Source organism: Rhinopithecus roxellana, chromosome 13, assembly GCF_007565055.1.
Source record: "Rhinopithecus roxellana isolate Shanxi Qingling chromosome 13, ASM756505v1, whole genome shotgun sequence".
In the NCBI taxonomy this organism is placed as follows: domain Eukaryota; kingdom Metazoa; phylum Chordata; class Mammalia; order Primates; family Cercopithecidae; genus Rhinopithecus; species Rhinopithecus roxellana.
In genome coordinates this window covers 35,631,824-35,701,896 of record NC_044561.1, presented here as the reverse complement: position 1 = coordinate 35,701,896, position 70,073 = coordinate 35,631,824, and the positions used below count along the sequence as shown (strand labels likewise).

The 70,073-nt window shown below is 51.6% G+C and overlaps 2 protein-coding genes across 3 annotated transcripts; both read left to right on the top strand.

Moving 5' to 3' along the window:
• Nucleotides 1–24,119: 24,119 nt before the first annotated feature.
• On the top strand, nucleotides 24,120–43,868 carry RAC2 (Rac family small GTPase 2). The gene is made up of 7 exons (XM_010389198.2): nucleotides 24,120–24,300; nucleotides 26,727–26,798; nucleotides 35,961–36,078; nucleotides 36,871–36,933; nucleotides 37,470–37,629; nucleotides 42,334–42,466; nucleotides 43,099–43,868. Exons 1-6 carry the CDS (start codon nucleotides 24,266–24,268, stop codon nucleotides 42,462–42,464), a joined length of 579 nt encoding a protein of 192 aa, XP_010387500.1. The 5' UTR covers nucleotides 24,120–24,265; the 3' UTR covers nucleotides 42,465–42,466; nucleotides 43,099–43,868.
• Nucleotides 43,869–57,954: 14,086 nt separating this feature from the next.
• On the top strand, nucleotides 57,955–66,302 carry SSTR3 (somatostatin receptor 3). Of its 2 annotated transcripts, none has more exons than XM_010389195.2 (2): nucleotides 57,955–58,638; nucleotides 62,702–66,302. In XM_010389195.2, exon 2 carries the CDS (start codon nucleotides 62,738–62,740, stop codon nucleotides 63,989–63,991), a length of 1,254 nt encoding a protein of 417 aa, XP_010387497.1. In that variant the 5' UTR covers nucleotides 57,955–58,638; nucleotides 62,702–62,737; the 3' UTR covers nucleotides 63,992–66,302. The 2 variants fall into 2 exon arrangements, with proteins under 2 accessions (XP_010387497.1, XP_010387498.1); XM_010389196.2 differs by lacking the exon at nucleotides 57,955–58,638 and adding an exon at nucleotides 59,870–60,016.
• The last annotated feature ends 3,771 nt before the right edge of the window (nucleotides 66,303–70,073 follow it).

Below are 70,073 nucleotides of genomic sequence, written 5' to 3'. Positions count from 1 at the left end.
GACCAATGTCCTGAAGCATTTTCTCTATGCTTTCTTCTAGCGGTTTCATAGTTTCGAGTCTTCCGTTTGTGTATTTAATCCATTTTGAGCTGATTTGTGTGTGTGGTGGGAGGTAGGGGTCTAGGTTCATTCTTCTACTTGCTGATATCCAATTTTTCTGGCACCACTTACCGAAGAGACTGTCTTTTCCCCAACGTATATTCTTGGTGCCTTTGTAAAAAATCATTTGGCTATAAATACCTGGATTTATATCTGGGTTTTCTCTTCTGTTCCATTGGTCTATGTGTCCATTTTGTTTTTGCTTTTGTTTTCTGAGACAGAGTCTTACTCTCTTGCCCAGGCTGGAGTGTAGTGGCGCTGATCTCGGCTCACTGCAACCTCCACCTCCCAGGTTCAAGCAATCCTCCCACCTCAGCCTCCCGAGTAGCTAGGAATACAGGCATGAGCCACCATGCTTGGCTGATTTTTGTATTTTTAGTAGAGATGGGGTTTCACCTTGTTGGCCAGGCTGGTCTTGAACTCCTGACCTCAGGTGAACTCTTGCCTCGGCCTCCCAAAGTGCTGGGAATACAGGTGTGAGCCACTGCACCTGGCCTATGTGTCTATTTTTATGCCAGTACCATGCTGTTTTGGTTACTATAACCTGGTGGTATATTTTGAAGTCAGGGAGTGTGATGCCTCCAGCTTTCTTGCTTTTGCTCAAAGGCCCTGAATGCTTTGTCCATACAGATTGCATACAGATTTTAGGAGTTTTTTTTCTATTTCTGTGATGAATGTCATTGGTATTTTGGTAGAGATTATATAGAATCTGTAGATCCCTTTGGGTGGTATGGACATTTTAACAATATTAATTCTTCCAATCGATGATCATGGGTTATTTTTTCATGATTTTGTGTCCTCTTGAGTTTCTCTCATCAGGGTTTTATAATTTTCATCATAGAGCTCTTTTACCTCTTGGGTTAAATTTATTCATGGCTAGGCACGGTGGTTCACACCTGTAATCCCAGAACTTTGGGAAGCCGAGGTGGGCAGATCACGAGGTCAGGAGATCGAGACCATATTGGCTAACATGGTGAAACCCTGTCTCTACTAAAATAATAATAATAATAATAATAATAATAATAATAACAACAACAATAAGCCGGGCGTGGTGGCGGGCACCTGTAGTCCCAGCTACTTGAGAGGCTGAGGCAGGAGAATGGCGTGAACCCTGGGAGGCGGAGCTTGCAGTGAGCAGAGATCGCACCACTGCACTCCAGCCTGGGCAACAGAGCGAGACTCCGTCTCAAAAAAAAGAAAAAAATTATTCATAAGTGTTTTATTATTTTTTTCAGCTATTATAAATGGGATTCCCCTCTTCTTTTTCAAATTGCTTCTTACCAGTATAAAGAAACATTCCTGATTTTTGTATGTTGATTTTATATCTTGCAACTTCACTGAATTTATTAGTTCTAACCATTTTTGAATGGAGTGTTTGGGTTTTTGTAAATATAAGATCATGTCATCTGCAAAAAGGGACCATTTTACTTCCTCCTTTCCAGTTTGGATGCCAGTTTTTTCTTTCTCTTGCCCAACTGCTCTGGGTAGGACTAGAGTTTCAGTTTTGCAAACTTAAAAAAGTTGCACATTGCGAATGTACTTAACGTCACTGAACTTTACACTTCAAATGGTAAAAATGGTGTATTTTCTGTTATGTATATTTCACTACAATTAAAACAACACAAACGAAGCCCTATAGAAAAGTTTTTAAAAAGGCCAGCAAAACCCCTAGAAAGCTCTGGGAGGCACCCACCCAGTGCGAGACCCGCGCAGAGGGGCTAAGGCCTGAGATCAGGCCACCAAGTCGGGCAGACACCGCCAGCTCCTCCTCGTTACTGCTGGCTGCCCCACTGTAGTGAGCTTTCCTCTCTGGGCGTCAGTTTCCTTTTCTGTAAAAATGGGGTTAGTGGCCTGGCGCAGTGGCTCATGCCTGTAATTCCAGCACTTTGGGAGGCTGAGGTGGGTGGATCACCTGAGGTCAGGAGTTGGAGACCAGCCTGACCAACATGGAGAAACGCCATGTCTACTAAAAACACTAGCTACTCAGGAGGCTGAGATGGGAGAATCGCTTGAACTCGGGAGGTGGAGGTTGCAGTGAGCAGAGATCGTACCACTGCACTCCAGCCTGAGTGATGGAGCGAGACTCCGTCTCAAAAAAACCCACAAAAACCAAAAAACAAAAAAACAGGCGTTAGTGACGACGCCTCCCTCAAGGGAAGGTTGTTTTTGTTTCATTTTTTCAAACAAGGGAAGTTTTGCAGAATGTGATGAAATAATCCATGTAAGACAGTCAGCACAGAGAGCGGCCACCGAAGGGAGTGGGCCTGAGGTCTCTCAGCTCTCCAGAGCCGGGGCCACAGGAGGAGCCAGGCCGGAGACGGGGCAGAGTCTGACCCTCTTGCCCCACCCCTCGTCGGTTTCCTCGGTGACCAAAGCCAGCCCGCGGGCTCCCCTGCGTGGTCGCCGCGGGGATGGCACTCAGAGAACCCGCCGCCTGGGGCTCCCCTGTGAAGGAGAGGACCTCTGAGGGTCCTTCAGCCCCAACACCCAGGGATCCATGGGGCTGGATTCTGGCCGGGGACAGGGCTGGACCCCTAGGAGCCCGTCACATGGGGCAGGCAATCCAATCCAGGATGATTCCGCTGACACATAACGAGTTCTTGAAGTAGTATGAACAGGAGCGGTAAGGATGGATTCCACATGGGGAGAACTGGGGAAGGGGTTGTCAGGTGTGGGGGTTGGGTTAGGAAAGCTGGCTTGGAAGTGGGAAGAGCATCGGATGGTGGAGACTGGGCGACCTTTGTGTACAGTGGTGGGCAGGAGCACACGCTTAATGCTGAGTGAGTGTATGCGTGTGGCTTTAGCAGGAAGCAGGGGGATGAACCTCAAAAGAGAAATGGCCCAGGTGCCCACACCTGTAATCCCAGCACTTTGAGAGGCCGAGGCCAGCGGATCATCTGAGGTCAAGAGTTTGAGACCAACCTGGCCAACATGGTGAAACCCTGTCTCTACTAAAAATAGAAAAATTAGCTGGGTGTGGTGGTGCGCCCCTGTAATCCCAGCTACTTGGGAGTCCCAGGCAGGAGAATCGCTTGAACCTGGGAGGCGGAGGTTGCAGTGAGCTGAGATCTCACCACTGCACTCCAGCCTGGGCCATAGAGTAAGACTGTTTAAAAAAAAAAAAAAAAAAAAAAAAAAAAGAGAAATGGGAGCCAGGTGGTGAGAAGCTCTGAATGCCAGAACACCATTTACTCTTCCTATTTTTTTTGGATTGGCAATAGGTAAGAAGAAACCCTCCTTGGTGGGAAATGTCTCTTGTGCCAGATGCCACCAAGGGGTCTTTCAATGCCTTGTCCCAAGTGCTCCTCAGTGCAGCCCATCTGGGTCACATGCCAGATGGTGGTGAGCTGAGAACCAGGAACCAAGGTGAGCCCTGATTTGCAGTTTAGAAAGGTCATTCTGGCTGTCATGTGAAGGAAGGACTTGATGGACAGATTAAATGCAGACAGGCCTGTTAGGAGGCTGTTACAGAGGCCCCGGACAGGGATGCTGATGGTTGGGGGTAGGCTCACTCAACAGCTATTCTCAACTCCCTCTCCAGCTCTCCTTTCTCTACTAACTACAGAGTCTGTAAAAGCTAAGTTGTTACTTCCCAGCCTCCTTTCAGGCCAAGGATGGCCATGTGACCTTTCTGGCCAACCAGGATGCCTGGAGAGGGTGGCCCTTCCTGAATAAAAGGAAATTCTCATGAGGAGAAGTCAGTGTTTGGCCTCGTTCCCTGCTGCTTGGAAAGTGGGTGTGAGTCTGGTAGGTGCAGCCAACTTGTAGCTCTCAACAGTAAGCATGAGGGGCAGAGCAAGTGCTGAGGGTGATGGAACCAAAACACAGAAGGGCCCAGGTTTCTGACAGTACTGCTGGGCTGCAGCTCCAGTCCCGGGCTGCCTCCTGACACCCTACTGAGTGAGATCAAGTAACCCCTGCCCGTGCAAGCCCTGCTGCTTGTTGGCAGTGGAGTATGAGTGTGCTGACACATGGAGTGAGGTACAGGAGCCCAAACCAGTGCAAGGAGAGGACTGGAAAAGTATTGAAAAAGGGAGGGAGTGGCCCTAGCCGAGTGATGCAGAGAGGCAGGGTAGGAGTGGGCTAGAGGCCATGGTCGACTCACTCACCTTCCGTTCTACCCCTGCTCCACCCTCCTATACTGCAGAGGCTAGCAAGCTAAAGCCACCCTTTCTCCCGGATCCCTTGCTGCTATGATTCTGGATGTGAATTAGATCCTACCAATGGGATTTGCTCCCATGAGATTTGGAAGGCAACTGTCTTCTTGCTGCTCTTGGCAGTCATTGCTGGCAAGTGACCTTGTGGGTGTCAAGAAGCAGTTGTATTAGAGGAGGCAGTGCTGGACCCTGTGTCATAGTGTCTGGACTCCCACTTCCTGAGGCTCAAGATTCAAGTACAGCAGTGGTGGTAGCATCCTAACCCCTGGGTGGCAGCCACAGGTGGAGGGTTTGGGGGTGGCCCCTGACTCCTCACCTTCTTGTCTGTGGCCTCGGTGGAAGTCCCTCTTGGTCAGTTCTGTGGTGTTCTGGAAGTCATTTCTGGAAACCTGCTCTGGAGCATGCTCCCTGAGTACATCTTATGATGTTGTAGGCACTGAATTTCCTATGTTCAATCTCTTTCTGCTTAAGATACCTAATGTGGCTTCTAGTCCTTACACCGAAACATGACTGATACAAGGACCAAGAAGTGACCTTTGGATTTAGAAATCTGGATGTCATACATAGGTGAGCCTTGAGGGAGCATTTTCACTGGAGTGGTGGTGTACGGCCGTCCATTGTAGGAGCCTGTTAGCACCTGTATTAATTTGCCACGGCTGCCATGTCAAAGGACCACAGATCGGGAGGCTTCAATAACAGGAATGTACTTTCTCACAGCTCTGGAGTCTGGAAGTCCAAGATCAATGTGTCAGCAGGGTTGTTTCTTCTGAGGGCTCCCCTTGGCTGATAGTCGCCGTCTTCTCCCTGTGTCCCCATGTGGGCTTCCCTCTGTGTGTGTCTGTGTCCTAATCTCTTCTTATGTGACACCAGGCATACTGGGTGAGGGTCCACTTTCATGAACCCACTCTACCTGAATCATCTCTTTTTTCTTTTCTTTTTTTTTTTTGTTTTTTGAGACTGAGTCTCGCTCTGTCTCCCAGGTTGGAGTGCAATGGTGCGATCTCGGCTCACTGTAGTCTCTGCCTCCTGGGTTCAAGCAATTCTCCTGCCTCAGCCTCCCGAATAGCTGGAATTATAGGCATACACCACCATGCCTGGATAATTTTTGTATTGTTAGTAGAGACAGGGTTTCACCATATTGACCAGGCTGATATTGAATTCCTCACTTCACGATCCACCCGCCTTGGCCTCCCAAAGTGCTGGGATGAATCACCTCTTTTAAGACCCTGTTTCCAAATACAGTCACAGGTGGAGGTACTGGGGCTTCAACATATGAATTTTAGGGGAACACAATTCAGTCTGCAGTTCCCCTAAAAACATGCTCTAATCCACAGAAGTGGGTCAAACCCCAGGAGGATACTGCTGTGGCAGAGGATGGAGATTTAGCTTCCAAGGTTTTGGCTCCCTGGGGTTCCTGGTCCCCAGCCCTCCTTGGCCCAGTCTCCAGATTCCCCATCTTTGTGTGCCAATACTGGTGTCCAATCTTACTCTCACTGACCATGGAGGAAACCAGACTGCATTGGGCACTTCCTGGAAGCGAGGGCAGGGAGGAGAGGTAGGGCGGGTGGATGGCAGCCGGAGGGGTCCCAAAGACAAAACCCCTGGGCTGCTTCTTTGTAAGATGGGAGAGACCAGATGTGAGATGACGGAGTCAGTAGAACGAGGTTGAGGACATTGGAGAAAGAGCAGAGCAATACCCTAGAAGTGGGGAGAGGAATACAAGATAAAAAGGAGAAAGCCAGACCCACCACACTCATGCTGACATGTATCCAGTGTCTGCTATGTGCCAGTTTCCTTCTGGGTACATGACACACATACTTGTACCCCGTGCTCATGGCTATCCAGAGAGGGAGGTGCCCCCATCAGCAATGGGGGAGCAGTTTGCAGAGGTGAAGCTACTCACTGGGGACACATGGCCAGTTAGCAGAGGAGGTGGGTGGAGACACAGCCTGACCCCAGAGCCCATGAGTAGGAGAGGTAGGAAATTGGAGGAAGAGGACACAGTCATCTTGAGATGGGCTTGAGCAGAGTGGAGACTGAGGTCACCTCTGGAAGGAGAGGTTGGTGTTTGAGAATGGCGTTGGTGGGAGGTGGGGAGTAGGGGTGAGAGAGAGCCCCTTAGCATTCAGCAAGGGTCCTTGCTGAGGCTGAAAGTGGAGTTTGCCCCCTAGACTTTCTCCCACTACTCTCTGCTGCTGCTGGGCGGATGGGGTGTTGAGCTGCATTCCTTCCCTGGGTGGCCTCCTGCTGCTTTAAATACTGCCTTAGTCTCTGGAGTCATAAAAGAAATGAAGAAAACACAAATAAACGGAATGACATCTTGTGTTCATGGAATGGAAGAATCAGTATTGTTAAAATGTTTGTAGCACCCAAAGAGAGCTACAGATTCAGTGCAATCCTTATCAAAATCCCAATGTCATTTTTCACAGAAAAAAATACCCTAAAATTTTTATGGAACTACAAAAGGCCCTGAGTAGCCAAAGCAATCTAGAACAAAAAGAACAAAGCTGGAGGCATCACACTGCCTGATTTCAAAATATACTACAAAGCTATAATAATCAAAGCAGCATGGTGCTGGCTTAAAATCAGACACATAGACCAAATGGAGCACAATAGACAGTCCATAAACAAGTTCATGCATTTCCAGTCAATTGATTTTCAACAAAGGTGCCAAGAACACACAATGGGGAAAGGATGGTCTCTTCAATAAATTTTGCTGGGAAAACTGGGTATCCACATGCAGAAGAATGAAACTGGACCCTTACCTCACACCGTATACAATATCAACACAAAGCTTAAACATAAGACTTGAAACTGTAAAACTACTAGAAGAAAATAGGAAAAAAGCTGCTTGGCATTGGGAGCCATAATTTTTTTGGCTATAACCCCAAAACACAGGCAACAAAAGCAAAAATAAGCAAGTGGTATTGCATCACAATAAAAAGCTGCACAGCAAAAGAGACAATCAGCATAGTGAAGAAACAACCTGTGGAATGGCTTGAAAATATTTGCAAATCATAATCTGATAAGGGTTTAATATCCAGAATATATAAGAAACTCAAACAACTTAATAGCAAGAAAACAAATAACCTGATTAAAAAATGAGCAGATGACATGAATAGACATTTCTACAAAGAAGACATACAAACGTCCAACAGATATATGAAAAATGTTCAACATCACTAATCATCAGGGAAATGCAAATTAAAACTGGAACGAGATATGACCTTGCCTATTAGAATGACTGTTATCAAAAAGGCAAAAGATAACAAGTGTTGCCTAGGACACAGAGAAAAGGAAACCCTTGTATACTATTGCTGGGGATGTCACTTAGTACAGCCATTATGAAAAACAGTATGGAGTTTCCTCAAAAAACCAAAAATAAAACTACCATATGATCTAGCTATCCCACTTCTGGGTATATATCCAAAGGAAACAAAATATTGAAGAGATATCTGCATGCTCGTGCTCATTGCAGCATTATTCATAATAGCCAAGCTATGGGAGCAACCTGGGTGTCTATCAGTGGATGAATGGATAGAGAAAATGTGGTACATATACACAGTGGAATATTCTTTGGCCATAAACAATAATGAAATAACGCCAGGCACGGTGGCTGGGAGGTAGAGGCAGGTGGATTGCCTGAGGTCAGGAATTCGAGACCAGCCTGGCCAAGATGGTGAAACCTCAACGCTACTAAAAAATACAAAAATTAGCCCCATGTGGTGGTGCGTGCCTATAATCCCAGCTACTTGGGAGGCTGAGGCCGAAGAATTGCTTGAACCCGGGAGGTGGAGGTTGCAGTGAGCCAAGATTGTGCCACTGCATTCCAGCCTGGGTGACAGAGGAAGTCTCTATCTGAAAAAAAAAAAGAAAAAAGAAATAAAGAAATGTCATTATTTGTGACAACATGGATGAGACTGGAGGACATTATGCTAAGTAAAGTAAGCCAAGCACAAAACGACAAATACTGCATGACTTCTCTTATATGTAGAATCTAAAAAAAATTGAACTCAGAGAAGCAGAGAGTAGAATGGTGGTTGGCAGGGGTGGGGTGGAGGGTGGAAATGGAGAGATGTTGGTCAAAGGGCACAGAGTTTCCTTTAGACAGGGTTAATAGGTCCTGGTGATTTCTTGTACATCATGGGACTATAATGAAAAATAATGGGCTATATAAGTGAAAATTGCTAAGGGAGTCTATCTTATATGTTATCATCACAAAAAAAAGTATGAGTTAATGAGCATGTTAATTAGCTTGATAGAATCACTTCACTATGTATACATATATCAAAAGATCACATTGTACCCCCTAAACAGATGCATTATTTATTTCTTTATTTAGCTATTTATTTTTAAGATGGAGTCTTTCTTTTGTTGCCCAGGCTAGAGTGCAATGGTGTGATTTCGGCTCACTGCAACCTCCACCTCTTGGGTTCAAGTGATTTCCTGCCTCAGCCTATCGAGTAGCTGGGATTACAGATGCCCGCTACCATGCCCAGCTAATTTTTGTATTTTTAGTGGAGACAGGGTTTCACCATGTTGGACAGGCTGCTCTTGAACCCCTGACCGCAGGTGATCCACCTATCTCAGCCTCCCAAAGTATTGGGATTACAGGCGTGAGCCACTGCACCCGGCCAATAGATGTGTTTTTTATTTGCCAACTATACCTTAATAAAGGTGTAGTTGGGAGAAAGCAAAGTAAATCCCAAACATCATAGCATTTCACACAAACAAACAGAAATAAATACTGTCTCAGTCTGTTCCGGCTGCTATAACTGGGTGCCATAGACTGGGTGGTTTACAAACAACAGAAACAGCCAGGCACTGGTGGCTTATGCCTGTAATCCCAGCACTTTGGGAGGCTGAGGCAGGCAGATCACCTGAGGTCAGGAGTTTGAGACCAGCCTGGCCAACACAGTGAAACCCCGTTTCTACCAAAAAAATTAGCAAGGCAGGTTGGTGTAGCGCATGCCTGTAATCCCAGCTACTGGGGAGCCTGAAGTGAAGAATCACTTGAACCCGGTAGGCGGAGGTTGCAGTGAGCTGAGATCTTGCCACTGCACTCCAGCCTGGGCGACAGAGTGAGACAGTGTCTCAAAAAAACAAAACAAAACAACCCCAAAAACTCATTTCTCAGAGTTCTGGAACCTGGGGAGTCCAAGACCACGGTGCTGGCAGATTCAATGTCCGGTGAGACCTGCTTTCTGGTTCATAGATGGCGATCTTGTCACTGCATCCTCAAGTGGTGGAAGGGGCTAGTTAGCTCTAGGGACCTGTATTATAAAGGTGATAAGCCCACTTACGAGGGCTCTTCCATAATGACCTAATCATCTCCCAAAGGCTTCTCCTCCAAATGCCATCATGCTGGAATTAGTTTTCGACATATGAATTCAATATATAAATTCTCAGGGATGTAGACACTCAGTCAATAGCAAATGCCATCTACATTGGGACAAGTCCATGCTCATGCCTCCAGCCTGGACCCTTCCCCTTTTCCAGAATCTTCTATCCAAACACTCAACAGCTCCATGTCCAGCAGGCTTCTCACCCAAAATGTCCAGGACAGAAGCTTGATTCCTGGATGCTGCAAGCCCACTCCTCCCGCGACCACCCCCTCCTAGTTAAATGGTGCCTCCATCTGCCAAGGTGCTAAGAATGAAACCCAGCATCACTCTTGACTCCCTCAGCAAGTTCTAAAGGCTCTACAATACCAACTCTCCGTCCAGTCACTTCTTACACTTCCCACTATCACCTCCCTGGCCCAAGCCTCCCTCCTCTTGCCTAGACACTGCCATGGCCTCGCCAGGTCTCCCGGCTTCCCCGCTGGTGTCACTGTGGACTATTCCTCACATGGCCACCAGAGGGTGCCTTCTTGATCTGGATTTGCCGGTTTTTCTGCTCACACCCAGAAGAAATCCAAAGTGTGTGAGTGAAGGCTACTTGGTTATTTTTTCTTTTTTTTTTTTTTTCTTTTTTTTGAGACGGAGTCTCACTCTGTCGCCCAGGCGGAAGTGCAGTGGCCGGATCTCAGCTCACTGCAAGCTCCGCTTCCCGGGTTTACGCCATTCTTCCAGCCTCAGCCTTCCGAGTAGCTGGGACTACAGGCGCCCGCCACCTCGCCTGGCTAGTTTTTTGTATTTTTTCATGTCGCTTTCACCACCTGTCATTATGATTATACTTATTGCTAGCTTGTTTATTGTCTGTCTCCCAACTGGAATGTGAGCTCCCTGGGGGCAGGGACTTCTATTTGTACACTGCCATTTACCCAGAGAAACGGACCCAGAACGAGCTTGTTAAGGATGGTGTGCTGGCCTGACAGGGGACTTGCTGGCGGGGGCTACTCTTCTCCACCCTTCTCCCCGACTATTCAAGGAGCCTTTTCCTCCAATCTCCATGTCCAGATGCCCAGCATCAGAAGCCCCTGGCCCACCCAGAGCTGGAGGATGGACACCTGTGGCCAGGGCTTGAGGATAAAGGCAGGAACCGCAGGGCCATGGGGAAGGGAGGGTGATTTTTTGAGTGAGAATTAAGCCCTGCCCAAGACCTGCCCATGGGAGATGAGATGAAATGGGGACGGAGGGGTGCGTTGTTTGGAGAGGAGAAGCCGTCCCACGTCTCCCTGACTCTGTGGACTAGCGTAGGGATCCCCAGCGAAGCTTCATCTGTATTTACAGCTGCTCCCCATTGCTCACATTATTGCCTGAGCTCCTTCTCCTGTCAGATCAGCGGTAGCATAAGATTCTCATAGGAGCACGAACCCCATTGTGAACTGCGCATACGAGGGATCTGGGTTGCAGGCTCCTGATGAGAATCTAATGCCTGATGATGATCTGTCACTGTCTCCCGTCACCCCCAGATGGGACTGTCTAGTTGGAGGAAAACAAGCTCAGGGCTCCCACCGATTCTACATGATGGTGAGTTGCATAATAATTTCATTATGTATTACAATGAAATAATAATAGAAATAAAGTGCACAATAAATGTGCTTGAATCATCCCAAAAGCATCCCCCCAAATCCGTGGAAAAACGGTCTTCCACGAAACCAGTCCCTAGTGCCTAAAAGGTTGGGGACCGCTGGCCTAGAGCAATGGCGGGTGCAGACCTCGGGGTGTTCGGTGCCTGAAAGTGGGCAGGCACGTTGGGGCTGGAACTCTGTTCCTACCCTTCCACGATAAGGTTGGGGTGGGCTAAGAAAGGGAGGGGGTAAGTGGTGACTGCTGAGGGCCTAGAGGGGGGCACCCCAATGCCCAGTCTTGGAGGAGGAAGAGGATTTGGTTGGGTAGGAAAGAGAGGGGGGCTTTGTCCCCGGGCAACGGGGAAAACAGGATGCCATGCGCAATCTGGAAATCTCGCAGCGCCCTCTCCCGGTGTAGCAGGACGAGCCGCAGACAAAACTCCTCAGACACCGGATTAAAGAAGGAAGAGGTTTTTTATTCCGCCGGGAGCGTCGGCAGACTCGCGTCTTGAGAACCGAGCTCCCTGAGAAAGAAATATTTGGCCTTTTTAAAGTCTTACAACTTGAAGGGGTCCACGTGAAAGGGTCGTGATAAATCGAGCAAGCGTGGGAAACGTGACTGGCGGCTACATGCATCAGCTAACAAAAAGGTTTACAATGGTTTTTTCATACAGTGTCTGGAATTTACAGATAACACAAGTAGTTTAGGCCAGGGGTTGATGTTATTATTATTACTTTGTTTAACTCCTAGGGCTGGGTGGTGGTGCCAAGGTTGTCTGGCTATTTATCTTACTTTTGTTTCTTTCTCGCTTTCCTCCTGTCTTGTGAACTAGGCTAGGTGTGGGGAGGAGGGCAGCAGGAGTAGTAGTGGTCTCCCTCCTTACCCGCACTAAGGCATCTCTACATTCCCAGGGAGAAATGCGAAGTTCTGAATAAAGCTTCAAGGTGGAGAGCCAGAGAAGGTGGCCGATCATGAACTATTTCAGAGAGAGGAGTCACGAGGCCCTGAGGGTGGCAGAGGCTGCCCAGAGGAAAAGCACCAAGAGCACCGCCCAGCCCGGAACTAGCTTTAAATCCATGCCCAGGTTTTGTATGAGCCTTGCTGGAGGAATATACATCCAGAGTAAATTGTGTTGGTCAATAGGTACTGTTAACTGAAAAAAACAAAACAAACAAAACCCCACAATTTATATATTTAGAAAGAAGATTTTATTTCTTTAAAGAGTTACAGCCTGCAAGGTGGCCATCCTGCACATGGCATGTGGCAGGGCCGGAGACAGGCACTTCAAAAGAGGGCGGGTTGGGGCAGGAGCTTTATGCTAAAGGAGTTGGCTAAACACACATATTCAACAGGCTACAGGAGGAGCTATGCATATTCATAAAGGTGGCCCTGATGGATGCATATTGAACAAACATGCATGAAATATATGACCCATGTTCACTTTGGGATGGAAACTTAACATTTAAATGCATTACACTGAGGTCCTGTACCACTAAAGGTCTTCAGAACACAGGTGCGGAACTTCGTAAACCGGTCAGAACTGGTCCATGGTCTGTGGTCTTCTGATCTGGAGAAAGTTACTGAAATCAGTCTCTTCTTCAATGAAGGCTGGAATTAAGACCTGGAGCAGGGGCTCAGTTGCTCAGTGTAGGGGCCCTGGATGAGCTGTGATTGTTTTCATCTGGCTTATCTCGAGGCAGTGCTTGTTTAACTGCTAGCGCAAAAGAAACACCTTGTGGCAGGCAGAACAGAGTTTACGGTATAAGTGTGGGGTGTGTGACCTCACCTTTGCCTGGCAGGGCTTGAGGTCCTGGTTATAATCCAGCATTGTGATGCCACAAAGTCTGTTCTGTCCATCTGATGGTTCTTTTTTAAATTTATGATTCTGTTTTAACATTACTGTGGTCAGTTGTGTCTAAACTGCGAAAGGGAGGTGTATAATGAGGCGTGTCTGACCTCCCCTTTCATCACGGCTGGGATCTCAGTTTTAAAAGGTTTTCTGTGCTGGGTGCAGTGGCTCATGCCTGTAATTTCAGCACTTTGGGAGGCAGAGGCAGGGGCATCACTTGAGGTCAGGAGTCCGAGACTAGCCTGGCCAACATGGTGAAACCCCATCTCTACTAAAATGCAAAAATTAGCTGGGTGTGGTGGTGGTGGGCACCTGTAATCCCAGCTACTCAGGAGGCTGAGGCAGGAGAATCATTTGAACCTGGGAGTCAGAGGTTACAGTGAGCCGAGATAGTGCCACTGCACTGCAGCCTGGGTGACAGAGCGAGACTCCGTCTCAAAAAATAAATAAATAAATAAAATAAAAGTTTTTCTGAGGTCCCTTTGGCCAAGAAGTGGTCCGTTTAGTCAGTTGGGGGGCTTATAATTGTATTTTTAGTTTACAGTAGCCATCTGGAAAACTATAAAGTTGAATCTACCTTACATTGTGCATGTCAAATAATTCAATGTAACGAATGAAACCACAAAACTGTAAGAAGAAACTCTAGTAAACTGTTTGAAAAATGTAATTTCAGAGCGGCAAAGACCTTTCTAAAAATCACAAAGAACCCAGAAGCCATAAAAGAGAAGATGGATTAATCAAACTATTTAAATATGCGAAGTCCACGTGGTTCAAGACACCATCAGTTAAGCCAAAGTGCCAGTGGCCATCTGGGAACACATGGCTGTAACTTGTGTGACAGACCAGAAGTGAGTTCCCCTAACATGAAAATCAATGAAAAAGACCAACAACTATTAAGAAAATAGGCAAAAGATATGAAAACACAGTTTACAGGAAAAGGAACCACAAATAGTTTTTGTGGTTGTTGTTGTTTTTGTTGTTTTTTGAGGTGGAGTCTCTCTCTGTCGCCCAGGCTGGAGTGCAGTGGCGCGATCTCCACTCATTGCAACCTCCACCTCCCAGGTTCAAGTGATTCTCCTCCCTCAGCCTCCCAAGTAGCTAGGATTACAGGTGCCCACCACCATGCCTGGCTAATTTTTGTATTTTTAGTAGAGACAGGGTTTCACTATGTTGGCCAGCCAAGTCTCAAACTCCTGGTCTCAAGCGATCCAAAGTGCTGGGATTACAGGCATGAGCCACGGTGCCTGGCCACAGATGGCTTTTAACCCTCCAAAAAGATGCCTATCCTACGAAAAGAAATGCACATCAAAACTCCAGTACAATGTCGTTTATTGCCTACTGGGGTGTCATAAATAAGAACATTGCCCAAAACACCGTATTGGTGGGGAAGCCAGTTTTCCCACACACCGCTGGCGGGAGGATGGATGGATAGAACCCCAGTGGAGGGCAATTTGACACTGAGGCACGCATTCTGTCACCCAGCAAACCCCCTGTTGGGGAAGGCTGCTTTCAGATACTTGCGTCTGGGGGAAATGGCGTGTGTGCACTGTTATTCGTGGCAGCTTTGCCATGTTAGGAAAAGGTGGGGAATCCTATCCTTCCTTCAACAGGAACTAATCAAATTACTTCTAGCAAGTCTACACAATGGACTCCTGTTCATATAGAGGAAGTTCTTCATCAACGAATGTGGGACAAACTTCAAAGTAAATAGTTAATGGAAACCAACAAGGTACAGGATAGCTTGGGATGAGAGACAGGAAGTGGAGAATGCTTGCTTCCGCTGGAACAGCTCTGGAGGGACATAGATACATCAGTGACAGAGGTGGCCTCTGGAAGGGGAATTGAGTGCTGGGCAGATGGGAGGCAAGGTGGACCTGTGCCTTCTGAATTTTGGACCATGGGATGCATTACCCATTCAAAAGTAGTATGAAAATATGTAAATGTAACAACAAACTTTAAAAACTTTGAAAATGTTTGCTGTCTAGGTTCCAGTTTAGGGGGCTGGGATGATTGTATTGTACTGGGATAGGAGAGACTGTTGGATTTAAGAGGGCGATGGGGTGTCCCAGGTGGGGGTAGGAGGCATCTCCAGTAGGCAGTGGAGAGAGATCTAGGAACCACCCTGACTGAGGCGACCTCAGAGGGTGTACAGAGAAGGGACTGAGACCGAGGCCTGAGGCACAGGTATAGGAAGCAAGGGTGGTGGTGGTGGGGGGGTGCACCTGCTCAGGGATGGGAGGGGCAGCTCTCATCAGCCCGTCAGTCAGAGAGTGGCCTGTGGGGCCCGCTGGGAGGGCCTTCTGGGACCTGGGGTGTGGGGCAATGGGAACTTGGTTCTGTTCGGTATCCGGGTGTGTCTGGGGCACAGAACCTGGCTTTGGGGGCGGAATCCTGGTTTTCTCATCAGGAAAGTCCCTGATGGAGACAGGGACCTGTATTCTTCATGGGGGATCTTCTAGGAGAAAATTCCCTCCCAGAGGTAGGGAGGTGACTGGAACTGAAGAGCGGCCTGGCACGGTCAACTCAGGGAGCTGGTTTGGGGATTGGGTAGGGGGTAATCAGCGGGAGTTCCATCAGCTCCTAGGAATTTGACCTCAGAGCCCAGTCACTCTGGGAAAACGCTGTCAGGCTGGGGATTCGACTCCAGCCCCTGGGGACTTCCCAGAGCTGGCCAGCCCTCTCTGTCCCCTCTCTTGGTTGTGACACTGAATACAGGATGACCCCCAAGGCAGAGTGGACCTGGATGCAAATATTTCCCAGCTCGGACTCCAGGGTGCCAGCCACAGACATCCTGGGCACCCCCTCAATCAATCCTTCCTTCCTTCCTTCCTTCCTTCCTTCCTTCCTTCCTTCCTTCCTTCCTTCCTTCCTTCCTTCCTTCCTTCCTTCCTTCCTTCCTTCCTTCTCTCTTTTTCTTTCTCTCTCTTTCTCTCTCTCTTTCTCTTTCTTTCTTTCTTTCTTTCTTTCTTTCTTTCTTTCTTTCTTTCTTTCTTTCTTTCTTCTTTCTTTCTCTTTCTTTCTCTCTCTCTTTTTGTTCATTCTCTTTCTTTTTCTTATTTCTACCACATTTTACTGAGTGCTAGCTCTGTGTCAGATCTTGGAATATAGTAAAGATTTTTCAAATGTTGGCTGCTATTTCAATAAAAGGTTAAAATTTTAGCATGATCTAATAATTTCAAAGCTGCATGCATTTGATGACATAACCTAAGGGTTTAAAAACAAAAATAAAAAGTGACAGAATGACAAGGAGAACTGACAAATTCACCTCCATAGAGGGAGGTTTAACCTCCTCTTCTCAAGAGCAGATAAATAAAAGCAAGGTAAATATAAATTTATTTGTAATGATACAAAAGATCTAAACAATGCAACGAACACCTTTGATTTATTAGACATATAGGGAACACTGACTATAGACACATTTATGAAAATAACACTCACCATAGGTCATAAAGCAAGTCTCAACACATTAAAAGGAGTCAGTGTGACACCGTCTGTGTTCTTTGTCTGCAGTACCACGAGGTAAGAAAACGAGATAACAGCCTCTTTCCCCAACTCTTGGAAATTAACAACACACTTTCCAATGACTCATTGAGCAGAATGGAAATTGTAACGAAAGTTTAAAAATGTTTAGAACTAAAACATAATAAAATATCACATATCAAAACTGTGGGTTGTGGTACATTTTATGTTATGTCTATTTTACCGCAATTAAAAGAAAAGCAACTGCAGGTTGCAGCTGAAGTCGTATTGCCTTAAGAACTTGTATTAGGAACAAAATGAGACGAAAACAATTCATGAACTAAGCATTCAAAATCAAGAAGTAAAGTAAGAATATCAGAGCAAAGCAAAAGAAAGAAAAGAAACAATAAAGAATAGAAATTAATTAACTGGGAAGCAAATGTACAGTAAAAAGGATTAACAAGGCCAAAATTGGGCTCTTTGAAAAGATGAGTAAAGTTAATGAACTTGGAGAGCAATTGATTAAGAACAAAGTTTGAAGGCATAAATAATGAATATAGGATGAAAAGAAGGGAGATAACAGAAATTAGGAGAGATTTAAAAGATATAAAATAGTACTATGAATAGGTTTATACGAATGAACTTGAAAACCCAAGCAAAATGGGCAACTTTCCAGAAAAATATGTAAAGGATGACTCAAAAAGTAATAGTGGCCAGGCACGGTGGCTCAGGCATGTAATCCCAGCACTTTGGGAGGCCATGGCGGTTGGATTGCTTGAGCTCAGGAGACCATCCTGGCCAACATAGTGAAACCCCATCTCTACTAAAAACACAAAAATTAGCCGGGCCTGGTGGTGCATGCCTGTAGTACCAGCTACTTGTGAGGCTGAGGCAGGAGAATCACTGGAATCCAGGAGGTGGAGGTGGCAGAGAGCTGAGGTCCTGCCACTGCACTCCAGCCTGGGTGACAGAGTGAGACTCTGTCTCAAAAAAAAAAAAAAAAAAAAAAAAAAGATAGTAATAGGAATTCCAAATAATCCTATATCCCTTAAAGAAATTGAATTAGTAGTTTAAAATCTACCCCGTCCCTACCAACCCCCATAATTCTGAAACTAGGTCCAGATACAGATGGCTTTATAAATTTTATAAAATATTTAAGGGAGACATAATGTAATATTATCCAAACTTCTCTAAAATAGAAAAAGATAATATTACCAACCTCATAATGAAACTAGTATAAACTTACCAACAATAACAACAACAGCAAAAAGTCGAAGACAATATAAGAAAGGAAAATTACTGGCCAATCTCCCCACCCTACATGCAAATATTGGCAATCAAGCCAGCAATACACAAAAGGCAATGCGTCATCACTGAGTGAGTGAGGGTATGATTGAAGCTGCTGTAACAAAAAGACCTGAAAACACAGTGGCTTAAAGAAGCAAAAGTGTGTTTCTCTCTTAGGTCTCGAGCTGAGTGGTCCAGCTCTATGTTGTCCCCACATGGTTCTAGGATTGCTCTGGCGTTTTTATTTCCTGCTCCGTGGGGAGAGGGAAAATACTGTACAGGATAAATGGTTTAGCTTCCAGGGAGATGATGCAGGAGGTGCTGACATCACTTCCATTTGCACCTTTCTCCCCCAGACATGATCACAGGGCCAACTCTGCTGCAGGGGAGACTGAGAAATGTCTTTAACTAGGTGAGCGTGTGGCTAGCCCCAATTCTGGGATCTCTGTTATTAAAAAGAAGCAGAGAATGGTTGCTTAGGGATAGTCAGCAATAGTCCCCAGATTAACTAAATTCGGCTTATCTGGGAATGCAAGGAGAATTGGACATCAGAAAATGTATTAATATAATTGACAACATTTCCATGGATACAGAAAAAGACGTTCAATCGAATTAAACACTTAATAATGGTAAAACAAAACTGCTGTTTCTAAGAATAGTAGGGAAACTTCTTTTACTGACAATAATATTTGCCAAAAGCCTGCAGTAGACATCAGGTTCAATGGGGAAACATTAGAAACAGTCTCTTTAAAATCAGAAATAAGACAAGGATGCCTGCCAGCACTGATTCCCTTCAGCCCTGTAATAAAAGATCTAGACAAGCCACGGAATTAATGTTATAAAAATTGGGAAGGAAGAAATAAAACTGTCACTTTCCATAAATGATAAGATTGTCTATAAAGACAGCCGTAGACTTGTTAGTAGCAACATCTTTACATGAATTAGAATGAGAATTTCCATCCAGATTTCTATATAAGTTCAATATGCAAAATGTGACATTTTCTTACATATGGGCAACAAATAGAAAATTCAATTGAAAAAATATTAGTTATAATGGCACTGAAAGTAATAAGGTATCAAGGAATGAATCTTTCGAAAAATGTGCATGACATTTCTGGGGAGAAATTATAAAACCTTATTGAAAGTTATAAGGAAGCAATATACCATGTTAATGGACAGGAAGACTCAATATTATAAAGATGTCAATTCTCCCCAAATTGCTCTAGAAATTGAATACAGTTCTAATCAGAATCCTCACACAGTTTTTTTTGGAACTTGACAAGCTTATTGTAAACTTTATATGAAAGAGCAAAGAGCCGGTGGTAATGATAACAGTTGTGAAAAAGTTCAGGAGTGGATGATTTGCCCTGCTGGGTCTAAAGACCTGATATAGAACTTCAGTAGTCGGCCGGGTGCGGTGGCTCACACGCCTGTAAGTGATCCCAGCACTTTGGGAGGCCGAGGCGGGCGGATCACCTGAGGTCAGGAGTTCGAGACCCGCCTGGCCAACATAGTGAAATCTCGTCTCTACTAAAAATACAAAATTAGCTGCCTGTCGTGGCAGGTGCCTGTAATCCCAGCTATTTGGGATGCTGAGGCAGGAGAATCACTTGAACCCGGGAGGTGGAGTTGCCTAGACCCAAGATGGTGCCATTGCACTCCAGCCTGGGCAATAGGAGCGAAACTCCGTCTCAAAAAGAAAAAAAAAATTGCTGTAGTAATTGAGGCAGTGTTTTACTGACTTGAGGGTGGACCAAGAGGCCAATGGACGGAGAGGCTAGGAAAAGATTCATGCAGTTATAGACTCTTGGCATGTGATATGGTTTGGATCTGTGTTCCCATCTAAATCTCATGTCAAATTGTAATCTCCAACATTGGAAGTAGGGCCTGGTGGGAGGTGATTGGATCATGGGGGCGGAGTTTGCATGAAGGGTTTAGCACCATCCCCCTTGGGTACTGTATAGTGAGTAAGTTTTTGTGAGATCTGGTTGTTTGAAAGTGTGGGGCACCTCTCGCCCCCTTGGTCCTGTCCCTGCCATGTAAGATGCGTGTTCCCATTTTGCATTCCACCACGAGGACTCCCCAGAAGCAGATGCCACCATGCTCCCTGTGTGGTCTGTGATACCACGAGCCAATTCAACCTCTTCTCTTAGTAAATTACCCATTCCCAGATATTTATAGCAATGCAAGAACTGTGAGATGCGAGATGGCTCAACCACAGTTTACTGGGCAAAAAGCAGGCAGAGCTACTCAATAAATGGTTCTGGAACAATTGGTCATGGAGATAATGATGTTAAATACATATCACACAGGCTGGGTGCGGTGGCTCATGCCTATAATCCTAGCACTTTGGGAGGCTGAGGCAGGCAGATCACCAGAGCTTGGGAGTTTGAGATCAGCCTGGCTAACATGGTGAAGCCCCATCTCTACTAAATATACAAAAGTAGCCGGGTGTGGTGGCAGGTGCCTGCAATCCCAGCTACTCGGGAGGCTGAGGCAGGAGAATCGCTTGAACCCGGGAGGCAGAGGTTGCAGTGAGCTGGGATCATGCCACTGTAGTCCAGCTTGGGCGACAGAGTGAGACTCGGTCTCCAAAACAAAACAAAACAAAACAAAACAAAAACAAAAAAACACACACAAACAACATATCACACAAAAACTAAAAACAGTCAATAATCTCACTACACCCTAAACACAGTCTGAAGTGTATAAAGACCTACTCATATTTATTTTCTTTCTTCTTTTTTGAGACAGGGTCTCACTCTGTTGCCCAGGCTGGAATACAGTGGCATGATCATGGCTGACTGCAGCACAGACCTCCCAGGCTCAAGTGATCCACCCACCTTAGCCTCCTGAGTAACTAGGACTACAGGCATGCACCAACACATCTGTCTAATTTTTGAATTTTTTGTGGAGATGGGGTTTCACCATATTACCCAAGCTGGTTTCAAACTCCTGGGCTCAGGTGACCTGTGTGCCTTAGTCTCCCAAAATGCTGGGATTGAAGGCGTGAGCTACCGCACCTGACAAGACCTATTTATGAAAAGCAAAACTTTAAAAGAAAATGAAGATATTCATCTTCATGAAATTGGGAGAAGGAAAGGAATTTTTAAGTAAGATTCACTCAAAAAACACAAGTCATTAGGATGCAGGGCAGGTGAGCCTCCAAACTGGGGTTTAGCTTTGGAAGGTTCTTGGCTTCTCTCAGGAAAGAATGCCATGGTGAGCCGATGGTGGAAGAAAACAGCTTTATGAAGGCGGCAGTGTTGCAGCTCCGTGATTACTCCTGCAGAGTAGGGCTAACGAACAGGCAGTGTGCTGAGAGCAGCAGCTCAGGGGCAGTTCCTCAGTCACGTTTATACCCACTTTTAATCACATGCAAATTAAGGGGTGAGGTATTCAGAACTTTCTAGAAAAAGCGTAGTAGTTTCTGGGCTGTTGCTAGGGAAGGGGTGGTAACATCCGGGTGTTGCCATGGCAACTGTAAACTGACATGGCACTGGTGGGCATATCTCGTGGAGAGGTGCTTTCACCTCGTCCCCATTTCTGCTAGTCCTCAATCTGGTCTTGAGTCTAGCCCTGCCTCCTACCTCAGTTAGGAAAGAAAGTGGAAATTTGACTAGATGCAGATAAAAATTGTGTCTATTAAATGTCACAACATATTAAAAGACATCCCACGGACTGGAAGAAAGTATGCAATGCCTCTAGCAATTCAAGCTTGGAAATCAGAATATTCAAAGAACTTCTCCAAGTAAATGTAAGAGAAAGATAAATACGGGACCGGGCACAGTGGCTCATGCCTGTAATCCTAGCACTTTGGGAGGCAGAAGTGGGTGGATCACCTGAGGTCAGGAGTTCGAGACCAGCCTGGCCAACATGGTGAAGCCTCATCTGTACTAAAATACAAAAATTAGCCGGGCATGGTGGCATGTATCTTTAATCATAGCTACTCAAGAGGCTGAGGCAGAAGAATTGCTTGCACCTGGGAGGCGGAGGTTGCAGCGAGCCAAGATCGTGACATTGCACTCCAGCCTGGGCAATAAGAGTGAAACTCCATCTCAAAAAATAAAGCAAAATAAAATAGATAAATACTCCAATAGAGAAATGGACAAAAGTGAAGAAAAAGCAATTCATGGAACAGGAAACACAAGTGTCCAATAACCACTTACAAAGATGCTGAATACCACTGGGAATCAGTTAATATAAAGTAAAGCCACAGTGAAATGCTAATTCACACCTATCTAGTTGGCAAAAGTATAAAGTCTTACAGGCCAAGCATGGGCTAGGGGGCAGATGAGGAGGCCTCTAGAAATGGGGGTAGCACTGGCCATTGAAGTGCAAGACACCGCACCCAGCCTGATGTTCTTGTTTTTAGAGCTAATTTAATTGTTAAATTGATTTAAGAATTTGCATGTATACATGAAACACTTTTTTTCCCTTCAAGAACTAGAAAAAAATTCTTTAAAAAAATTTATTAAAATTTTTTTATTTGTGATTGACACATAATCGTACATATTTATGGGGTACAATGTGATATTCCGATGTATGTATACACCGTATAATGATTAATCAAATCCAGGTAATTCCCACATCCATCACTTTCAATATTTATCGTTTCTTTGTTGCAACATTTGAAACCTTCTCTTCCAGCTGTCTTGAAATATGCACGAGATTGTGATCTGCTGTAGTCACCCCACTGTGTAACAGAACACCAGACTTTACTCTTTCTGTGTCAATGAAGCTCCACGAATGTTCTTTTTCTGTTCCAGGTTCTAATCTGGGCTACCACACTGTACTTAATACATTATTATTATTATTTTAAATTAACACAGAGGTTGCCCTATGGACTAGCAGTGGATAGAAAAAGAAAGGGGTATAGAGAACTATCCCAGAACAAAGTCATCAGGTGGCCTGTGAGGGAGGAAGTCCCAGGGTGGTCACGGGGCACGCCTGGCCTCTCTGACCCACGGTCTCAGCACAGCATATGCAAAGCGTAGAGGAAAGACACCGGTTTGCTGGTAGCTTGAACAGTTGACTTGCCCAGTGCTGGGGCCAGGGCTTGAAGAAGTTGCATTTCCCTTTCTGTAAAAGTCAGTGTTGAGAACCCAGTAACTTATGTGAATTGCTCTGAAAAGGTTCAGCCTCCGGGTGCCTGGTGGGAATCCCGAGCTCTGCCAGCCAGCAGGCCCTAGCTCTTCTCACCCTCCTTCAGGGTTCCTGGCTTGTCCTGAACCAGGGTGTGTGACCAGTGGCTCTTCCTCTCCCCGCCCCTCCGTCCTTTCCCCCCGGCGCTGGAAAGGTGTGTGGGTGGGGAGTGATAGCAATGAACAGTGAACTTGGCGCCAACTGGGGTGGTCGAATGCTCTCCGAGTCCACATGGAGAGCCCTCATGGCGAAGGGAGCTCCCCACGAGCTACAGAACTCAGGCTTTGTCCCCTCAAACAGCAGCTGGAGCCAAGAGCTGCAGCTTAAAGAAGAGCTTAGAGTCACCTGAGCCTAGGGCTGGTTTCAGGCTAGGTGGTCAAATGACTTCTCAGACCCTCAGTTTTCGCATCAGGGAAATGGGCCACAGTTCCTAGCTCCAGGGTGCCTGGTCCCCCAGGGTGGCCTCAGGATAGACTTGGCTCCTGTGGGGCACTGCCCGCCACTTCCTCTCAACGTGCCCTTCTCCATCAGTGGACCCCACCTTCCCTTCCTGCCTCATCGCCCCACATCCTCCCACCCAGGGACTCCCACACAGGCCCTTGCCAGGGGGAGCCTCTGGGTCCTGGCTCAAGCAATCTCCCCCGACCTGGAGTTCCCTCTTCAGGGTGCACGTTTCAAGAGCCAGCTCCAGTGCTAGCTTGCAGGCCCCCAGCTCTCCCTCTCAGTAACCCTGAGGTCCTTTCTGTAGATTCCCTGTTGCCCCAATCACTTCCTGTGTGTTTTATGATCTCCCATGATGAAGTCGTGCCTCCCCCTCTCCAAAGGGTGTAAACTCCAGGGACCAGCTGTCTCTTGCATCCTGAGATCACCAGCACCTGGTACTGTGCCTAGCACACAGCAGGCACTCATTAAATGCTGTGCTTAGAATTGAGGTGCACTGAATTCTTGGAACCCTCCAGTTCTTGCAGAACGGCCTCTGGGCCTGCCTCATGGGCAGGAAGTGAGCCTCCCACCACGGATGGCCCCAGGTCTCCTGCTGGAGCCTCCATGCAGGGGGCCTGTGGGGATGGCCAGGGCTCAGCCTAGCACCTGAGATCCCCTCCCACCAGCTGCTCTACCACACCGCATGCTCCGCCCCCTGCAAACGACCGACAGTAGGGGCAGCAGCTTGAGTAAGTTCCCCTTCCGCTTCCTCCTGCCCCACCACTGCTGCTCCTCAGCAGGCGCCTCGCCAGTCTCCACACCCCTTGTGCCCGCAGAAACGCGCCTGGCCCTGAGCTGTCACCACCGACACTCTCCAGGCCCCGGACACGATGCAGGCCATCAAGTGTGTGGTGGTGGGAGATGGGTAGGTACCTGGCTGGACTTCCTCACAGCCCCCAACTGCGATGCCCTGAGCTCCTCCCGCCCTGGTGTCCCTGGGGAAGCCCCCTGGTCCTGCAGAACTAGCTGTCCCTGGGAGGCAGCTTGGAGGGGTCGCTTCCTTCTTCTCCTAGGGCCCACAGGGAGCACCCCAGGGTGGGCTGAGGACAGCTTCACCCTCTTTAGCCCCACCCCACCCGGGGAGCCATCTGGGTGGAGGGTGCAGGACTATGGGTGAGAGTGCCAAGGGCTCCTCACCTGCACCCCTAAAGCTGGGGGCAGGTCTCCCACAGAGGCAAGCCTCAGTCTTTACTCTGTAGATGCACAAGGGAAGTGAGAAACCTGAAATTCAGCCTTCGTCCCCAGGCTGACCTGGGCTGTCGTCACTGGCTTGGTGCTGCTGTGTGGCCTTGGGCAAGTCACAGCACCTCAGCTTAGCCATCTGGGAGGAGGCCTATGCCCTAGAGATGCTGTGGGGTCACCTGAGATAAGCTGAGTGGCTGTCTTGCTTGTAGTGTGTGTCTCCTAGCACCCCCTCCACTTTCTCTCCCCTCCCCTCAGCCTGCCAGGTTGGGGAGGATGTGTGGGGGATGTGGGCGAGGAGCAGAAGGGGCAAGGGGATATTGAGAGACAGAGAGGGAAGGAGGAGGCTAAGAATGGGAGGGTGATTGTGGGGTCGGCAGGGGAGGGGCAGGCTGGGCTGAGACCCTTCTCAGTTGTCAGATCCCAGTGACTTCAGGCTGTTCTGTCTTCTGGGAGCCTCAGTTTCCTCATCTGTAAAATGTCAGGTCCAGGCCAGGTGCAGCGGCTCATGCCTGTAGTCCTAGCATTTTGAGAGGCCAAGATGGGAGGACTGCTCAAGGCCAGGAGCTTGAGACCAGCCTAAGCATCATAGTGAGAACCATGTCTATAAAAAAATTTTTAAAGCCAGGTGTGGTGGCATGCACCTGTAGTCCCAGCTACTGAGGAGGCTGAGGTGGGAGAATCACCTGAGCCCAGGAGTTTGAGGCTGCAGTGAGCTATAATTGTGCCATTGCAGCCAGCACGGGTGACAGAGCAAGATGCTGTCCCTTAAAAAACACAAAATAAAAGGACAGGTCCAATTTGTCAATCTGTCATGCCTGCCAGCAGCCACGTCATAGGGTGCAGCCTACAGGTCCACCCTGGAGCATGTTCTAGCTGAAAGGGGCCTCCTGTCCAGCCCTCCCACTCTACAGAGGAGCAGCCCAAAGCTTTGAGAGACTCAGCTCTCCTGGCCTGGGCTCTGTGGCCCCGACTTTGGCCCTGACCCATCTAGGTGGGGGCGGGCTCATTTGTCCGCTAGCCTCAGCTGATTCTGATGCATGGCTCCTTATCTGCCCATGCCCGCCCAGCCCTGTTCACTTCTGCTTTGTATCTCATCAGAGGAGGGGTGGGCGGAAGTCAAGGGTTAACGTTCCAGTCATTCAAAATTACCTCGGTGGCAGGCCCAGGGGAGGGCAGTGGTAGAGAGGAGAGGATGAGCTGTCTCCTCTGAGCAGGAAGTGACAAAACCACACAGGGCAGGGGAAGGCCCAGAGCTGCCCCTTGGCCTCTGGGCTTCAGCTGAGCTACCTGCGCCCACTCCCAGCCTCGCATGCTGAGGGTGGAGTAGGCATGCGTTATCACTTCCTTCCTATGTACCAGCTCTGGGGTTAATCCAGCCTTCTCCATCCTTTCACCAAACCTAATAGGTCCATCTTACAGGGGGGAAAATGAAAGTTCAGGGAAGCTAAGTAATTTGCCCAAAGTCTCACAGGATTTGAACCCAGACCACCCTGACTCAAACCCTGACCCGGTAACTGATCTGCTCCATGGGGAGGTGAGAGGGAAGAGCAGGGTCAGGCCTTCCCTAGCAGCCACCAGCTGCTGCCATGCGTCAGGCCCTGTGCTTAGTGCTTTGATAGGCATCATTGGATTTACTCCTCAGCACACTTCTATGAGGATGGGCTCATCTCTATTTTCTAGATGGAGAAACTGAGGCAGAGGCAGGTTAAGTGACTTGTCCAAGATCATACCACTGGTAGGTGGTACAGCTGGGATTTGAAGCCTGGGTCAGGCGTCCAGGGCCTCTCAGCATTGCCTGAGTCTGCTGGGCACCCTCTGTTCCACATCACTGGCCCCTGGAGAAGCATGTGGGAAAAGCGGATTGCCAACTCTGCGCTCACCCGTGGATCAGAGTCTCTGGGGCTGAACCAGAGTCTCTTCACTTTAACAAACATCCACATGACTCGAGTGTGAGAACACAGACATGGGGCGTCTCACACGGGGAGACAGAGGCCCAGAGGACTAGGCCGGGTGGATGCTGAGGTCTTTGCAGAGGACCAGGCAGAAACCTCCCATGTCTTCGGCAGAACCCACGACCGCCACCCTCTCGCACTTCCTGTCTTTCAGGGCCGTGGGCAAGACCTGCCTTCTCATCAGCTACACCACCAACGCCTTCCCCGGAGAGTACATCCCCACCGTGTGAGTTCCTGGGGATACGCAGGGTGCTGGGACAGGGGAGAGACCGTCACCAAGTCGACCCACCTTTCAGGCACTTCCTGTGGGCCAGACCCTGTGTGGGCACCCAATGGGGTGATGCCAGAGCCACAGCCTCCAGCCTGGTGGAGCTGCCTGACGGTCCAGCCGGGAAGGCAGCACTGGTGCTGAGAAGTGCTGGGGGCTCCCAGAACCCGGGGTGGGGTGCAGGGGAAGGGGTAGAAGGGAGGAGGTGGTGGCCTTTAGGCTGGGCCTCCAAGAAGAGGGACCTGGAGGAGAGGGCTGGCTCGGGCAAGAGCAGGGGCTGACAGAGGAGCTTCTGCAGAAGCAGGCTGCTGGAGGAGATGATCCAGAGGGCCTGACCCCTGGGGACAAGGCATGCTGGGGGGCAGAACAGAGCCATCTGCTGGCTTGGGAGGCCCTGCGCTCTATTGCAGGATGCAGAGGCAGGGCTGCCATTGGACGTGGAGGGAGTGTGTTGGCACCAGCGCCTCCCTGGCCAGCCCTCAGGGAACCCCATCTCTCCTAGGACATTTCCCCAACTCCCTAGCATGGCACTCAAGGCTCCTGGTGGCCTTCACTCAACCTCCCGCCTGGCCTTATCACCCATTACTTTGCTTCACACTCTGCCTCCTCCGGACCCTACTGTTCGCCACAAGCTCCCTGCACATTTCTACCCCAGGGCCTTTGCTCAAGCTGTTCCCTCTCCCCATAGTGCCTTTTCTCCCCACATCCACCTGTCCAAACCCTCCAGGCCCAGCTCCAGTGCCCCTTCCTCCAGGAAGCCTTTCTGATCTACCACGAAGGGGTCTCCACTCCACAGACTGACTTTATCTGATCTCTCCCACGACCATGAGCCTGTGGAGGTCAGGGAGCCACGACCAGCTCTTCGTGGTCTTCCATTGTCTCAGCACAGTGTCTTCTACATGGCATAATACACGCATTATCTTACACATAACACATGTGTTTTGAGTTGACCTGAATTGAACATTGTGGGAAAGACCATAGGAAGATCGGTCATAGCCACCATCCAGCAAAGGCCTGCTGCGTGCTGGCCCCTGCACAAGATGTCACACACATGTGATCTCATTTGATCCCCCTGGGAGGTGGCTATTAGCATGCACAGGACACGCATGGGGAAGCTGAGCCTCACAGCCACTAAGAGGCTTGCTTCCCCGGCTTACACGGTCCTGTCCAGCTTCAGAGCCAAGGTCCATGCAGAGTCTCGCTGAGGCCCTCGTTTCTTGATCTTAATGAAATCCCCTTTCAGGAGCAGGGATCAGGCTCTCCTAGGAAGAGGAGGGCAGGCAGAAGGGAGAAGAGAGCCTGGAGCCTAGATGCTTCCAACCCGCCCCAGAGGATTCCTCACTACCCAACCCCCAACCCCAGACTTGGGTGGGCTGGGCTCTCTCTGCTGCTGTCTCTTCCCGGGACACTCTGCTCAGCTGCCTTAGATACTGTGGCCCAGGCTAGAGGAAGGCAGGCAGCCAGGAGAGGGCAGGGAAACCCTAGCAAGCCAATTTTGCCCCAGCTCAGTCCTGATGCTGGTGAGTGCACCCCTCTGGTCCTGTCCTTATACACAAAACGGGAATGAGGATTCCTGCCCACTCACCATCAACCATTAAACTTTTAACAAGTGCCTCTAAGTACCGAGGGAGGGCTGGCTGCAAACCTGAGCAGGGTGGCATAATTAGGCGAGGTGGCTCCTGCTCAAGGCCATGGTCACCGGCAGTGTGTTGTCACTGCCTGTGTCCCTGGGTCTCTGGATGCTGGCTTGAGAACTTGTCCCGTCTTTGTGCATCCTGGCTGGGTTGAAGGACCCACTTACTGAAGGACCTTGGACCAATCACTTCCCCTCTCTGAGCCTTGATTTCCTTTTCTATAAGAGATAGAGGCTTGGGAGTCCCAAGCTCCTTCCCCAGGTGCCTCCCCTGTGCGTTGAGATGGATGGCTGAGTCTGCTGAGGCCAGGTTACGGCCAGGTGCTCTCAGCAGCCTGGATGCCCCTGATCCCTGATGGCCCCTAGTGGACTTTGTTGTCCTGGACAACATCACAGAAGCTGGAGGAACGGACCTGACCAGACCTACCTTCCCAAGACTCTCTGAAGGATTGGGTGAAGGTATCCCACTAGGGCCAGCTCCGTGTATGTGACCACCGGTCCAACTGTACAGGGCCTCATGCTCAGAACGGTCCTGCACCTAGTTTAATGCTCTGATGTCTACATCTTGAAATTCTTAATCATTTTTGAACATGGGCCCTGTGCTTTCGTTTTGCACTGGGTCTTACAAGTTCTATGGTGGATCCTGCATCACACCCTCCTATGGCTTCAGGCACAAAGTTTCTCAGCCTCAGACGAGACCCCAGAGCAGGATCCTGCTACTGCCAATGCCTGTGCCCTTGTGAAGGGAGGGTAAAATAGTCACACTGGGCCCTTGACATTGGATGGGGAAGAGGGAGAGAGGGTAGGTTGAGAAAAACAGGCAGCCCCAAATCTCTGGCACCCGATTAAGGTGGAGAGAGCTTCTGGACTGGGGATGGTAGGTTTGCTGGGGTTTGGGGAGGCCCGTGCTGCAGATACAAGATCAGATCAGCCTGAGAGCTGGCTCCCCTGCTGCCAGCCATGAGGAGTTAGCAGCAAAGGGATGGACCTCAACCTTGGGAACTGACACATTCCTGAGCAGCCAATCAGTTGCCAGGGCTCGCGGGGCTGCACCATGATTGGCTCTTGCCGCCTGCTCTGTTTTATAGACCCTGCATTGGAGCTGGCAGGGCCCTATGAGATCTTTGCGTCAAATCCCCCATTTCGCGGGTGGGGAGCCTGAGCTGCTCTGTGGATGGCCCCATGTTAGGTGTTGGGGATATAGAAACATGGCAGGAAGACAGTGCCCTCCAGTGCCTGTGACATAGAAGGGCTCCCGCTTACACCTCACCTCCTTAGAACCATGCTCGACGGAAAATCTGGTGAGCTTTTAAAACTGAAAGTTAGGCTGTGCGTGGTGGTTCATGTCTGTAATCCCAGCACTTTGGGAGGCCAAGGCAGGCAGATCGCTTGAGCTCAGGAGTTTGGACCAACCTGGGCAACATGGAGCAGAAACCCCATCCCTACAAAAAATACAAAAATTAGCTGGGTGTGGTGGTGCGTGCCTGTAGTCCCAGCTACTTGGGAGGCTGAGGTGGGAGGCTCACTTGAGCCCAGGAGGGTGTGGCTGCATCGAGCTATGATTGTGCTACTGCACTCCAGCCTGGGCAACAAAGTGAGACCCTATCTCAAAAAAAAAAAAAAAAAAAAAAAAAAAAAGAGCCCCCCCCCCCCAAAACGACTGAAGCTTATCCTGGCCTAAATCTCTCCTGTGGCTCCCTTCACACTTAAAACTCATGTTGATATTCAAACCGTGAACGACAGCCTCCCTCTCCCCAGCCTCATTTACGACACCCCTTAAGTAAACTTCAGTCCAAGTACATGGACTGCCTTGATGATCTGAACCTCCCCCCAACCTCTTCACTCCCCTTTATGACACCCAGAACCCTCCCTGCTTTCTGTCATTCAGTTCCTGGCTTAGACATCGCCTCCTTGACCCCCTGTCTAAAGCAGCTCCCCGCCTCCACCCTGCCATCTCCATCTTTCCATCCCACCACCCTGCTCGGCTGTCTTCATAGGCTCCCTCACACCCCAACTTAATCTTGCTGCTCCTTTGCTGCCGCTCCTCCTCTTGGATGGAAGCTCCCTAAGGACAGGGCCCTTATCTGCCTCGCTCCCTGCCATTGCGTCAGTTTCTAGAACAGAGATGAGCCCATTCCTGTTGCTCCGTCATGACTGGCCCTGCCCCGGGGAGGCAGGCAGGGCACAGCTCTGCATGGAAGAATGTGTGCTCCTAATTGAGGCTGAATCATTTGGCACTTAATTTTCACTTTCATTTGAAATCCTGTCTTTGGTAAACTGGCTAATCCAGCCTGGGATTCTGGTGGACAGGATGACATCAGCCTCCCCAGCTGTGTGTGTCAGGCCCCACCAGGTTCTCCTGCCTGGCCTCTCGGCTGCCCTATCCCTGCTCCTGCCGCTGTGTGTGTGGGTACCTGATGATGTCCAGTGGCTCAAGCCTCAGCCTTAGCTCAGGCACCCCTTCTGTTGGGTATTCTGTTCCCTCCTGCTCCACCTCTCCCCACCCCGTGACACCTCCGGCTGCTTTCATCTTTCAACCAATAGCACAGTAACGGCCTCCCATCCCGCCTGATGTGCCAGTTTCCCCCTCTGTTCCCCTCTGGCCCCTCCCTAAGACTTCTCCAAGTGGGACTCTTTCTTTCTCTTTTCTTTCCTTTGTTTTATTTTATTTTCTCCTTTCCTTTCCTTTCCTTTCCTTTCCTTTCCTTTCCTTTCCCTTCCCTTCCCTTCCCTTCCCTTCCCTTCCCTCCCCTCCCCTCCCCTCCCCTCCCCTCCCCTCCCCTCCCCTCCCTTTCCTTTCCTTCCTTCTTTCTTTCTCTTTCTTTTCTTTTCTTTTCTTTTTCTTTTCTTTTCTTTTCTTTTCTTTCTTTCTTTCTTTCTTTTCTTTCTTTCTCTCTCTCTCTCTTTCTCTTTCTTTCTTTCTTTCTTTCTTTCTTTCTTTCTTTCTTTCTTTCTTTCTTTCTTTCTTTCATCTTTCTTTCTTTCTACCTTTCTATCTTTCTTTCTACCTTTCTTTGCCTTTCTTTCTTTACCTTTCTTTTTTGATGGAGTCTTGCTGTGTCACCAGGCTGGATTGCAGTGGTGCTATCTCAGCTTACTGCAACCTCTGCCTCCTGGGTTCAAGCGATTCTCCTGCCTTAGCCTCCCAGGTAGCTGGGACTACAGGCATGCACCACCAAGCCCAGCTAATTTTTGTGTTTTCAGTGGAGACGGGGTTTCACCATGTTGGCCAGGATGGTCTCAATCTCCTGACCTCGTGATCTACCTGCCTCAGCCTCCCAAAGTGCTGGGATTACAGGTGTGAGGCACCGCGCCCAGCCAGGACCTTTTCTAAATGCAAATCTGATCTCATCACTTCTGCCTGGTTTGGCCCCTTGGTGGCTCCCCATTGCCCTGAGAACAAAGACCTGATGGTCCATGCCCCTCTGACGTCAATCCGTTCTCACCCCCAAGTCACTAGCCATGTGTGCCCTGTGGTCGCTGGGTTCCTTGAATGCACCATCTTTCCTCCCTGGGGGTGGGCTTTAGTGGTGGTCAGGTGGTACCTGGGTGCTGGGGCCCCTTCCGCCTACCCCATTCCCCTCCTCCACTCCAGTCCAGGGCCAGGCCTCAGAGTTCTACAGGCTCTGGATGAAAACACGGTCTCTACTGTCTCCAGTTCCGTTTCCAGCCATGAAACAGCAGCGACGCTTACCATGTGGGCTTTTCTGAATTGGGTAACAGGGTCTAGCCTTGCTCTGCCACTCACTGGCTGGGAGATCTTGGGCAAGTCCCTTCCTCTCTGCGAGCCTCAATTTCTTCATCCGGAAAATGGGGTGAGGGTTGGCCATGGTGGTCTGTGCATAAGGTTCCTCTCTGGTCCCGGCTGCCTGGGGTCTCTTAAGTAAGGGGGACCCTCAGGGGTGTCACACCATTGACACATCCCTGCAGCTGTCACTCTGGCCCTCTGGGGAGGGGCCCTGTGGCAGGGGCATTTGGGGACATGAACAATGAGACTGCTCAGCTTCTCAGCATCTCCCAGTGTTGTGGCTTGAACATCCTCTGTTTTTTGGATTCTCCTAATGGCCCCGATAAATAGGTATTTTCCCCTCCATATTAAAGAGATTGAGGCTCAGAGAAGTTAGGTCACTCACCCAGGGTCACACAGCCAGGATGTCCTGGCTTCACAAGGAACTCTTTGTTCCCCCGCAACAAGAAAGGTCCTTGACCTCTTCAGGTCTCAGTTTCCTCATCTGTCTAATGGGAGTAACTTAAGATCCTTTTGTCTTGGATCACATGAGACTTCAAGACCTAACATGCAAAGACCCTCAGCCCCCGACTGGCCTCAGAGAAGGTGGCTGGTGCTTCTTAAGGTCCCAGCTCTTTCCCCATCACTGTGGCCCTGAGATTCCAGGGATGACCCAGAGGAGACAGATGCCTTTGGTTTGAGGAATCTGGGGGCGCTTCTTGGCACCAGCATTTTGGCTGGGCGTTAGAGGAGAGAGTGTCCAAGCATTTCCCAAAGGTGTGTTTCTGGTCAAAACTGGAAAAACAACACAGGCGCTGCTCTTCCCATCATGCCCCGCTGTGTGTCCCTGGACAGCGCCTTCTTCCTGAAATCCCACAGCAGTGTAGGTGGTACCCAGAGTAGGTGCACACCAGCACCTGCTGTGCACCAGACCCCGGGCCAGCCCCAGGGTGCAGCGACAAACAAGTCAGGCTTAGTGCTTGCCACCTGGGATGCTGAGTTCCCCAAGGAGTGCTGGTTTAGGTGGGGTGGTAGCCCCGACATGGCTGGAGGTCAGGAAAGGCTTTTTGGAAGAGGCAACATTGAGCAGGGACTGGAGGGATGAGGAAAAGTCAGCCAACCTGGCAGTGGGGAGGAAGAGAAGGGAGAGAGGAAGGAGAGTGGGAAGCCAGGGGCCACTATTTGCAGGCACTTTCCAGACGGGTGGGAACAGGGTCATTTGAGGAACTGAGGTGTAACCAGGAATTCTGTCCAGGGCTGGACAGGCAAAGTGTATTAAAAAGGCTGGGCTGCCCACTTTTTGGGGGTGTGGAGGGCTCCTCTCAGGAGAGGTGTCTTTGGTGTTACTCTGAAGTGTTAGCACTTCTGCAGCCTAACATTGAGTAGCGTTCTCTGAGGACTTCCTGGAGGAGGTGGCATCTGAAGGGTTTCAGTTCACTTTGGTTTAATTCCCTTCCACCTGCATTCACTGGGTGCCAGGCCTGAGACTGTGGAAAATAAGCAGGCATCGGCCTGGCCCACACAGAGCCCACAGCCCTTGGAGGGGCGGAGACTCACCAAGTGCCTGCTCATGGTCAAGGCAAAGTAGTCACCCAAGAGAGGGAACCATGAGCTCTGTACAGGTGGAGGACGACGAAGCTTCGCCAGAGAGGAAGACTTTACTGGGCAGGGTTTTGAAGCATGAATAGAAGGTGGGAGTGAAATGGGGGTGGAAGAATATTCCAGAGGGAGGTATAGACAGGAGCAAAGGCTTGGAGGGGTGGGCAGCCTGGAGGGTGTGGGGGCCAGAGGCCAGGTTGGTGAGAACATACGGACAGCTAAGGTGGGAAGGACATTGTGGGTATCGGCTTCGTGTGGACCAGCACAGGGAGGTGGGCAGAGTGAGCCTTTCCTGGGAAAAGGCTTGGCTGGTGTGCGAGGGGAGGAGTAGGAGAAGTCAGAGGAGCCAGAGATCTCAGTGGACCAGGTCAGGAGACGAGGCACAGGGCCTGTGTGAGTGACCACAGCAGGAAAAGTGAGAGTGATTTGCTAGCCCTCAGGGGCAGGCGGTGAGGGCATTCCTGGAGGCACAGCTGTGGCCTGGGGCAGTGAGCCCTGGTCGTGGTCACTGGTTTCTGGTTTCTTACCTAGTTTGGTCACTCACTGGCTGTGTGGCCTTGGGCAAGTCACTGCATCTCTCTGAGCCCAGTTTTCTCTTCCACAGCGTGGGTAGCCAGCACCTTCCTCGCGGGGATGTGTGTAGCAAGAACTGGCTTGCGAACCTCCCCTACTCCAAGCTTGGAGCCCTGGGATGGCCCTCCCAGCATTCTTTGGGCTTCCCAGTCTCTGATGTTTATCAGGCCCCTCACCCCATGTCTGGCCTCCTGCCAGCTGTGGGGGCAGGATGAGGCTTGTACTCCTTGGTGGCCCCAGTGCTGGCTCTGCACTCAATGCATAGTAGGTGCCCAGCAAATGCATCTGGAGGCTCGTTCGATGGCCCTGCAGGGCTCTCTGGGTCTGGCAGGAGACGTTGGGAGTCAAGGTCGGTGCCCCACGCTATCTCCTCGGCAGCACATGTCTTTCCACTATGTGCCATGGCCCTCCCCGTGGCCCGTGACTGATAGCTTTCACACACACTCTGGGGTGGGCTGAAAGGTCCCAGAAGCAACCCTCTTTCCCTGGAAGGTGGGAAACGAATGACAGCACCCTAGCTTCCTGCCTCCTCTGGGGACGCCCTGAGCACAGTCCGTTCTGTCTCCCAGGCGGCCCCAGCAGGACTGAGCAGCAGTGGTCCACAGCCATGACAGCTCAACCACCTGCCCTGCGTCAGCTACTGTCCCCTCCTTTATTCCTCCCCACTCCCCTTCTGCAGCATCCTGGGGTCACTTCCCAAATAAACCCCTCATACCACCTCCTTGTCTCAGGGTTTGCTTCTGGGGGGACCCAGCCTGAGAGGGGATGAGCATTCATTCAACAAATATTGAAGCTGGGCGCGGTGGCTCACGCCTGTAATCCCAGCACTTTGAGAGGCTGAGGTGGGCGGATCACTTAAGTTCAGGAGTTCAAGACCAGCCTGGTCAACATGGTGAAACCCTGTTTCTATTAAAAATACAAAAATTAGCTGGGCATGGTGGTGCATGCCTGTAATCCCAGCACTTTGAGAGGCCGAGGTGGGCGGATCACTTAAGTTCAGGAGTTCGAGACCAGCCTGGTCAACATGGTGAAACCCTGTTTCTATTAAAAATACAAAAATTAGCTGGGCATGGTGGTGCACTGCCTGTAATCCCAGCTACTCGGGAGGCTGAGGCAGGAGAATCACTTGAACCCAGGGGGCAGAGGTTGCAGTGAGCTGAGATTGCACCACGGCACTCCAGCCTGGGCGACAGAGTGAGACTCCATTTCAAAAAACCAAAACCAAAACCAAAACCAAAAAATAAACATTGAGTGACGGCATAGGGAGAGAGTTAAGTTTATTCGCATCAAGACTTGGAGGAAAATTTACACAACCTCAATCACCTTTCCAAAGGACAGGTACGGGTAGGAAAAGGATTCAGAGATAATCTTTATTTCTTCTTGTTTACTTGTATTACATTTTAAAAAAATATAGTGAATCAGTCACGAAACAGATAAAGAAACCTAATTGCAAATGCTGTGTGACTTTGGGCCAGTTGCAGACTGTCTCTGGGTCTCAACCTCCGAGGAATGCCACGGAGCTGGACCACAGTCCCCAGGTTCTGGGGTTTGAGACTGACCTTACCTCTGCCTTGACTGCTCCCCATAGGTTTGACAACTATTCAGCCAACGTGATGGTGGACAGCAAGCCGGTGAACCTGGGGCTGTGGGACACTGCTGGGCAGGAGGACTACGACCGTCTCCGGCCACTCTCCTACCCACAGACGGTGTGCTGCTCCCACCCGCTTTGCAGTCCTGACCTTTGCTGTCTCCGTTCCCTCTGCTTGGGATGCCCTTCCAGTCAGCTCAGCCTGGGAAACCCTTCCTCTCCCCTGAAGGCCCAGCTCAGGGAGTCTGCCTGCCTTGCATGTCCCAGGCAGAGCAGGGCCTCCTCCCGCACTCCCCCAGCCCTGCATTGGTTCCCAGTCCTCAATGTGCCCGTTTTCCCACCCCACTGCCTCCTGGGCTCTGGCACCCCCTGTTTCCAGTGGTGGGGCAGGTAGAGTCTGCACAGGGCCCCAGGTTGGTGAGCCCTGGGAGTGCTGGGGGAGGGGAGAGGTGGAGGATGCCTGCAGGTGGCTGCTGGGTCCTCGCTCTTCCTCCAGGGTGTGCAGGGAGGCGGCTAAGGCCTGCAGATGTGGATGGTATATGGATTGGAGTATGGACTCTGGAATCCCAGATCCGCCCCTCACCAGAGTGCACTGCTGGCAAACTCTTTAACCTCTGGAAGCCTCACTTTCCCCATCAGAGGAATGGGGCTAGCAGCAGTGCTTGCTGCAGAGTGACATGTGAGGATAACCACTTTGCAGAGGCCCTGACCTTTAGTAAGCATCCCAACAAACAGCAGCCTCATGGTAAAGGCGAGAAGGGTAACTCTGCTCTGCCCAGATCCTAAGTCCCCAGCGTCCCCTGGGCTGCTCCACCCTCAGGGAGCCCCCAGGCTCCACCTCTCAGTGACTGCCATGGTGGGACACCTCTGGGCCCTCCTCACTGGCAACCCTCGCTTGCTCTGTCCCCAGGACGTCTTCCTCATCTGCTTCTCCCTCGTCAGCCCAGCCTCCTATGAGAACGTCCGCGCCAAGGTGAGTTGGACAGGGTGGGCCTTGGGGGCTCTGGGGCAGGTAACCCTGAGGGACAGAGGAGGAACTGGTGACTCTAGACTGGTCCCTGGGGCAGCAGAGGCCGCATACAGAGAGGGTCCCCAGTGCCAACCAGGGCTGGCAGGGGGACTGAAGGGGTAAGATTTGGAGGGTCTGGGGTGGGGGTGCAGTGATAGTTAGCTATATACCCCCACTTTCTGTGGCTGTGGCCTCCTCCTCCCTACACAACCTCATGTTCACCTCCGATTGTCACATAACCTCATGTTTGCTTCTTATGTCTGCACAAAACCTCGCCTCCTCCTTTTCTACAATCATGCGCCCCCTCCTTCCTGTACAACCTCGTGGCCTCCCTTCCCTGTGCCACCTCACGTCTCTCCTCACCCTCATGCCCACGTCTGATCTTCTAGCAACTTGGTGCCCCTCCTTTCCCTACACCCTTATACTCCCTCTGATTCCCGCACAGCCTCGTGCCCGCTCTTGACCCATACAATCTTGTGTCCCCCCACCCACCTGCCCAGTGGTTCCCGGAAGTGCGGCACCACTGCCCCAGCACACCCATCATCCTGGTGGGCACCAAGCTGGACCTGCGGGATGACAAGGACACCATCGAGAAACTGAAGGAGAAGAAGCTGGCTCCGATCACCTACCCGCAGGGCCTGGCACTGGCCAAGGAGATTGGTACGGGCCTCAGACTCAGAGAGGGGAACTGGCTTCAGGGGAGCCCTGACTTGGCCTCGTGGTGTGTAAATATGGGCTGCAGGGCCAGGCTATGCAGTTCGAACTTAGCTGTGCTGTGCACTTGCTGTGTGACCTTGGGCGAGTCACGTAGCCTGTCTCTGCCTGTGTTTCCTGATCAGAAAAGCATGGGATAGTGATAGCTCCTGCCTCCTGGGGTGGTTGGGGGAATTCAGTGAGTTATTCCAGGTGGAGCTCCCAGGGCGGCACCTGTGTGTGGGAAGCACTCTGTGTTAGCTAGTAGTCGTCCTAGTAGTAGTAGTAGTAGTAGTATCTATTAATAGATATTGAAAATAAGGAGGTACACTTTGAGCAGGCAGAAGCAGAGATGGAGTAGGGGTGCTGTGGTTGCTTGGAGGACAAGCGACAAGTCAAACTTGGGTGTTCTGGGAAGGCTTCCTGCAGGGGGTGGCCCCGCATTAGATCTGAAGGGTGACACATTTCCTTCCACCACCTTCTCTCCTCCCTTTCCCTACTCCCTTTGGTTTCTCAGCTCAACTCCTCTTTGCCTCCAAATCCCCGGGCTGGAGAAATATAGTCAGTTCTCAAGGTCACCCAGCTAGTAGGTGGCCTAGCCAGATTTGAAGGAAGGACAGCAAATTGTGGGTTCACTGCTGGGGGGTGCTTCTTTGTAGTGGCTCAGGGCTGCCTGCATCAGGGAGGTGATGACCATGGGTCTGGCTTCATGCATGGTACCCAGGCCTGCTGGCTCTGTTCCTGTCCCTGTCCCTGGTAGGTCCCAATGTCTCTGTAGCTCAGGGATCCTTGCCTGGAAGCCCAAGACCGCCAGCTGGATTTGGTCACTATGGGCTGTGCCCTCTGCCTCACCACAGGACTCTGCAGATCCAGGGGTTGGCCCCTGAATTGAACCCGCTAGATCTCCTCCCGCCCCACTGCCCCAGCCCCGCCACTCCTCCCCCTGCCGGAACTGGGAGGGCCCTGGAGACTCACATCTCTTCACAGGAAGGGAAACCGCAGCCGCCACCTCCCTCCTCCTGTGACTAGTGTGGTGACACGTCCATCTTCTTCAGGGGCCTCGGACTATGGCTCACACACTAGCTCCCTTCCCTTGTCCTGGGGCCACAGCTCCCCAGCCTGCTCGTCTTTCCTTTTAAATATCAGGGATTCATCCCTGCCTTCTCTTTCTGAGCAACCAACACCCCTCAAACCTCTGGTCCTGGACTCCTTCTATTCAGGGTGCAGCTTTCCAGCCGGCGGCCTGGTTGTCACTGACCCCTCCTTTGTAAAGCAGATGCTTTGGGATCATGCGGAGGGCGCTGGAGGCCTGGATTCTGGTCCTGGCTTCGACACGGATTGACTGTGTGACCTTGGGTTAGTGGCTGCCCCTCTCTGGGCCTCAGTCTCCCTCTTCACATAAGCTGACCTGGACAATCCCCAAAGGCCCTCTCTCCTTTATAAGGTTGTGACCCAGAGCTCTTGCCTTAGCCTCTAGCCCATCTCCCCTGGCTGACCCTGCATGGAGCTGGGGCAGGGGCAGTGATGGTGACCGTGCCTCGACCAGCTCAGGCCTAGGGGGAGTCCTGGGGGCACTGGCAGGGCTAGTGAGGGAGGCAGCAACTGCCTCTGCCCACCTGGGCTCCCCAGCCCTGGGATGACAAGTTTTGGGGGTGGCCCTGAGCCCAGCTGATAATCACAGCTGACGTGGACTGAGCACTTCCTAGGTGCTACTTCATCTCACAGCAGCTACGACGAAGGGCTCTTGTCACCTCTACTTACAGAGGGGAAACAGGCTCTGGGGGACATGTTGCTGGTTTAAAGCCACCCAGCCAGGACATAGCAGAGCCCAGATTCCAAAGGGGGTGGAATAGCTCCCTAAGCCACAAAGCTGAGGGCCGTCTGTCCTCCCTGCACCCCCACTGCCCCCACAGCGCCCTTGCCCTCCTTGCCCTCTCTGTGGCTCCCCTGCCCCTGTCTCAGCTTGACAAGCCATGGTATGGCAATGAGTCCTAGACAGATGGGAGACTGAGGCCTGGAGAGGGGTAACTGGCTAAAGTCCTAGAGCAGTCAGAGGCAGAGCCAAAGTGAGCCCCGGCCCCCCAGCTCAGGACCCTCGTCCTGTGTGAGTGGCGGCCAGGTGCCTGGGAAAAGGCAGTTGGTGGATGTGAGGGAAGTGGATGCAGATGTGGTCCCTTATAAGGGGACAGTGGCCACGTGCCCAGTGACACCTCCTCAACACAGGGGGTGGTGACCAGACTCTGGGCTGAGCTCAGGGCACCCTGCTCTTGCCAGCCAAGCCCGATGACAACCACTGCCCATGATCCCTGGTGGGCATATATGCCTCCAGATAGAGGGGAGACACCCAGCATGTGACTCAGAGCCAGTGATGTCCTCTCTGAGCCTCAGGTTCCTTGTCCCTGCCCCACCCTTCCTTTCTACCCAGCACCTGGCCTCAGTGGGCTCCCCTATTCTGGGGGCTGCCCCTCCTGCCATCCCGACTTCTCCTCCCAGTTCTGTGCCTTCGGGCCGTGGCTTCCCCACTCTGGGCCTGTTTCCTGGTCTGTGAAGTGGGAAATCACAATGTTTCTTCCTGGTGTTGTTGGGAGCGCCCAGCTCAGTGCCTGGCACAGAGTAGGTGGTGACCAGCGTCCATCTCCTTCCTTCCTGCCTGCCACAGAGAAGCAAGCCGACTTTGGCAGAGGGCCCAGAGTTCCCCTCCCCTCCCTCCTCCTTCCTCTTGGTTCTGACATTGGCCCCCAGGCCTGCATGCATCTCGGCAGAAGGGGTTTTGTCATTTTTCACTTCAGGGAAACTGTGCAGCTTGAAATGGACATGAGAAGTCACACAGGCTCTTTGCAGAAGTTCATGGAACATCATCCCTGGGGGTGGGGACTAGGCCTGCCTTTCTCCCCATCTGTGCCCCGGGCTCCAGCCCCGAGGGGTCTTCATGTGGGAGAAGGCTGGGCCTCCCATGGGAGGACAGAGGAGTTGTCCAATTCCACTCCTCCCTGAAGGCCCCCAGCTGTGTCCAGTTTGAGGGAATACATCCAGCGTGTGAGTTTGGATGAGTCACATACTCTCCATGAACTGTTTCCTTGTCTGTAAGACGGGGATGGTGCTAAGGAAGGGGCTGATGATGTTTGGAAGTTCCTGGGGAGGGGCTACGAGGGCTTCAGGCCTCCTGGGGGTTATTTGCAACCCTGGGAGAATCCTGGAGGGATGGGCAAGGCAATGTTCTAGAAGAAGGCGAGGCTCCCAGAGATTTGGCCACTGATGCTTGAGCCCTTTCCTTCCCAGAAAAGCATCAAAATTACCGCCTTCCTTCCATGGATTAAGGGCTATGTGTCCAAGAAAGACACAGCCCTGCCCTGTAAGCCTTAGTCTCTCACTGAGCTCAAGCTCGCTACTTCAGACATGAGGAAACTGAGGCACGGTGACGTTAAACTCTCTGCTCCTGGTGACAGCCTCCAGGTGACCCCACTGGGACTGGAATCTGGATGGTGGCCCCCAGAGCCTGGAGTTCAGTTGTATGGCTTGGGAAGGGGTGTATGGCATGGGAGGGGTGTATGGCATGGGAGGGGTGTATGGCATAGGAGGGGTGTATGGCGTAGGAGGGGGTGTATGGCGTGGGAGGGGTGTATGGCGTGGGAGGGGTGTATGGCATGGGAGGGGTTGTATGGCGTGGGAGGGGTTGTGTGGAGTGAGATGGGTGTATGGCATGGGAGGGATGTATGGCATGGGGGGGTGTATGGCGTGGGGGGGTGTATGGCGTGGGAGGGGTGTATGGCGTGGTAGGGGTGTATGGCCTGGGAGGGGTTGTATGGCATGGGAGGGGTGTATGGCATGGGAGGGGTGTATGGCATGGGGGTTGTATGGCATGGGAGGGGGTGTATGGCGTGCGGGGGTGTATGGCGTGGGAGGGTGTGTATGGCTTGGGAGGGTGTGTATGGCGTGGGAGAGGGTGTATGGCATGATAGGGGTGTATGGCATGGGAGGGGTGTATGGCATGAGAGGGCTGTATGGCATGAGAGGGGTGTATGGCGTGGGAGGGGTGTATGGCGTGGGAGGGGTGTATGGCGTGGGAGGGGTGTATGGCATGGGAGGGGTGTATGGCGTGGGAGGGGTGTATGGCGTGGGAGGGGTGTATGGCGTGGGAGGGGTTGTATGGCGTGGGTGGGGTTGTATGGCGTGAGATGGGTGTATGGCATGGGAGGGGTGTATGGCATGGGAGGGGTGTATGGCGTGAGACGGGTGTATGGCGTGGGAGGGGTGTATGGCGTGGGAGGGGTGTATGGCGTGGGAGGGGTGTATGGCATCAGAGGGGTGTATGGCGTGGGAGGGGTGTATGGCGTGGGAGGGGTGTATGGCATCAGAGGGGTGTATGGCGTGGGAGGGGTGTATGGCGTGGGAGGGGTGTATGGCGTGAGAGGGGTGTATGGCGTGGGAGGGGTGTATGGCATGGGAGGGGTGTATGGCGTGGGAGGGGTGTATGGCATCAGAGGGGTGTATGGCATGGGAGGGGTGTATGGCATGAGAGGGGTGTATGGCGTGGGAGGGGTGTATGGCATGAGAGGGGTGTATGGCGTGGGAGAGGTATATGGCGTGGGAGGAGCTTATGGCGTAGGAGGTGTGTTGGCCTAGAGTCCTCCCGACTTAAGCCTTGGCTCTCCTGTCCATCTTCCCAACCAGACTCGGTGAAATATCTGGAGTGCTCAGCCCTCACCCAGAGAGGCCTGAAAACCGTGTTCGACGAAGCCATCCGGGCCGTGCTGTGCCCTCAGCCCACGCGGCAGCATAAGCGCGCCTGTAGCCTCCTCTAGGGGTAAGAGTCCCCCCTCTAGTGCCCAACTCCCACACATAGCAGGCCCTGGTTGAGCAGTGGCCTTTGATTCACTGTGAGTGGCATTTAGGCCAGGACAGAAAGAAGGTGGGTATGGAGGTAGCCTCAGTTTCCCCAGCCTACTTGTTATTTGTCTGGGCCAGTCTCACTCTCTGGAGCTCATCTTCCAGAGGCAAGGCCCAAGGTATGAATGAATGCCTGGTAACCCCCTACTCCCGGGCCAGGGAGTGGGTGTCACGGAGTTCCCACTCTGCCCATTCCTGCAGGAGGTGATGGAAAAGATGCCTTGGTCCCTGGCCCTAGGAGAGCCCAGTCGAGCCAGGGAGATCCTGCACCCACATATGTGGGTAGAGGTGGGAGAGACTGAGCTATGAGACCTAGGGGGCAGATGGTGGGGTGCGTATGAGTTGGAGGCAGCCCACAAGGCCTCCTGGAGTTGTGGGACCAGAAGAACAGAGAGGACTGGTGAGGTGAGGAGAGAGCATTAGCAGTCCTGTTGGGAGTCAAACCTTGAGCAAAGGCCTGGAGGTGGGAATGAGCTGTGAGCCAAGAAGGCGAGAGTTTTGGATTCTGCATGTCCCCAAATTCTCTTTCCCTGCTTATCTTCCTTCCAGGTTGCACCCCAGCGCTCCCACCTAGATGGGTCTGATCCTCCAGGATCCCCACCCAAAGCCTGATGGCACCCCAACTGGCCACGCTGTCCCCTCCCTGTGGCGTTTCTTAGCAGATGGCTGCAGAGCTTCATTGATGGTCTTTTCTGTACTGGAGGCCTCCTGAGGCCAGGAAGGTGTGAATTTGCAGGTGCTGCATTCCAAGCCCCTCATGCTCCTGCCTCCCTGAGGGCCAGAGAGGAGCCCCAGGACCCATTAAGCCACCCCCGTGTTCCTGCCATCAGTACCAGCTGCCGCATATGGAAGCACCTACCCGTTCATTCCAGTCCCACCCCATGCCTGACTCCCCTCTGGAAACTGCAGGCCAGATGGTTGCTGCCACAACTGTGTACCTTCAGGGATGGGACTCTTACTCCCTCCTGAGGCTGGCTGCTCTAATATCGATGGTCCTGCTTTTCAGAGAGTTCCTCTATCCAGCAAAAATGAGTGTCTCAGAAGTGTGCTCCTCTGGCCTCAGTTCTCCTCTTTTGGGACAACATAAAACAAATCGAATTTTCTACATCTCTGGGGGTATCTGCTCAGCCAATGGAAAATCTGGGTTCAACTGGCCCCTGCCATTTCTTAAGACTTTCTGCTCCACTCACAGGGATCCTGAGCTGCACTTACCTGTGAGAGTCTTCAAACTTTTAAGCCTTGCCAGTCAGGACTTTTGCTATTGCAAATAGTAAACCCAACTCAACCTGCTTAAGCAGAAAATAAATTTATTGATTCAAGTTTGGAGATATCATAATTTCAGGTGCAGCTTGATCAAGGGATTCAAATGATGTCATCAAGGCTTGTCTAGCTCTAGGCTCCACCTTCTGCTGGCTGGTTCATTCTTAGGCAGGTGATTTAGGGCTTCATCCTTCCAAGTTCAAGTTCAGCCAAAAAGCGCAATTGTCTCTCCCAGGCAAAGTTCTAACTAAGGTTTACTGTGATTGGACCAGCTTAGGTCCTGGGCCCCCTTTCAATCCAATCATATTTGTCAGAGTGGTGTGGTGCTGTGCTCTGATTGGCCAGGCCTGGACCATACGCCATGCCAGAATAGAACTGCGGCAACCCCAGTGAGAGCGTGTGTACCAGGGAGGGAGGCTGAGTTACAAAGTGGGCTGAGAGCCTGGCGGGAATTTGGGCCAGAAACCCTCAACCTCCCCCACTGGAGGTCATGGGAAAGTATTCATTTCAGCAGTGAAAAGAAGCAGCGCTGGACCCCGCAGGTGCTAAGCAAAGGGGAAGTTTCTTTAAAAGAGAGGCGGAGTTGTTGTGAGGATTTAAGAAGTTCACACGTGAGCACAACAGTGCCTGCACAGTCAGTCCCATCACAGGGCTTGCTAAGTTCTGGGGAGGTGCCAGACCTCCCCCTCCTGCGGACAATTACTCTCCTCTATCTCAACTTCTCACTCATTCATCAAAGACACATTTATTGAGCACCTCTTCTGTGCCAGGCACTGTTCTAGGTGCCGGAGATCCAGCGGTGCCCAGAAGACCCTGCCCTCAGGAGGCTGACACTCTAGAGAGGCTAAGAGATCTAAGAAGCTGCCCCTGACAACCCAGAAGACCCCAGTTTCTAGCCCATGAAATGTTTGAGTTTCCACATTGTGCTTTCCCAGAGCTCCCAGCCAACCCCACTGTCCCCATAAGTGCCCCATGTTCTGAGGCAGGACCCCCTCCAGCTCACTCACCTCCTGGAGTCCCCCTTCAAAGGGACTGGGTGCAGAGGGGAAACCCCTTTGCTTTTCTTAGTTTCAGCTCAGACAAAGTCATGATGTTTTTAAAGTTACTTCTCTTCTGAAACAGAAATGAAATACCAAACCCCACCCATCCATGGCACAATACAGATGCAGGCAGCCAGGACCCCACTCCCTAGTATGTTCGATATCTAAGATCCCCGAGGCACCCCCTGAGGTTGGCCAGAGTCTGAGGGAGCCTCTTTCTGCTCCCTCCTCTTCACAGAGCCGTGGGATAAACTTCAGAGCCTCCGCAGCAAACCATGGCTCTGAAGGCCTGGCCATCCTCTGCCTCCCACTCTTATTGCACTCAGGCCTCTACCATCAGACTGGACTTTCATTTCTTCCACCCCACATTCATGCTTCTTTCATTCCAGGCCTTTGCACATTCTGGTCCCCTTTCCTTGAACCCTTTCCTCTGTTCCTGGAACTTCCCTGCAGGCCGAAGGTGGGCCCGGATCTCCTTCCATGTGTGTTCAGCCCATTAGTTCTACCCCAGTAGAGACAATCTTTGCTTCTATACAATAATAATGTCAGTAAATAACTTCCTTTGCTCACTGTCTTGGCTTCCATGCACATATTATCTTATTTAATGTTTGAATAGCCTTCCAAGATAGGTACTCATAGCCACAGTTTGCAGAAGAGGAAAAGAAGGGCACAGGATTTGGCTCAAATTGACAAGGCAGATACTGTACTTTGCCATCCTCTACCTCTGTTCCCATCCTCCTGGCTAACAGAATCCTAGTTTTGTGCACAGGAGCAACGTACCTAACACCAACAAAATACTTGTTTTCCCAGCTGGTTTTGTCACTGGGGTTTTCAGGTCCCATAGTTCTGGCCTAGAAGACATACATGAAAATCAGCTGGAGAGACGGCTTCTGTGAAAGTTGTTTTCTTCCATAAAACAATGATGGGCCCAGCTGGCACTGCCCCTTTTCTGTCCCCTTCTCTGGCCTGAATACTGATGGGATGTCTGGAGCTGCAGCAGCTGTCTTGTGAGCTTGAAACCACAAACATGAAGATACAAGGCCCCATGCTGGGAGTGGATGAGCAGAAATATAAAAAGAGCCTGGTTCCTGGCAGCAGCAATGGGCAGCTGAACCAAGGCTAACAGCTGCCTTGTTATGGGAACTAAAGAAAATGAAACCACCTAATTATTATTATTAATTATTATTATTATTATTATTATTATTATTATTTTCTGAGACAGAGTCTTGCTCTGTCGCCCAGGCTGGAGTGCAGTGGCCAGATCTCAGCTCACTGCAAGCTCCGCCTCCCGGGTTCACGCCATTCTCCTGCCTCAGCCTCCCGAGTAGCTGGGACTACAGGCGCCCGCCACCTCGCCTGGCTGGTTTTTTGTATTTTTTAGTAGAGACAGGGTTTCACCATGTTAGCCAGGATGGTCTCGATCTCCTGACCTCGTGATCCACCCGTCTCGGCCTCCCAAAGTGCTGGGATTACAGGCTTGAGCCACCGCGTCCGGCCCACCTAATTATTTATGTCACCGTTGGTCAGGCCTTTTGTTGCTGTCAGCTGACAGCATTTGTCACTGAGGCGGTAGGGCTCCTAGCGCAGTGCTCTTCCCACTGTATAACTGTTCCCAGCAGCCACTCCACATGGGGTGAGCCACTTGTTTCTGCTCTGCAAATTGGCTGAGGACGGAGGCCCCTCATATAGGAAAGAGAAAGCTTATAGGAAGTCAGTGAGAACCTGTTTTGAAACAGGAAGACCTGCTGGTTGTGGGCAGGAGCTGACACCATGGTTTGCTCTCTCATGCGACAACAACCCCTCCCAAGTGCCCACCTAGTGCCAGGCCTGGGCTGGCAGCAGGTTCCATGCCTCACTCAGCCCTTCTTGCAATGAAATCATGGCCTGGTGGTTGAGGAAAGTGCCTACCAAACGAGGCCACTTCACCTGGTGCTCTCTATTCTAGAGACTGGCTGTTCCTTGTCCTTTCTGCAAAGCAGAGGCCTGGGGTCCCCCAAACTCCCCCGATCCTTTCATCCTGTCATTTACTGGCCACAAGCCTGGACAATTTGGCTTCTATCTATTAAATCCACCCCTTGTCCCCACAGGCTGCTCCCTAACCTAGCCCCTGCCATGTCTCCCCTGGACAGTAGCCACAGCCTCCTCACTGGCCTCCTGCCTTCCCTCTCTCTGCCTATATTCCATTTTCCACCAGGTGGCCTTGGGATTCTCCTCGTTTACAGGCAACTGTGCCATCAAAAATGCTAATAGAACCACTGACTTATTCAATCATTGAATCCTTCAGCAAATAGTTATTGAGACCGTGTGTCAAGCCCAAGGCTTGGGGTAGGTCAAGCATGAGTCCACTCTCAGGAGCTCACAGGCCAGTGGGGAGGCTGTCCAGCCAGCAGAGAGCCCCAGGAAATGACCCTTCTGCTTGGATGTCTCCTGAGCATTTCAAACTCACACGCTCCACCCAGCCTTCATCACTCAGTAAATGCATCCAGGCTCTCAAACCAAAAACCTGGGAGTCCTCCTTGACACCTTCTCCCTCACCTTCCACTTCCAACCCATCACCGACAATCTCCCCAGCACCCCTGCTTCTCTGCATTGCCACGGTTTCTAATGTCCAGGTCAGCACTGTTTCCTTGCTGGATTCCTGCGGTAGCCTCCTGTCATAGTCAGCGATTGGCACAATAATGCTGTGTAACAAACCAAACCACCTTCAAACGCAGAGGCAAGCAGCAGCAGGCCTGTATTCTCACACTCAGTAGTTGTAGGTGGACAGTGGGTCTGCTGACTTAGGAGGGTTTGGCTGGTGACTTGGCTTTAGGCTGGGGATGGGTGGTCTCGTTCCTGGCTGTGGGTGTGTGTGTGTTGGCTCCACCTGTCTCTCATCCTCCTTAGACCAGCATTCCCTGGGGCATGTCCTTCTCATCCTTCTCACAGGAGCATGAGAAGTCAAGCCAAACCATGCAGTGTTTAAGGCCTCTGCTCATGCTTCACGTGGCTGAGCCCAACACCGCCAGTGGGGCAGGGACAGGAACTCTTCCCAGACTTGGAGGAAAGGAAATATTTGCTGAGCACCAATCCTAATGCTCATACCTCCTGTCTGGCCTTCTTGTTTTCACTCTTGCCCTTGGCCATTGTTTATCTCCACAGAGTGGCCAGAGTGATCATGTTAAACCACCAATCAGATCTGACCACTCCCTTGTATAACACCCTCCAATGGCATCTCAGGACATTTGGCATGAAACCTCTGCCCTCACCTACAAGGCCTATAGGATATTGCCAGTTTCTACCTCCAGATCTCACTTGGCACTATCTTCCCTTTCCTTGCAAAGCTCCAGCCACAAGGGCTGTGATCTGGTTTGGCTGTGTCCCAACACAAATCTCATCCTGAATTGTAGTTCCCATAATCCCAAGGAAGGAACCCAGTGGGAGGTAATTGAATCCCATAATCCAGGTGGGAGGAACCCAGTGGGAGGTAATTGAATCATGGGGGAGGGGGATGATTACCTCCATGCTGTTCTCGTGATAGTAAGTGAGTTCTCATGAGATCTGATGGTTTTATGAGGGGTTTTCCCCTTTTGCTTGGTACTTCTCCTTCCTGCCATCATGTGAAGAAGGACGTGTTTGCTTCCCCTTCTGCCATAATTGTAAGTTCCCTGAGGTTTCCCCAGCCATGCTAAACTGTGAGGCAATTAAACCTCTTTCCTTTATAAATTACCCAGTCTTGGGTATGTCTTTATTTTTATTTTTTATTTTGTTTTATTTTTTGAGATAGAGTCTTGCTCTGTTGCCCAGACTGGAATGTAGTGGCATGATCTCAGCTCACTGCAACCTCCGCCTCCCAGGTTCAAGCAATTCTCCTGCCTCAATCTCCTGAGTAGCTGGGACTACAGGCATGTGCCACCACACTCGGCTACTTTTTGTATTTTTAGTAGAGACAGAGTTTTGGCATGTTGGCCAGGCTGGGGGTATGTCTTTATTAGCAGTGTGAAAACAGACTAATGCAGGCTGCTCCCAGGATTTTCACTGCATGCCAGGCCCCTTTCTACCCTGGGACCCTTGCTCAAGCCGCTCCTTCCACCCATAGCACCCAGAACTTCCTCCGCAATCAGCCCACAGTCAATCTTGATCACCTCCTCCTCCTGCTTCTCTCTTGGTGCCTCTGTTGAAGAACAGTCTTCATCACAGTTTATAATTAAGTGTTTATTAAATAGGTCTATTTGTTCAAAAAGTGCTTCCCTTCTAGACTATAAGCTCAAACACACACAAGGACCTGTGTGTTTTGTTTTATACTAAGACCCTAGTGAGTCCTGGCCAATGGATTGCCATGCGGAATGAATGTTATTTGTACAAATGATAAGTGGGTGAAAGAATGGACTTTAATGAAACAAGAGAGACGGAACCATGCCAGCAACCCAGCTGAGCCCAGCCTCCAACCACCCCAGCCAGGTGCCAGCCATGTGCGAGAGGTGACCTGGATGTGTTGGCCTAGCTGAGTCTCCAGATGACTCGCAGCTGGCCACCATGAAAGAAAAGAATGGCCCGAATGAGCCCAGCCAACCCACAGAATCATAAGGGATAATAACATGGCTATTGTAAGCCACTACATTTTGAGGTGGTTTGTGACACAGGCACTGATACTGAAACCTTGACTTTTTGCAATCTAGACTCTTCATTATCTGCTCCTCTGATCTCTGACCTCTCCTCCCTACCCACCATTCCTACCACGCTCCAGAGAGATATTGACATTTGGGGACATCTGACTCCATCCAGCTCTCACATGATATGGGAGGCAGAGCAGGACAGGCCCCGGAGAGGGAGAGGCAGATCCAGGATGTCCCTAGAAGGCTTTTGGAGAGGACCTCAAGGAAGGTGAAAAGAGCAGTTTTCCACAGAATCCAAAATTCAATCAATACGGTTCCCACCTACTAACTACGTGCTTCACAGCAAGCTGTGGCAGGAGCTGGAGGTGCAGAGAGGGGTGAGGTACAGCTCCTTGCTCACCAGTGGTTCAGAAGCCAGTGGGAGAGACAGACGTGTGAATAGACATCTACCATGTGGCTTGATCCACAGATCACAGAAATACATTCAATATAGAAAGGAAGAGACTCTGGTCTCAAGGTGCTAGGGTAGAGATGTTTCCACCCCCACCTCCTTGCTGAAAAGCGGCCACGGCAATAAGGAGAACAAGAAACAGAAACACAAACTCCCACCTTCAAAGAAGCCAGGAGACACCTGTAACCCCAAACCACAATGTATGAGCAGCGAGAGCAGATGGAGGGTGGTAAATGATTGAACAGAGCTGAGGAAGGCAAACCTAAATGCCTGCTGCTACATGGTGGGGTGGAGTAGGGGCTTTGGAGACAGAAAAGATGCAAATCACCTGTTCTTGCAGAACCCTGGGGAGGCTCAGAATTAGGGAACCCAGACATCATGGATGGTGAGGCAGGAGGCTGAAAATGGGGGGTTGCGTGGGAGTCTGCTTAGGAGAAGTGAGATCCCTCAGCACCACCACAGATCTTCTCTTTTCCATTATGTGGTCAGGCATTCACCTCTCCCTAACCCCGGCAGGGAGAATTCAGCCAGAGTTCTCTGGACCCAGAGACATTCGCTACAGGGCAGAGTGGGGGTGAGGCACCAGACTGCTTTTGGAGATGCTGTCAATTCGATGATGCCTTGCAAATAATCACTCCTCCACCCCTACCCTCCCTACCCACCATTCCTACCACGCTCCAGAGAGATATTGACACGCCCTCCATGGGAAGGGCGTGTTTCCCCTCTCCCCTGATGCTGGAGTTGGCCATGTGACTTGTTGTGCCCACTGGGATGACAACTCCGGCGTCAGGAGAGACTTCATGGGCTTGTCCGCGCGGACATGCTCTCTTGTGCAGCCAAAAAAATTAACATGCCCTGGATGAGCCTACTGGTTCCCAGGGTAAAGGAGAAACACAGAATAGAGCTGTCTGCTTGACCTACAGACCTGCAACTTCACATAGATTTGCCCAGTCGAGCCCAGTCTAGACCAATTCATCCCAGCCGACCTGAACATGTGTGAAGAGAAGAAATACTTACTGTAGTGTGCCGTAGAGATTTTTGTGGTCCTTTGTTACACAGCACTATCTGACTGACACAAGGAGATTAAGTGAAAATCTGAATACCGAACATGGTGACCCCAGCCCCCTTCCCTGGCCCATTTCAGGGGTGCCAGCACCCAGCCATACACTCATGCCAGGAATGAAATTGGAGGATCTGGTCACCCCAGAGAAAAGTCTTACAGATGCTGACTTTGGGGTGTCCTTGACAAAAGATCCAGCTGCCCCACAGAGATGCCCACCATTGTACAAGTACTGCTCTTGGGCTCTGGTCAGATTTTAATGCCTCATTCTTTTTTTTTGGAGACAGAGTTTCACTCTTGTTGCCCAGACTGGAGTGCAATGGTACGATCTCAGCTCACCGCAACCTCCACTTCCTGGGTTCAAGTGATTCTCCTGCCTCAGCCTTCCGAGCCCTGCGATTACAGGTATGCACCACCATGCCAGGCTAATTTTGTATTTTTAGTAGAGACAGGGTTTCTCCATGTTGGTCAGGCTGGGCTCGAACTCCCGACCTCAGGTGATCCTCCTGCCTTAGCCTCCCAAAGTGCTGGGGTTGCAGGCGTGAACCACTGTGCCCGGCCTTAATGCCTCACTCTGAAACAGGAGTGGCTAACACAGGATGACTGGTTGAAGAAGGCTCTAATGACAGCATTGCCCCAAATGATAAATGAAAGACACCCAATCAAACAAGTAGAAGAAAATGAATATCAGTAAACAATAAAGATGATGCAGTGAGCAGAAGAAAACTTTGACAAAACCATCATTGTCATCCTTGAAGAGATAAGGAAACATACATCCACAAATGAGTACAGAAGGCCACAGCAAAGGAGCAGGCAGAAATCAGGAGAGAATTGGCTGGGCGCGGTGGCTCATTCCTGTAATCCCAGCACTTTGGGAGGCCGAGGTGGATGGATTGCTTGAGGCCAGGAGCTCGAGACTAGCCTGACCAACATGGTGAAACCCTGTCTCTACTAAAATTACAAAAATTAGTTGGGTGTGGTGGCATGTACCTGTAATCCCAGCTACTCAGGAGGCTGAGGCAGGAGAATCACTTGAACCCGGGAGGCGGAGGTTGCAGTGAGCTGAGATTGTGCCCCTGCACTCCAGCCTGGGTGACAGAGTGAGAGAGTGAGACTCTGTCTCAAAAAACACAAACGAACAAACAAAAAATAATAAAAAACAGGAGAGAGCTTTTGGAAATGAAAAATATGTTGATTTAAAAAAAGAGGGATTGGAAAAATCTGTTTTAAAAAACAGATTTTTTAAAAACCTCCCAGGAAGTAGAACAAAATGATAAAGATGAGCAACAAGAAAAGTAAAGATTTCATCCAGGAGGCCCAATATTCAAATAATAGGAGTTATAGAAGGAAATAGCAGAAAAATGTCTCAGAACTGAAGAACACAAATCTTCAGATTAAAGGGCTACTTGATGCTCCAGATGACAAATGAAAAAAGACTCAAGCAAGTCTTGTTATAACATTTTCAGAAATTTAAGGGTAAGGCAAAGATCCTAGAAGATTCCAGAATAATAATAATAAAAAAAGTTAGCTTAAGTTACACACAGTGGATTGGGATTAAGAATTGTGCTAGAGGCCGGGCACGGTGGCTCAAGCCTGTAATCCCAGCACTTTGGGAGGCCGAGACGGGCGGATCATGAGGTCAGGAGATCGAGACCATCCTGGCGAACACGGTGAAACCCCGTCTCTACTAAAAATACAAAAAATTAGCCGGGTGTGGTGGCGGGCGCCTGCAGTCCTAACTACTCAGGAGGCTGAGGCAGGAGAATGGCGTGAACCCAGGAGGCGGAGCTTGCAGTGAGTCGAGATCGCACCACTGCACTCCAGCCTGGACGACAGAGCCAGACTCTGTCTCAAAAAAAAAAAAAAAAAAAAAAAAAAAAAAAAAAAGAATTGTGCTGGAAGCTAGAGACACCCACAGATGCCTTCCGTCAGTTGAGTCATTCTCAATCTCAAATTCTATACCTAGCCTATCTATCAACAAGTGTGAGAGGGGAATTCATTATTTTGAAACATGCACACTTTCTCTGAAAGTTACTGGGAGCTATGCTACATCAAAATGAGAGAGGAGGCCAGGCGCGGTGGGTCACATCTGTAATCCCAGCACTTTGGGAGGCTGAGGCAGGTGGATCACTGGAGCCCAGGAGTTCAAGACCAGCCTTGGCAACAAGGCAAAACCCCATCTCTACTGAAAATACAAAAATTATCTGGGCATGGTGGCATGCACCTGTAGTCCCAGCTACTCAGGGGGCTGAGGTGAGAAGATCACTTGGGCCTGGTAGGCAGAGGTTGCAGTGAGCTGAGATTGCACCACTGCATTCCAGCTTGGGTGACAGAGTAAGACCCTGTCTCAAAAACAAAACAAAACAAAAAAACCAACCCCCCAAGTGCCCCACAAAATGAGAGAGTAAAACATCAAGAAGGAAGACATGGAATCTAAGAAACTGGATTCATACAGGAAAAAGCTGAAGGCAATCCCCAAACAATAATGGAGAGAGAATCTCGGGATGTCAGCTGCACACGGGCCCAAGGTGCAGCTGGCTCAGATAAGAGGAGCTCGGTAGTCTCCACGACGAACTCGTCCCTGAGGCTGGACTCTGGAAACTCCACTGTGCGGTGTTTACGAAGCTATAGGAACGTGTGGAAATGCTTAGTGCAAGAAATTGAAGATATTTTTAAAAACCAAAAAAAGAAGCAAATGAAAAAAACGAAGCAATTATGAACTCCCGACGAGCAGGAAATAATATTTACATTGCATTAATCATGGGAACACCGGATATGCATTTAACAGAAACTCGAGAAGATGGGGAGAAGGGGTGAGAGTGTGTAAGAAATGTAAACTTCTCCTCTACTATAAGAGGAGTCAGTAGATACTGGGTAAAATTGAGGGATTAAGACATTAAAAAATCAATATGATATTTAGCAAGAAAGAGTTTAACCGAGGGAGCAATTGCTGAGTGGGTGGGATTAAATCTGGGACGGGAGGGGCGGGAGGGACGCGGGAGGACTGCTGTTTTTTGCTGTTATAAACCTTTTCAGCACTGCAGTAGTCCACTTTGTGCAGTTTCAGTTAACCTTCGGGCAACCACAGTCCAAAAATATTAATAGCTTTTGAAAGAAAAAGAAAGAGAGAGATCACCATCATATAACTTCTGTTAGAGTATATTGTTATAATCGTTCTATTTGTATATTGTATGATTAATTAGTGCTGTTCATCTCTTAACTGTGCCTAATTTATAAATTAAACATTATCTTTCTCCACCATCGTGGTGTGTGGTTGACTCCGCTTCTCACCACAGCTTCTCACAAGACTCTCAGGATCAAGTCATTCCTGCGCAAGAAACAAAAGCCAAAAAGGACCCATTCCCCAGTGGATTTGTATGAAAACTGGCAATAACATCAGGTGCAGCTCCAAAAGGAGGTATTGGAAAGAACCAAGCGGGGTCTATAAGGAACTGAGCATGAGATGCTACACATATTTACGTTGTATCAAGGTCGTGATCATCTTACCATCGCAAGCTGAAAATGTCACCACTGGACAGCTGGACATGTTTGATTGGGAAGGTACTTTTTCTCTTTGTTTATATGCTCTGCACTAGTAGGCTGGGTTCAGTAATACATAGGTGAGAACTTTTATTTAAAAAAAAAAAATTATCAGCTTGTAATCCCAGCTACTCGGGAGGCTGAGGCAAGAGAATCGCTTGAACCTGGGAGGCGGAGGTTGCAGCGAGCCAAGATGGTGCCACTACACTCCAGCCCGGATGACAGTGCGAGACTCTGTCTCAAAAAAAAGAAAAAAGTATCAGGCTGGGCAGGGTGGCTCATGCCTATAATCCCAGTACTTTGAGAAGCTGAGGTGGGAGGATCGCTTGAGGCCTGGAGTTTGAGGCCAGCTTGGCCAACATAGTGAGACCCTGTTTCTATTAAAAAAGTTATCATAGGTATGTAAAACATCATACAGGAAAAAATAATAGCATATATATGCAGGTTCACTACTATCCACAGTTTCAGGCATCCACTTCGGGTATTGGGATGTACGCCCCAAGGCATAAGGAACATAAAGGGGGGGACTATTCTACTGGTTTCTAAATTTACTTGCAAACAGTACTTTGATGAAATAAAAGCAAATTTTATTGGCTTTTATTTCAAGGAATCTTGAAGAAGGGAGTGTCGGAGAAGGGAAGGGCTCTGGGGAAGGCTGCCAGAGCAGAGGATGCCTAACCGGGCTGAAGGTGAAGAGGGGGACCCGGAATGGACTGCTAGGGACTCGCGGCCCCGGTGAGGTTCAGATGGAGGCCCTGGTGCTTTAGAATGAGAAGAGGGCCAAGTGGCAGGAGCGCAGGCTGAGGCTCGTTACATGGGGCCCCTAGGCCACGGTAGGGACTGTGAATTTTATTTGACAAGGAGCAGGTGGCCATAGGAAGGTCTCAAAGAGGCAGCTGGGATGACTTATGTTTGTAATGGACTCACTCTCTCTGCTGAGTAGGGGGCGAGGGTGGAAGCAGGGGAGTGCAAGGCGATGGTGGGGTGGAGGAGGAAAAACCCTTCTTTACTGTCTTAGTGTCTCTGGCTGGGCTGAAGAATTAAACGGACATAAGGCAGATCAGCAGGAGAAAAACATACAGATTTCATTTACATGTATGAGGGAGCCCCCTCCACCCCCCGCCCAAATGACCAAGACCCAAAGAAGTGACTAGTATCAGGTTGAACAAAGAATGGCAATTGTGTAACTGGGAAGATAAGGGTTAAACGATTTGTTCGTACAGATTTTTTTTGGCCTTGACTCTCCTTATCTGGTAATAAGAATGTCTTTCTGGCTGGGCGCGGTGGCTCAAGCCTGTAATCCCAGCACTTTGGGAGGCCGAGACGGGCGGATCACGAGGTCAGGAGATCGAGACCATCCTGGCGAACACAGTGAAACCCCGTCTCTACTAAAAAAATACAAAAAACTAGCCGGGCGAGGTGGCGGGCGCCTGTAGTCCCAGCTCCTCGGGAGGCTGAGGCAGGAGAATGGCGTGAACCCGGAAGGCGGAGCTTGCAGTGAGTCGAGATCGCGCCACTGCATTCCAGCCTGGGCGACAGAGCGAGACTTCGTCTAAAAAAAAAAAAAAAAATGTCTTTCTTCCTCCTGGCATAGGGAGGGCATCTTTCACAGGGCATTTTAGCTCCTGCTTTCAGGGAGAAAAGGGGAGGTCAGAGCACCCTTTCTGCACCTGCTGTTTCTGAAGTGCCTTTAGTTCAAAGAAATCAAAGTGCCAGAGTGGTGTATTCTGGGGTGGCATGTCCTGAACCCCTTCAGTGGCCTGGCCCAAAAGGGAGCCTGTGGATGGAGAGCAGTGGAGGGGTTCCAGGCAGGAGCAGCAAGGCTCGGTGCTGGGGAGGTGTGTGACTGGTGGCACGCTGATGAACATTTACTCCTTTAACCTTCACAAGAACCCCTGGGCCAGGCAGTCAGGGGTATACACTCTACTGAAGGAGAAAACTGAAGTTCAAGTTCACTGCACGGCAGGGGCACAGCTGGGGCTCAAACTCCCCTGTCCGGTCTTCAGCCCCTGTACCCCAACCTGCAGGAATAAGTGAATGAATACATGAGGCTGGGTGCGCCTAGGGCACAGAGGGGCGAGGGAAATCTGCAGAGGAGGAAGCCCGCGCAGGCGGCAGACTCAAAGATGCAGTGCCAGGTGGGCTGCAGGGGGAGAGCTTTTATTCTGAGGGCAGTGAGAAGCCATGGGTAGGGAAGGGTGGTCAGTGCCATGGAAAACCCACCCTTGACCCTGAGGACATGCTCCCAGGAGCCCACCCACACCTCATGAACTTGTACAGACAAAGACAATGGGAGGCTGAGACCTGGAGCAAGGGCCTTGCCCTGGGCACGTGGCAAATGGAGGGGCAGCGTTAAGAGACCAGGCCGGCTCCGGGTAGAAGCAGGTGTGTCCTACTGTGTGCTGCCGCACGCACGGTGGCACCTCTGGACCAATTCAACTTCCAGTTCTCTGCAGCCCCAGGTACCTAGTGACAAAGGAGGTCCAGCCCTGGTCCCAAGCAATGGCCCAGTTTGGAAAGTATCCTAGGTGGTGCCTGGCACATAGTAGGTGCTCAGCCAAGATGCGTGTCCTTCTCCCTCCCGTCTCTGACTGTTCCTTTCCTTATCACTCCTGTGCTGAGGCAAGAATCAGCACAGGCTGGGGCACGGCATCCTAAGACAGCTGGGCCTGTGCTCAGGACCATAGGGCAGAGTCTCTTAGACCAGAGATCAGTAAATACGGCCCATGGGGCAAATCCCACCCACTGCCTGTTTTTGTGCAGCCTACGAGCTGAGAATGGTTTTTACGGATGACCATTTGCAATCGGTTTGATGAAACACTAACTCTAAACTCCAATTAAGCAAAATATGTTGCCTCTAAAAAGAACTCTATTCTTCTCATTAGTGGACCTGCATTACAAAACACTGGCCTGAATTATTATTATTCTATTTTGAGTCTTGTCAGTTAGAAAATAGTGAAAATCTGTTTTCTCCCTGCACAATGATTTTGCCCTCAAAGCCTGAAATATTGGTTCTCTACTCTGTCCTTCTACTCCTCACCCTGCCTGGGGCTCTCCAGATTTAACCAATCCCAGGGCTAATGACCCCCACCCGGCCTCCCCGGTGGCCGGTGCTGGCTGTGGCCGGTGTGCCTGACTGCAGGGCTGGACTGTGTACTCTCGGGCTGGTCAGCCCCACACCCAGCCTTGCCTTGGGACACAGCTGTTGCCCCGGGGGACCTGTGCCGCAGTGGCCTCGGGGAGCTGCTCTGGCTACTGGCTGGCAGCCTCAGCTCCCCTGAGCACTGAGCACATTCTTTTCTCCAACTCCCTGCGGGAGCCAAGGCCAGCGGGCGTGGGTGGCTGAAATCTCCTCGGTAACAGGGTCTGCCCCCCTCCTGCTCCCTCGCTGGGCCTCCTCCCTTAACCTGCCCCCCACCCCCCACACCTGCTCTCTGGCCCTCGGCCCCTCCCTGCTTGCTCCCTCCTTTCGCGGGCTCCATGTCACCATCTGTGGCACAGTCCCTCTCTGTCACTCTCCCTGCCAACCCCTCGTTCTCCTTCCTCCCTCCTCCTCTCTATCCTGCCTCTCTCTGCATCTCTCCCTCTCACCCGTGTCTCCTCTCCTCTCTTTCCTCCTCATCTTCTCCCTGTCACGCATCTTTCATCACTCCCCCTCATTCTGCCTTTCCTCCTACTCACAGTCTCCTCTCCCTCTCTCTCTCTCTCCCCCTCCCTCTTTCTCTCTCTCTCTCTCTCTCTCTCCACCTCCTCCCGACCCCCTTTCCCCTCTATTTCTATTGGTTTGTGCATCCCTTGTTCCCCTTTTCTCTTCTTCAACCTGGGAAGCTTCTCCCCCTCTATCCTTGCCCCTGCCCCCCCAGGATGTGTCCTGGAGATGGGGGGTGACGTACCAGGCGCTGGTTGGGAAGTCAGGGCCGGAGACCAGATGGGAGAGGCTCTGTGGACAGCCGTGGCCGAGGGCCTGGGAGGGGACCTGAGCCCGCAAGCAGTCTAGAAGTGGGTGCCGCGTGGGGACCCCAGTTAGGAGTGCCCTCCTAACCAATCCCAGGGCTAATGACCCTGGGGACTGGGCAGGGAGAGGGGGCAGCAGAATGATAACCAGCCTGGCGGCAAGGAGGGAAGCCCCCACCCCATGGGCAGGTAAGGAGGCTGGGGCCCGGATGATGTCCCGAAGGGGGGGGTCCCGGAAGCCCATCCTCTGCCCAGGATGAACTTGGGAGGCTGGGGCTGGGGAGGCAGAGGGTGGGGAATCCCAGGGAGGCAGGAGGGAGGCCTTCCTGTGACCTCCCGGTCGGTTGCAGGGGCAGGGGCATTAGTCTCAGAATCTTGTGCCGTGATTCCAAGATCTCGGAATCACAGAATCGCAGGCTGTCAGGGCTGGAGGGAGCCAGATGCGTCATGTCGTTGGCTTTCCCAGCTCACGTGGCAGCTCTCCTGAGCTCCCCCTCCATATCCAGCACTGTGCTTGGCACGCCTCCATTTAATCTCTGCAAACAACCCTGGGAAGTGGGTTCGCTTGTCTTCCATACGATGAAACTGAGGTCCAGGGGGGATAAGTGACTTGCCCGGAGTCATACGACGAAACTGAGGTGCAGGGGGGATAAGTGACTTGCCCGGAGTCATACGACGAAACTGAGGTGCAGGGGGGAGAAGTGACTTGCCCGAGGTCACACAGCAATTTGGCATCATCGCTGTGCAACAGAGCCCAAGCCCTCAACCCTGGGCCTGTGGGGTGTGCTCCTGGGATAAGGCCCCAGGCCTGGGGTGCGAGTGAGTCAGTTGGCACTGACAAGCATAAGCCAGGTCTCTTTGGGGAGAAGGCCCAAGGGTGTAGAGGACAAGCAGAGAGCCAGGGGCCATCGCCCCGCACTCTTCAGGACTGTCATGGCCTTTGATTCTTCTCAGCCTGAGGCCTTCAGAGGAGCCAAGTGGGGCCAGGAGGTACTGATGGTTTAGAAGTAGACAGAACTGAGTTCAAATTCTGGCTTCTCACTCTCCAGCTGGGTGACCCTGTGCAGCTTACTTAACCTCTCTGAGCCTCAACTTCTTCCTCTCTAAAAACTCTCCCTCTTGGGCTTCTTGAGGATCTCATGATGGCGTCTGAGGCTTCCATCCGGGGACAATGTCCCACCTTGGAGCTCTCCTTGCTGAACTGCTTGGCTGTTCACATTTATGGCTGTTCTGGGTGATGTCCTAGGTTCTGGGGTTAAGAAATAAATCAATCAGGTCCCCTGCATTCAAGAGCCAGTGTTCTAGTGGGTGAGAGATGGGCAAATGGAGAATGATTGGGGTGCCTGGCCTCCCTGAATTATTAGGGCCATGGGGCTCAAGGCAGCCACTCACCCTCTCTGTGCTGTCTCCTCCTGAACAGTCCTCCAAGGAGTCCGCCCCCAGCTTTCAGGCAAGCTTGTGCCAAAGATAAACCAGACAGGGAGGAAAAGTCCTTCCTTCCCAAGGATGAACTAGATCATGCACAGGATTCCAGCTCTTTAAAGAAAAGACCGCACCTCAATTGCAGGTCTGGCTTACGTGCTTGGAAAGCTGTAATTTCCCTGCTTCTGCTGCCTGGGCCCCTCAAACTTTGACAGGGAAGACCGGCCGAGAACAAGGTGGAGACAGGGTTTTCCAGGAGGGTCCCAGGGGTTCTGGGAGGGGCGACTGCATTCCCTGGTACAAAGGAGGGTCTGGCTAGGCATGCCACGTTCCTGCCAGGATCATGTGTGTGTCAGTGCATGCGCTTGTGGGTGCACAGATGTGTGCTGGGCAGGCGTGGGGGTGGGGCAACCTCAGAGCTTACCCCTAGTGGGCTACCCCAGGGGCATCTGTCCCTGAAGCCTGGAAATTAGGCCTGCCCAGCTCCTTGCTTCTCTCGCGAGCCTGGTGCTCCCCTCCCTCATCTAGCCCTGGCTTGTGATTGGCTGACCAGCAGGGATGCTATAAAGAGGATCTGTGTACATCGCAGGGCGGCAAGGTAGATGGTGACGTGGGTTCCCTGCCAAGGAGGCAGGGCTCTAAAGTTCCAGGTTCCACAATTCCAGATCTAAGATGGACTCATTCTAGCATTCTGAAATTCTAACATTCTGTGATTCAAGGATACTGAGTCTAAAATCCTATGGCTGTAAGATTCTCTGACCGTTCTAAGAATTCAAAATTCCATTTTAAGATCTCTAAGGTCCATTAGGCTTTGAGTCCATGATCCTCATAGCTCAAAGCCCTGGGGGCAACTGGGAAAGCAGGATACCAGCTGGGCACTCAGGTGGGTGCCTTCCCAGGCCTGGCTTCAGTTTGCCAGCCTGTGGAATGGGCGTAGAGGTGGTCGCTACAAATTTTTCTAGATTTGCCACTTCCTAGCTGTGACCAGAACATGTGACCTCACGTTTGCTCCCCATCTGTGCAGTGGGGATGACAGTAGTGCCTGCCTCATAGGACACCATAGGATACTGCAGTTCACCAGCTTAGCCTGGCACCTGGCACAGTCAGGGCTCAGTGATGAGCAGCTGGCAGCACTGTTAGGATCCTCTAGCCCACTGTCTAGGTGCCCCTCCCTTAGTGCTGCTGTTCCAGGCTCAGGAGACCTGATGAGGGGTTGGGTAGAAGGATGGGTTGAGCCTGGGGGATGACCCAGGCTCAGAATCCTTCTCTTCTCCCAGCCCCAGGAACAGGGAGGAGATGCTCTGAGCCCAGCCAGCTTGGGATGCTTTTGGAGAAGTCATGGCCTAGGGGTTCCCTGCTACCCTTGACTTCACCCAGCCTGGCACTGTGAGCCCACTGCAGCCCCAGGTCCTTGGGGCAAGGGTAGCCAGGCGTGCTCAGAGGTGTTTGTTTGGATTTGGGGTGTCTTTCCTTCCCAGGAGCTTTGTACCTCAACAGTGACGTCCGTATAGGGCGGTGCGGACCACAGCTCCCAGTGGAGGGAGGAATTGCGGGCCCAGTGTCAGGGATATTAGAAGAAGAGCTTCTCCTCTGAGAGATTTCTCTTCCCTTCAGGGTTTTCTGCAGGGAGAATCTGAGGACAGCCAGGAGCCAGGGGATTGGGGGATAATTAGGAAGAAGGGGTGCAGTGGGTGGTCCAGGCCCCAGAGGAGGCTCCTGCTTCCAGCCTGGCCCTGCCTGGGCCTCCTCCTGAGCGTGGCTTTCCACAGTGGGGTTGGACATTCCCCCTTGGCATTGGAATTGGTCCACTCCAGGCTTCTCTGGTTCATTTGATGCCTGACACTGAGGCAGAGCTTGTGCCTATGGGAAAGTGACAGGGCAGAAAGCAGTGGGGAGGGTCCAAAGCTGGCTGGAGACTCCACATGGGAGGGGATCAGAGTCTTGTAGGGGAGCCCAGAGGAGCCCCGGCTTCTTACACGCAGGCATGGGATGAGAAAGACACTAAGAAAGCACGTGGAGTGCAGTGGGGGCTCTTGCTTGTGCTGAAAACATTCCCTTCTCCAGGCAGCTGGCCCCTCCAGCCAGGGGGCGGGACTACTCTTGGATAGCATCTACTAAGTGAATTATAAAGTTCACCAACCCCAGCCGGCCGCTGGGGAGAAGGGGCGTCAACCACCTGCCCCCAGGTTCATAGCCAACCTTCCTGGGCAGGGCCTTTGGGTGGGGCATAGTGGGATGGCCCAGGCTGATGGGGGGGCTAAGGACTCTGACTCCCAGGGGAGGGGACACCCCAAGCCTGTGGTTCTTAACTCCCTTTGGAACCTGAAGAATCTGATATTAACCTTCGCCTGGAGTTTAGGGCGTTCATGGATCCTCTGAAGTTCATGTAGGGAGCGGGCTTCCAGGGGAAGGTCCTGTGATATGAAGCAGTGTTTTTCAGATGTCAGGACGAGACCTGTTGGTCTCGCCAGCAATGCAACCTACTTCACAGGGCTCTGCCAGCTGGGGCCTCACATGTAGAAAGGAAGGGCAGGTATTGGTTGATGAAACAGTATGACTTCATGCCGCACACCACACCCTCTCTCCACGATGAAGAACGGTCACCTGACCTCCCCGAGCCTCAGTTTCCTCATCTGAGAAAAGGGGATAACATGACTCAGCCTTGCGGCGCTGTGCAGGGTGGATGAGATGGTGCACTCCCCATCCTCTGAAATCTCTCAGACGATGGGAGGATGGGCGTGCAGCAGGTCCCCAGGTTCAGCGTGATGGGAGAGGGCAGCACAGAGAAAGCCATTCTCTGCTGTGACCCAGCTGTTTTTCCTTCCCCCAGGCAAATAGCTGACTGCTGACCAACCTCCCCTCAGCCATGGACACGCTTCCTCCATCATCGGTGTCCACGACCTCAGAACCTGAGAATGCCTCCTTGGCCTGGCCCCCAGATGCCACCCTGGGCAACGTGTCGGTGGCCCCAAGCCTGGCAGGGCTGGCTGTCAGTGGCGTTCTGATCCCCCTGGTCTACCTGGTGGTGTGCGTGGTGGGCCTGCTGGGTAACTCACTGGTCATCTATGTGGTCCTGCGGCACACGGCCAGCCCTTCAGTCACCAACGTCTACATCCTCAACCTGGCACTGGCTGACGAGCTCTTCATGCTGGGCCTGCCCTTCCTGGCCGCCCAGAACGCCCTGTCCTACTGGCCCTTTGGCTCCCTCATGTGCCGCCTGGTCATGGCAGTGGATGGCATCAACCAGTTCACCAGCATCTTCTGCCTGACCGTCATGAGCGTGGACCGCTACCTGGCCGTGGTACATCCCACCCGCTCGGCCCGCTGGCGCACGGCTCCGGTGGCCCGCACGGTCAGCGCGGCCGTGTGGGTGGCCTCAGCCGTGGTGGTGCTGCCCGTGGTGGTCTTCTCAGGAGTGCCCCGTGGCATGAGCACCTGCCACATGCAGTGGCCCGAGCCGGCAGCGGCCTGGCGAGCCGGCTTCATCATCTACACGGCCGCACTGGGCTTCTTCGGGCCGCTGCTGGTCATCTGCCTCTGCTACCTGCTCATCGTGGTGAAGGTGCGCTCAGCCGGGCGCCGGGTGTGGGCGCCCTCGTGCCAGCGGCGACGCTCCGAGCGTAGGGTCACCCGCATGGTGGTGGCCGTGGTGGCGCTCTTCGTGCTCTGCTGGATGCCCTTCTACGTGCTCAACATTGTCAACGTGGTGTGCCCACTGCCCGAGGAGCCTGCCTTCTTCGGGCTCTACTTCCTGGTGGTGGCACTGCCCTACGCCAACAGCTGTGCCAACCCCATCCTTTATGGCTTCCTCTCCTACCGCTTCAAGCAGGGCTTCCGCAGGGTCCTGCTGCGGCCCTCCCGCCGCGTGTGCAGCCAGGAGCCCACTGCGGGGCCCCCGGAGAAGACTGAGGAAGAGGATGAGGAGGAGGAGGATGGGGAGGAGAGCAGGGAGGGGGGCAAGAGGAAGGAGATGAACGGCCGGGTCAGCCAGATCATACAGCCTGGCACCAGTGGGCAGGAGCGGCCGCCCAGCAGAGTGGCCAGCAAGGAGCAGCAGCTCCTACCCCAAGAGGCCTCCACTGGGGAGAGGTCCAGCACCATGCGCATCAGCTACCTGTAGGGGCCTGGGGAAAGCCGGGGTGGACCGAGGAAGGGGCAGAAGCCATGGGTGTGCCTAGGGCGTACTTCCACAGGTGCCACAGGCCCATGATAGGATGTTGAAGGGCCTGGGCTTTGATGCTGTTGCTGCCAGGACTTGCTGTGTGACCTCGGGTAGGTTGCTTCCACTCTCTGGGCCTTGTTTTCTCCCCGAGTCATCAGCCTGGATGAGCTATGTCAGATGAGAGGTTTGGAGGGCACTACTGCTGGGCTGACCTTGCTGAGCGAGCAAAAGGTGGGTGCAGACTGGCCTCCCCCAGGGCTGGAGTGTGTGGGGGCATCAACCTGAATCTTGACCCTCAGAGGGATAAATCAAGGCCAGGATTTCTTGGGCTCAGAGTCAGGGACATGGGAGCTGCTGGGGGCTGGGCTGGAAACCTAAACAGAAGAAAGCCTAACCTGGTGGGAGGAGTGGCGCAGAAATGATCAGGCCCCAGATCAGCTCCCTCCCCTCGACTGTGAGGCCTTGGACCAGCTCTGCTCCTCTCTAGGCCTCAGGCTTCACCCGGGGAAACCCCAACAACCTCCATGCCCTTTTGGCCCAGGCAGTCGATGCTGGAGGTCCTGTGCTCCTGGGCGCAGAGAGAACAGGTGAATTTCCTAGGAAGCGAGTGAGGTCCAGCTTCAGGGTCTCCCACTGTCTGGGCTCTTTCAAGGCCCTGCATCTACTTTTGTACTTGTCATTTTGTATTCGTTTTCTTAAAGAGGGACCTCAAACTGCATAAGCTTAGGCCACGCAAAGCCTGGCTCCGCCCCTGCTGAGGTCAGCCTCCGAATTCCCAAGGAAGCTCATGTTGGGTCTCATGGCTGGAGTAGGGGCTCCTGGGGGTTCCCAGGTCTTTGAGGGCTTCCAGTCACCTCCTTGTAGGAGGGGCCACTCCTGTTTCTCTCCTTGTGACCCATATTCTCCCTTCCTGGAGACTGAGGCAGAGACCCAGCCCATGGGGACTGGCATGGAAAGGCACAGTGTCTGCTGAAGAGTGCTGTGAGGAGAAGGAAGAGGAAGGGAGAAGAGGAAGAGGAAGAAGGAAGAGGAAGACAAGGGGGAAAGGGGAGGATGAGTGGGGGAAGGAGAAGCACAGATCTGTTTCCTGGAGCCATCTTTGGCCTCCCTGGGCTAAGCTCAGTGGTAGCATCTGTGAACCTGAGTTGCCGACAACAGCCCCACCCAACCAGTACTGAGGGAAGGACACGATCAGGGTGGAACAGCCAGGGTGCAACGGCAAATGCACAGAGTACAGACAGGCACAGGGCCTGCGTCCCTGAGGGGCCTGAGAGTGCTGCCAAGAAGGGCTCAGGCCTTAATAAAGCCCTAGGGTGAAGCTGGCTACCAGGGACATCGGGAGGACCGGGGAGCCCCTGGTGGGTGGGGAGCAGGCCTCCCCATGCTCTGTCATCCTGGAGACTACAGGTCGAGAGGTCCAGGAAAGACCAGAAGAGGTGGAAGTGGTACCGTGGAGGGGGACCACGGGGAGCAGCCACCATCCAAGGCTGGGCCTAGACTCCGTCCCAAAGATGGTCCCTCAGAGCTGTGGTGAGGCTGGCCCTGGGAGGGTGGGACCCCCGGTGAAATCCCTCCACTTCCCCACCCCCTGCAGAGGGCAGGGGTCCTCAGGGAAAGCACAGGAACCAGACTTTTGGAGACTTGGATCTTCAGCACACCTCAGGGTTCTGGGCTGGCATGGGCCTTCCGGGCCCCAATTTCCCCATCAACAAATGGAGATGAATCACAGCTTAGCTGCCTCCTGGGATCGAACAAGAAAATAAGTCATGTGAGGTAACTTCCAGGCTCACTGCAACGGGAAGGGTGGGGTATATCAGATTATAACGTGGTGGTACCCTCCTCACCCCCAGGCTTGGCCTATACCCCCCTCTCCTTCATCAAGTGGCTTGTCTGTGTCTGTCCTTTGGGGTGGTGACACTGTAGGCCATGAGAAATGGGCAGTCTGGGGGTCAGAGGCCAAGGGTCAGGGAGGCAGGGCTTGGGGAGAGTGTGAGACCCTCAGAGGAAAAGGAAGTTTATAAAACCACATTTTGTGTGGAGACGGAGGCTGGAGGCCCAGCCCTGGGACTTGGTCTGGGGTTCCTTGAGGAAGATCTGAGGGTCTGAGAGAGGAAGGATGCCCTGGCCTTCTGGCCTTCTCTGGCTGATCCTGCCTTCTTGCTGCCTGAGACAGGAGAGCAATATCCTAGAAGGGTCCCCGGGAGGCCAGTTAGGAAACCCTTTGCTGCTTCTGTCTCTAGCTCTTGTCAATAAAGATGGTGACATCTGATAACAGCTGTGGCCTGGGCCAATTTATCTGCCAGACACTGTGTCCAGATGGGTGTGAATGTGCAGGTGTGTGTGGGCTCCGCGCACCCTGGCCTCTTTGGGTGTGACGTCCCAGAGTCCAGGTCCTTCAGGGAACATGGAAGGTACCCTTGATGGGGCTGAGCCCACATCCTTATAAACCTTGATCCAAAAGCAGTAGATGTCCTTTCTCCCTATTATCCAAATATTAGATTTCAGGGAAGAAAGTGGATTGGCTCCAACTAGGTCACATGATGGTCCCTTGGGCCAATCACCAAAGCCGTGGTGAGAGGGTGCCATGGTTGGCTGGGTGCAGGTCATGTGCCTACATTTCCAGCCAGAGAGAAGGTAGGGCACTGTGATGGACAATCTGGCCTGGCCCATGGGGCAGAGGTGGGTCAGGGACAGCCTACTAATGGCTAGGGGAGGTGGGCCAGGCACCAACAGCATGCGGGTCTGGGTGTGTGTGGGGTTTGCTGTGTGTGGCTGCCTTTGCTGGGTGTGATATTGTGTGTCCAGGTTTGTGTGAGCCCAGTGCAGGGTGCATAGTAGGTGGTCAGGATATCTTAGCTGCGTCCATGAGTGAATGTGCACGGGGGTGTGACATGCGGCCGGTGTGTAAGTGGTGGGAGCAGAGGAACTGCTGGGGCACCAGTGTTGGGTGGGAGTGGCTGCCTGGGCAGGGTCCCTCATCTGGTCCTTGCTTCCCCACCACACTGGGTGTCCCCACCTGTGCATGCTCACGTGCAGCCTGTGTGTGCGTGTGCTTGTCCCCCACACACGTGTGTCTGGCAGCCTTGTGTTTCCAGGGCCTGGGAGTGCTACCATGGCCTTTCTTAGGAGTATCTGGAATGAATGAACAAAGGGGGCCACTGCATGTCACAACTCCAGGGGGGACTGTACACGCTGTGTCTCTAACTTCCTGTGAAGCTACAGCATGGTGCCTCTGAATGAATGAGTGAGAAGGGATGGGGCTACTGAAGGAGCTTGTACAGGGTTTGGGGCTAGAATTTGTGGGTTAGGGGAGCCACTGGGGCTGTAGGGTGAGGGGAGGCTCTGCAGCTGTGAGCTGGAGCAGGGAGGGAGGAATGATGATAACTCACCTTGCCCACTCCTCTCCTCTTCCTCCAGCCATTGAAGTTGCTCGGACCCGAGGCTCTACCTTGAACTTGTCTCTCAGAGGCGGTTGCCAGGCAACAGCCCTTGGCCACCAGGCTCTGGACCAGGACTTCCTGCGTCAGCATCAACATTATCAGAGGGGAGATGGGAACCCGCAAGGCCTAGGGCAGGAAAGACCACGGCCTCAAGATCTTTGGGATCCTCTTTACCTAGAAGGGGTGGGACAGGTGGAGGCCACGGACCCATGGGAGTTGACAGCCTGGACTCCACAGGACTCGAAACAGAAGAAAACACAGCGAGAGGTTGGGCGCAGTGGCTCACGCCTGTAATCCCAGCATTTTGGGAGGCTGAGGTGGGCGGATTGCTTGAGCTCAGGAGTTCGAGATCAGCCTGGGCAACATGGTGAAATTCCGTCTCTACCAAAAATACAAAAATTAGCCAGGCATGGTGGTGCATGCCTGTGGTTCCAGCTACTTGGGAGGCCGAGGTGGGATGATCGCTTGAGCCTGGGAGGCAGAGGTTGCAGTGAGCCGAGATTGTGCCATTGCACTCCAGCCTGGATGACAGAGGGAGACCCTGTCTCAAACAAAAAACAAAACAAAAAACCACCCCAAACCAAACAAACAAACAAAAAAAACATCCAAAACCAAAAACCAAAAAACATGGCAAGAAGGCCAGGCTGTAGTGTGAGGGGCACCCCCTGGAGCTGTGCAAGACCACCATCCCGGCCAAGGCCTCAGGGTACTCCCCGTCTCTGGCAGGCCCTGGTGAGCATCTCAGCAAGTCTGCTGGAAGGCTGAGGGAGAAATGTCTCCCTGAAAGTCATGGGGCCAAAGTCAGCACGCCTGGGTCCCAGGCCTCCCGCAGCAAACCTACTGTGTGGCCTTGGGCCATTTATTTCACCTCTGGATGTAGTTCACTTAGCTAACAAAGGCTTTTCTCAGCACCAGCTATACGCAAGGCCCTGACATGCAGCCAGGGGCTGGTGCAGGCAAATGGACACGCGTCCTGCCCTCTCAGCACCCATAGGCAAGCACACAAGGAAGTGTAGCCCTATTTTGGGGGCTCAGTGGGGAGGGAGAAGTGCAGCATGCTCTGAGGGTTGGAGGCTGGTGGGGGGTGCATCTAGAGTGGAAGTTTCAGCCTAAGTGTGCCAGGCAGAGGTATCTGCACGTGCTAAGGTCCTGAGCTGGAGAGAGGCAGTGAGTGAAAGAAAGGTAGTGAACAGTCCCCTTTTGAGGGACAGAGGCTGTGTCACACAGGGCTTCCTAAGGCATCTATTCCTGCTAAGGCTGAATTGTGTCCCCCCTAAATTCCTATGTTGAAGTCCTAACCTCCACAGCCCCAGAATGTGACCTTACCTGGAAATGGGGTCATTGCGTTGTTGTAGGTAGTGAAGAGGTCATACTGGAGCAGGGATGGCCCCTAATCCAATACGACTGGTGTCCTTAAGAAACGGGGAGGCCGGGCATGGTGGCTCATGCCTGTAATCCCAGCACTTTGGGAGGCCGAGGCGGGTGGATCATCTGAGGTCAGGAGTTTGAGGCCACCCTGGTCAACATGGTGAAACCCTGTCTCTACTAAAAATACAAAAAGTAGTCAGGCATAGTGGCATGTGCCTGTAACCCCAGCTACTCCAGAGGCTGAGGCAGGAGAATTTGGGAGGCCTGAATCTGAGAGGCAGAGGTTGCAGTGAGCTGAGATAGCACCACAGCCCTCCAGTCTGGGCAACACAGTGAAACTTCATCTCAAAAAAAAAAAAAAAAAAAGTGGAGATTCAGACACAGACAGGCACCCAGGGAGACGCCATGTGAACATGAAGGTAAAGATCCAACAAGGCATCCGCAAGTCAAGGAAAGCCAACGACTGCCAGCACAGCAGAAGCTAGGAGCCAGTCTGAAACAGCTCCTCCTTCCCTTGCAGCCCTCAGAAGGAACTAACCTTGCCGAGGCCAAGCCTGGACTTCTGCCTCCAAAACTGAGACAATCAGTTTCTGTTGTTTAAGTCAGCCAGTGTGTGGTGCTTTGTTAAGGGGGGCCTAGCAAACTCTTAATTCCCACTCTTGCAAAATGGGAATAAAGGCCCCTTCTCTCCTGGGTCTCCCAGAGGACCTATTGGGTTAACCCATTCATTCCTTCAGACTCCCCAACAAGAGCTTATTGGGTGGTTGTCAACTGCAAAAAGCTGAGGGCAGAGAAGTCCAGTACAAAGCCTTCCCGTCTTCTAGGAGCCAAGGAAGTGATGGCAAGGATAAGAAGCACAGAGAGTAATTCCTTTTTTTTTTTTTTTTTTTTGAGATGGAGTTTTGCTTTGTCACCAGGCCGGAGTGTAGTGGTGGGATCTTGGCTCACTGCAACCTCTGCCTCCTGGGTTCAAGCGATTCCGCTGCCTCAGCCTCCCAAGTAGCTGGGACTACAGGCATGCGCCACCACACCTGGCTAACTGTTTGTATTTTAGTAGAAATGGGATTTCACCATGTTGGCCACGACGGTCCTGAACTCCTGACCTGGTGATTCGCCTACCTCGGCCTCCCAAAGTGCTGGGATTACAGGCGTGAACCACCTCACCCAGCCCAGAGAGCAATTCTTAATTAAGCACATGGACTCTGGAAGTGCCTGGGCTTGAATCCCAGCTC

Coding starts and splice junctions, on each gene's coding strand:
- RAC2 (XM_010389198.2), top strand. CDS start 24,266: ATGCAGGCCATCAAGTGTGTGGTGGTGGGAGATGG. Junction 24,301..26,726: donor TGTGTGGTGGTGGGAGATGG/GTAGGTACCTGG, acceptor CCTGTCTTTCAG/GGCCGTGGGCAAGACCTGCC. Junction 36,934..37,469: donor ATGAGAACGTCCGCGCCAAG/GTGAGTTGGACA, acceptor CCACCTGCCCAG/TGGTTCCCGGAAGTGCGGCA.
- SSTR3 (XM_010389195.2), top strand. CDS start 62,738: ATGGACACGCTTCCTCCATCATCGGTGTCCACGACCTCAGAACCTGAG.